This window comes from Topomyia yanbarensis, chromosome 2 (genome assembly GCF_030247195.1).
Source record: "Topomyia yanbarensis strain Yona2022 chromosome 2, ASM3024719v1, whole genome shotgun sequence".
In the NCBI taxonomy this organism is placed as follows: domain Eukaryota; kingdom Metazoa; phylum Arthropoda; class Insecta; order Diptera; family Culicidae; genus Topomyia; species Topomyia yanbarensis.
In genome coordinates this window covers 88,748,900-88,820,988 of record NC_080671.1, presented here as the reverse complement: position 1 = coordinate 88,820,988, position 72,089 = coordinate 88,748,900, and the positions used below count along the sequence as shown (strand labels likewise).

Sequence of the window (72,089 nt, the reverse complement as noted above, 5' to 3'; positions counted from 1 at the left end):
CCTGATAGAATCTTTCACCAAACACGCTACGCATACCGACTTAGGAGGCCAAAGCTCATTTACGAATTTAGCTTAGAATCTGAAATAATGTTTATAAGCAGTAAGAGCATTTTCGGTAAACCGATTTCTGGAACGATTGTTAAATGTGTACTCACCATAGACAAAACAAAACTTTTCCAACAAATATTTGCACATTTTAGAAAAAAGCATTTAGTTGTACAACAACTGAACAATTCAAATGACGCAGTTAACAAACGCTATACAGGGTGGTAACGTTTAATGATATACTCATTTGAGAGTCCCTTATTGCAACACCACGAGAAATCTGGCTTAGATTCTAAAAGAATTTTCTTCTGTCCTTGATTTGTAATAAAAAGCTAGCTTATACCCATCGCGCGTTGCTGCGACTTTCAACGAAATAAGAGGATATCACAACTGGCTCTGAAGCGCTATCTGGCGGGTAGATAATCCCCAACAAATAGCACACAAACACGCTCCATAACAAATGCCTATTATGTATAAATTTTGACGGCTATCGGCTAAGCCGTTTGGGAGTCCATAAATAATATACATACAAACATTAGATAGTTCTAGTTAATTAATACCGTAAACCGGGGTGACATTGATCACTTTTCTAAGTAATCATTACATATTTTTAGACGCAACACTTTTTTTTAAGTTTAATATTTTAAACCATGTACTGATGTATGGAGAATAAGAGAATAAGATTGGAGATTTACCTAAAATTGTCCGCCTACAGCTATTTTTCCAAAAATGATTTCAAGTTGAAGTCCGTTTTCGTATTCCGGGGTGACTTTGATAACCTGCATGTTCACCCACATTAAGTTATTGATGTCAATGTTTTTCATTCAAATGTTTGTTTAAATTAATTCTGGAAGGATACTCATTGTTAAATAGATGTTAATTGGTATTATACAAATTATTTCAATGTACTGTAAAATTCGAGTAAAGAAAATTTGTAAAATTTGTGTCCAACTAGAATGAAAGATTCTCAAAACCTTTAAAATTGCTAAAATTGTTTTATTTCAGTGCTTTATCAATGTACAAAAAGTCACCTATTTTATCACGTTGGAATATTGAACAATAAAAAAAATTGTTTGCGAATTTTAGCTTAAATAATTTAAAATAATTGCCAACTAGTTTCACAAAAAACTTTATTTAAAATAAATAAACTCTTAAAAGTAAATTTGGCAAATCCCAAATCTGAGATTTATTTGTTTTATAAAAAATAGACACTTTACGAAGCTTCGTAAAATAAGGTAAAGTAAAATTTCGGTTATTGTGGTTTTTGTACCCAAAATCCGAACAATATACTCAAAAAGTATAACAAATCAGTATTTTATAAGTTTAAAGTAAAAATCATCAGTAAAAATCATTTCAAAGTAAAAATCATTATATTAAAATAATTCGGTAGACTATTCTGGTGTAATAAGCGATCTACGAAAAAAGTTTCGAGTGATCAAAGTCACCCCGATGATCAAAGTCACCCCGGTTTATGGTATGCATTTTTTAAAAATGGTCAAAAATTAGACTCTTTATTCTGGTCGCTTGAAATTATAATAAGTGTACATTTGATCTACGCATATTATACATTTTCGGAAAGGGCACATCAATACCTTTCTAACAGTGAGTTGTTTCGATCGGATCCTTTTTGAACGATATTGTATTGACAAATAACTAAAAAAGTGCCCAAAAACATCTTTTTCATGAAATCTCGTAAATGCTTCTTTAAAAAAAAAGATTTTGTTTTTGCATTCAGTGACCCAAATTAGAACACCTTTCTTCTTAGTTTACCGCAATTAGATTCTGAAAATATGAAAAAATAATCTTTCCGCAATAAAAAATTCGAGCAAAAACAAAAAAAAATCCTGTTTTAATCCACCTAGCGGTGCAATTGTGCCTTTCTCATTTCTCTAAACTATGGCTCGGTGGCTGTTTATGTTCAACATAATTGTGGAAATGTCCATTACATTCTTAGTACATTTGCACTAATACACAATGGCTTACCAGCCACGAACTTGATGAGCTACGTGTCGATGGTGAAACACGTGAAACAAAAAAATATCATACTTCATTAGCCTAATCAGCATTAGATCAATGTTATCTGCTTGCTAACTCATTTTGTCATGCGGGGGTGTATGTGTGAGGAGGGCGAAAGTCCCACGAATGAACGACTCCCCAGCTTAATTTGGTATGCTTAGTAATATAGTGGTACTATAAAGATGATGGTGTTGAGAGGGGGGGGATATGAGGGTTGAATGAATGGTGATGATCTGAGGGGTGATTTAAGAGGATTTTAAAGGGAGAGGAGTGAACAGTAGAGGGGGGGGGGGGGTAACTCCTCTACGTATACTATCAACTACGCCCCTGTTAAAATCCAAAAACCTTATGCCAGCCAAAAAAAATTAGGTTGACGTTTTTCAGAGTGATTACATAACCATTCTATATGAGAAAGGCACAAGGTGAGCAAAATAACGTTTTTAGAAAAAAAAAAGAACTCGAATTTCTTTGAAAGAAAACTTTAGTATGAATTACGTGTTCAGCGACCCAAAATAATCTAGGAAACACTAGAAACTTCATTTTTTCTTGTAAACTGGTGTAATCTAATTTAAGGCCAAAATAGATATGTGAAAAACAGAAAACAGACCAATTTTCACTCGGTGCTTAATAACATCAATAGTTTTTATCGGATTTTTGTGATCTGTGGCTTAAAATTCTCGTGAGAAGTTTGTGTGTAACACAATATTTTAATTATTTTTTTTGCTGAATAAAAATGAGTAATTTCACAAAAAATTACTTTTTGCCTTTCTCATATAAAGAAAGGCTATGCAATCACTGTAAAAATCGACTGTTTAACCGAGGCCCGGAGGGCCGAGTGTCACACACCATTCGATTCAGTTCGTCGAGATCGGCAAATGTCTGTGTGTGTATGTATGTGTGCATGTGTGTGTGTATGTGTGTATGTGTCATTTAAACTCACATAATTTTCTCAGAGATGGCTGAACCGATTTTCGCAAACTTAGTTTCATCTGAAAGGTATAACGCTCCCATAAGCTGCTATTGAATTTTTAGTTGATCCGACTTCCGGTTCCGGAGTTACGGGTTGAAGAGTGCGGTCACACAGCGAATTCCCATATAAACTGGTACTACCATGATGTTAAAATGATGTAAAACATATTAAAATTGATGTAACATTACTTTAGTTTGCGGGTCTGGATCACTAATGATCAATTAAAATAGCTTTGACCACATTGGCCACCTATGACGGTTCATGACGCCCCCTGGGAACCCGCCAAGTTCCTAACATTCCCCAACGAATTCTCTACCGATTTTTACAAACTTGATTTCAAATGAAAGATACAGTAATACCATTGACTGCTGCTAAATTTCATTCGGTTCTGACTCTTGCTTCCGGAGTTACAGGGGTGTTAGTAAGGATATATTGGAATTTTCCATATAAATCGGTACACTCGTAATACCTCAGAGGCTAAAAACTATTGAAATGGTCACCAAATTACTTCTAATCGCAGATCTAGATCACTGATTGCCAATCAAACATTCTTTGAATATATTGTCCACTATCGACGATTCCGGAAGTCCGGAATTCCGGGCATATTCCACAATTAAAGTCTCATCGGTTCTTCGGTAATGACTGAACCGATTTTCTCAAACCAAGTCTCAAATGGAAGGCAAAATATGCAGTTGAGTATTGCGTCGCCGCTCCCCCCCCCCCGCCTCGCCCTTACACCTCCCTCCTTCATCACTCCCCTTCCCTTGGACCACCCTCACGTCCGCATTTCCTTCATCCACCCCGTATACCGAAATAAGATGAAGGATTTCTAACGCATCCTCCACTCCCACACTACTAACCCCCCCTTCCCTCCTCTTTCAAACCCATTCCACCAACTTTTCAAAATATAATCGAAGACAACATTGAACTCATGCTGATTAAGCTAATTAAATATTATTCTTTTGCCTTTCTCATATAGAAAGGTTATGCAATTGCTCCAAAAACCGACATTCTAACCGAGGCCCGGAGGGCCGAGTCTCATATAACATTCGACTCAGTTCGCCGAGATCGCAAAATATATATGTGTGTATGTGTGTGTATGTGTGTATGTATGTGTGTATGTATGTGTGTATGTATGTATATATGTATGTAAGTATGTATGTGCGGATTTGTTAATAAAATGTCCACATCGGTTTCCCGGAGATGGCTAAACCGGTTTTTACACACTAAGATTCAAATGAAAGGTATAATATTCCCATAGGTTGCTATTGAACTTCATTTTCAACCGACATCTTGTTACGAGTTGAAGAGTATGGTTACAAAACAAAATTTGTTGATATGTCCACATCGGTTTCTCGGAATTTTCTGAACCGATTTTGACAAACTTGATTTTAAATGAAAGGTCCATCAGCTGCTGTTGAATTTTGTGTGAATCCAAGATCTGGTTCCTGAATTACAGGGTGATACGTACGATCACGCAGCAAATCCCGATTCTAACGAATTCTGCGATGAATGTAAAAAGGCGATTTTTTTCAAAATGTGAACACAACTGTTGAATTTGTAGATCTAGGTCACCAACAGTCATTCAAAGTCTATTTGGCCACACTGGCCACCTGAAGTATCCAAATTCAGAATAACGGTTATATTGGTTTCTCGAAAATGGCTAGACCGATTTGATCAACTTGGTCTCAAATGAAAGGTGTTGCGTCCCCGGAAACTGATATTAAATTCCATCTCCATCCGACTTCCGGCTCCGGAGTTACGGGTTGTGGAGTGCGAAAACATAGAAAACTCCGATTCAAACCGATACCGCGATGAATGCAAAAAGGTGCTCTTATATATACTTACCAAGTGTAATAAGAATGAAAGACATTCCCATAATGTTATATTGTACGACCCAGCTATTAAATCATAGTTTGGAGAAATGAGAACCTCTAGGTGGATTAAAACAGGTTTTCTTACTTTGGTTGCTTTTAACCCAAAATTGTTGATATTCAATCCAAGCATGTTTTTTGAATGGGTACATTAACACCTTTCGGATGGCGAGTCGATTGTGTTAATCGGAGGATTTGTTCCTGAGATATTGATCAATAACTGTAAAAAGTGCCCAAAAACACGTTTTTCAAAAAATCTCGAAAACGATTCTTTCAAAAAGAAAATTAATATGATTTTCGTGTTCAGTGACCCAAAATTGACTTAGAAAACATTGTTGACTTCATGCAATCACGCCAAAATTTGTAAACCAGTGTTAGGGAAAGTGGGGGTAAGATGGACATGTTAAGGATATACTCAAATATAACATAGAAAAAGCTTGTTTTTGTTAACATGTAATACTCTATTTCGTAGTTCCATATGTTGGTTGTCGAATGTTCAATAAATATATTTTAAAGAAATGGAAAACGGTGAAATTTCTGCACTTTTTTCAGACTGCGAGTGAAACGGACATGTGGTAGGGGTAAGACGTAAGACATGTTGGAGATATGATGATCACGACACGAAGTAGCATAATTTACATAATTTCTAACGAATGTTTTTGAACAAATTTTGGTTCTTCTTAATATATATGTGCAATTCTAGATAAAAAATTACAATTCGGGGTCTAATTTAGAGTTGAAACAAATGATATATTTTCTAATATCGATTCTGCCGTTGTCATAAAGAGAGCTATACAATCACTTCCAATGATCACTTATTATACAAAACTGGTAAGTTATATATTAAGAGTGCCATTATTAATATCAGTTCCTCGATTGCACACAGCCAGAGTGTGGAACCTGCACGAAATCGTCTACCTTTTCCAAGTTGTAGGAATTCCGTATTTAGCGTTTGTCACATTCACATTCACATTGCAGTCTACTGAATGTCAGACTTCAACTAGCTGGACGGTTCTCCACATTTAACGGCTAGATTTTCGTTTCCATACGCGAGACATTTTCCTATAAGGATGAATCAATCAAATTAATCACACAAGCATACATATTTTTTAAACGATTGTACTTGCTCGCTCATAAATAAAATTTGCTGATATTTTCAACAAAGTTGTCACTTAAGAGTTACATTACCGAAATTAGCAGAAAAAATCCGTGAAAAAATTGATTTTTGTACAATAAACCTTAAAACCAGAGACTTGAAATTAAATCCGCACGAAGATGCACTACTGATAATCAATGTTTGCTTAAGTTGTTTATTGGTAGTCAAAGCATACTTAGTGTTTCGTAATTCAAAGTTATTCATAATAATTGGGTACACATATAAATCGTTTGACTTTTAAGAGGTATATGCCTAAAATAGCCATGTTTCCGTCGTACCCTACCTGTCCGTCTTACCCACAGTTCCCCTACATCTCATCTTATTCCTCATCAAACAGTGAAATGATTGTACATTAATCGGACCATTGGAATAGTTATTACTAAAATTTGCACAACATTGGACGTAATAACTAATGTTGGGGAGAATTGACCAAGTGGCAATAAGCTGAAAAAAGATACAAAATTTCTGATATTAACTACCCTGTGGTGCCTACTGTTAATGTTAATCATGTGACAAAAAAAATCTCACCTCAATCATCAGTCTAGATCTTTTAGCAGTAGTAATCAAAGTTAGCAGTAATATGGCTAATTTCGTAGTGTTAACATGCAATGTACGCAGTACAGATAATCCTTAAAAGGAAATACATATAAAAATTGAAATTTATGAAATGTAACCCTTTTATATTTTTTACTGCTACCTAAGGATCTCGAGAATATGGAAGAAAAGGATTACAGTGTATTTTATGTCATTATTTTTTGTCCTGATTTTTCAATATTGTCTTGGCCAAGTCTCCCATAGGGGGGAGACTTGACCAAAAAAAAATTTTCACAGAAAAACTTTTATAACTTTTGCAAACGCGAATTGAAAGTTCTGCAAAAAATCGTGAGCACGCAAAGCACCTTTGTAGATCATATCTCAATGAATGTTGAAGGATTGAAAGCGTTTTTAGAGATTTATGAAGGTTTAGCCGAAAACCTGATCAAGTCTCCCCATGTTCCCCTATCCACCATATTGGAGCGCCTTAAGAAATATGTTCTAGCTCAGTAAAACCTATCTTGTGTAGTCAAAAACTATGGTTTATACACCTTTTAGCTCATATGCCGGCATAATTTGAATTTAAAATCATCTCGACTATGCAAATATATTTAAATATCCGTTTTCAGTATTTTTAAGTTTATTAAATTGAAAGGGATAAAAAAATTAATCTGAAATCCTATATATATATATATATATATATATATATATATATATATATATATATATATATATATATATATATATATATATATATATATATATATATATATATATATATATATATATATATATATATATATATATATATATATATATATATATATATATATATATATATATATATATATATATATATATATATATATATATATATATATATATATATATATATATATATATATATCAGAGAAGAATTGTTATCGCTCCCACAAAACGGGAAATTTTGGTTTTTTAACCCAGCAAATTTTTGTTTGTTCCTATAGTTTGGTGAATTATACTGTTATTATTACACGAATAAAATTTGCAAAAAACAACTCCGCGAGTGGTGGGTGGCAAGTCTAATTTACACTTGTATAACGATGGAGCTATTCAAACAGGGTTGCTCTGATTAATAATAAAATCCACTTGTTTTGAAGTCATGCAGTTTCTCTAGTTAATAACTTTTCTTAGTAAATTTTCATAAACTTACAATGTGCCCCGAATGTGTTCAGTAGAAGAATACCCAGAGCCGTAGCAATCCTGTTTTGCGTGAGGGGCCAAATTTTTTTTATTAAGGCTCAAGTTACCTCAAGGCTTGGTAGTATGCGTAAGAAAAATTGTGTTCAGCTTTGCCACCAGATTATCCATTTAAACCTTTTCAAAACTCCAAAAGAAGAATATCAGTCGATTTATTAGATCATCACGATTCAATTCATGCAAAATACCTGCTGGAAAAACCATCGGCTTAGCTGGATGGTGCTTTTGAAAAAGTGGCTGTGATTTTTTATCACACTACCACACCGAGCTGGGGTACGCAACACAACTGCGCAATGAAAAAACCACAGCCACTTTTTCAAAAGCACCATTTAGCTAAGCCGATGGTTTTTCCAGCAGGTATTTTACATGAATTGAATCGTGATGATCTAATAAATCGACTGATATTCTTCTTTTAGAGTTTTAAAAAGGTTTAAATGGATAATCCGGTGGCAAAGCTGAACACAAATTTTCCTACGCACACTACCAAGCGTTCAATTCTAACACATGCTTGAAAAAGGTAACTTGAACCTTAAACTTAACGTATATTTAAAGCAAGGGACTGGAAGAAAAATTATTTTTATTGTTTAGAATCACAGTACTCAAGACGATTTGGTGTTTAATGTGGATGAAGCAATTGCGCAATGTCGCGACACGGATCCAATGTCACGCCCCAGGATCCCGAAGCTGAAGTATTCTTTTAAGTTGACCTGTGAACTTCAGGTCATGAATGGTAATGTGATCCCAATTCACTTGGAATTTGTGCAGAACTTACTACAGTGGCAACCGTAAGATGTTTACGATACCGACTTACACCTAGAGGCAACCCGTCTCAATATTACCGGGAAAAGTAACTACCTACAAGGTAGCGGAGATTGGAGAATCAGATCTCGAACAACTCTGCCGCTATCATTTCACATACTGAGCTTCGCATGTTGGGAGCTCGCCAGCTGACGAAAAAACACAACACACTAATTCAGTAATGGAGTGTTTTATCGAAACGGCTAAGGCGTTACACTTCTATGACCAAATCAGCCACAAGAAGCCCAATTTCAGCGAAGGTCTACCGGATATCAGCGATGTTATAGCTTTGAATCAGTATTTGGGAGGTCCCCGTACAATATCGCGAAGGACAACAGTGGCTTAGGCGCGTGGAGAAATGACCAGGCGAAGAAATTGACGAGATGTCAGCTGTCTCCGTCGAAACCAATGATGTATGCGAGGATACACAGTATCTTAGAAATTGGGCGTTACGCGAACCCCGTTTATCGCCGGATTTCATCACCCGTGGTACCACAATTCTCATCCCCAAGGACATACCAATTACCTGTCTAACAAGTCTGCACAAGATCATGAGCACCTTCATCACTACATACAGCCCACTATGAGAAGAATAGCACCAGAAGGACCAGAGGAGCAGAAGGGATGTAAAAAAATACACAAGACTGAAAAGATCAAGTTATCCTCCATGCAATCATTGTTTGTACCTATTTGTATTTGTATTTATCATATATACACCAACAGGCAATTCAAAGCCACAATGATGTCTTAATGCTAAACTTATTGCTAACAGTCAAATCGTTACAAACTTTGACAAAAATAATAACAATACAGTGAAAAAATCTACAATGAAGGAATCAGCCGAAATTAACGGGTCCGTTGAAGGCTAGGTAAAATCATTGGCGTTGGGCGAGGCAAATTAAAGTCGAAAGCTGATGCGACTCGGTTGACGATCCTTTGTAGGCGCGTAATGGCCCCGTGCATAATTAGTGCGTCGAAATGGCAATCGGAGCATAAGGTTTTTACGTGTTGTTCGATGTGCAACATTTATGTTAATTTGTTCTAAGGTGGCTGAGCAATTCAGATGACCTCACAAAGTATCAGCATCAAACAAAGCCCTTGCTGTATTCCATCGAACAAGCAGGGGTTCCAAAATAATCAGCTGGCAGCGGCTTTCGTAACTTGGCAGACGGACGGGATCTCTCTACGGCAAACTACGAAGCGCAAAACGTAAAAAGCGTCGTTGCACGGACTCAATTCTCTCAATACCGTTGTTATAGTTTGGGCTCCAAACTTCGCAGCAGTACTTCAGGATTGACCACGACAAAGAGCAGTACAGCGCTTTGAGACAATACATGTCAGTAAAAATTTTCGCTATCCTGAAGATGCATCCCAGCATTCGATATGCTTTGCTAACTGTATAGAAGACGTGCTGTTTAAACGCAAGTTTCGAGTCTCCTAGACACTCCTAGATCCTTCACCTGACTAACGCGTTCAATTTCAGTATCAGGTAGACAGTAGTTAAAACAAACCGGGTCTTTTTTTCGTGAGAACGATGTCACCTAGCACTTTTTTGGATTTACACACATACGGTTCGTGTTACACCAGTCAGCGAAGGTTTCATACTGTGGTTGGAGTAATCTGCAATCTTCAGTAGAGCTGATGAGAAGAAACATCTTGAGATCGTCTGCGAAGGACAGGCGTGGAATCTTCAGAACTAGATGAACGTCGTTGAAGTAAAGTAGAAACATCAGCGGTCCCAAGTGACTTCCCTGGGGTACCCCTGACGTAGAAATAAATGTGGGTGCCTGACAATCTCCAATGACAACCACTATTTCTCGACCTGAAAGGTAGGATCGAAACAACTGCAACAAACTACCGTTAATTCCAAATCTCTTCATTTTAGCGATTGTTATTTCATAGTTCACTTTGTCAAAAGCGGCAGATAGGTCTGTATAGATAACATCGGTTTGAGCGCGACGTTCCATACTCTCTGTTATGTATGATGTTAGGCAAAGCAGGTTAGTCGTTGTCGAACGGCCAGACATGAAGCCATGTTGATCGTCACTTAGGTACTGCTTGCAGTGAGCCTGAAGAGGTTCCATAATCACCAACTCTCGAACAACTTCGAGACAGCACTCAATGAAGTAATTCCCCGGTAATTATCGACGTCTCGCTTCAGATCAGAAATGCCTCATGGATTGCCGAATGGCAATAGATGCTCTAAAGATGCGAAGAAGGGGAAGTGCTAGAACGTCGATGTGCCTTTTTTAAAGTACTGAAGGGAAACCATCGGGTCCCGGATTGAAAGACGATTTTAACCGAGAGCAAGCTCTGGTAATCATCGCTTCATTGACATCAATAGCGCTTAGAGTTTGGCTCACAACCGGAACTTGACTAACAGCGAGTTCAATTTGATCAATTGTTAAGGCCTCATATGTGAACACATTCGCGAATTTCTTCGAAAAAAATCTGCACATATCTTGGGATGTGATAGCTGTGCGGCCGTTGAAAGTCATAGACGACGGCAGTCCAGATTCCTCGCGCTACTCACTCACATATTTCCAGAAACGTTTTGGGTGCAACTTGAGAATACGCTGAATATTTGCTGATATCGAAAGAAACAATCCTGGCTAGCTCGTTTATAAGCATGGTTGAGACTGACGTAATAGTTTTTAAGTGGAATTGTGCGATACTTGGTCAACCTCCGCGGAGCAGCTCTCTTAATGGACTTCAGCCGTCGCATCGTGCTCGTTTGCCAAGGATGGCCAATTTGTTAATGTAGAATTTCGGGACGTGCCTGTCAATAACATAACCCAAAACGTTGGAAAATGTTTGAACTGCCGTATCAACATCTTCGGGGTCTAGCCAATCGAGAATGGAGAGGAGGTCTGCGATGTTATTGGAGAAGTAGTGTGTAACCAACGGAACATTAGTATACCGATTACAAGAAGACATACAACTCCTTATCGCACTCGCTCCTCATCAAGGTATTTAAGATGTATAAAGCTGATCCTGTAGTCTAAGGTTCCTATGGCAGGTGATGGAGAGAGGAACGACAAAACTGCTCAGCTCAGAAGTGGAAAAGACGTGTTGCGGTCTAGAATGCTTCGCATCTTGAGGGGGACCTTCCAAGATGATTCTTTTATCCCGCACAGTAGGACACCTCAATGACTATCAGATAAGGTATAGAGAAAGCTCACCGGAAGAGACGTCCCATACTTTCTACGTGGACGACATCAAGATCTATGCTGACTCGACAGAACGACTGGGTGTAGTCATCAAACTAGCCGAAAGAATTAGTGGCGACATCAGCATAGCGTTTGACCTAGAGAAATGCCGATCTGCCCCGCTACGGGCGATTGGTCGAGACTGGAGACTGCGAGATCGACGATGGTGAGATTATTCGGGACACGATTCGAGTCGAATCATATCAGTATATCGGATTCCGGCAGCTCCCCGGGATTCGCCACACCGACATCTGGCTTAAGCTCCGAAATAACGTTCCATTATATTACTTTTAGGTGAATTAACTAAACGATATACTTCTGGAGATGCGCCATCATAAGGGCAACAACTTCTCCGAACAATCTATACTTCTAAAATTAAAGGGTTTAGACGCTATTAATTTTGAGCACGAAAACGACGTTTTTAAACACTGTGCACAGTGGAAGTGGTTAGCTGTGCAAGGTGCTCATCCACACCAGTTGGAGCAGCCGTACATCGACAAGACTGCATCTAATTTTTGAATAATTTGTGGTCTCATTCGGCCCTTTATTGTGCAATTTGCTATATTATGACAGATCGTCTAGGCGCGGTGTTTCATGAAGCGCGGCCATTTGCGGCGATGAAATTTCGGGTCGATACTAATTAACACAGTATACAATATACAAATAGTCCTCATGCTTTTTATTTGATTAATCTATAATTTCGCTCGGCGCAAAACGCATGAGGGGGCCAAGCCCCCTCTTGCCCTTTAGGTTGCTACGGCTCTGAGAATACCTTTAGAAATAAATAGTGTTCTGATTAACTGATTGATGAGGTGATTTTTTAAGAATTATTTTCAATGTTAACCGATTTTCCATACAAACTTCCATATAAACTTTCAAATTTTTAGAGGGTCAGTAGACACAACCGTTCGGTACCAAAATTTGCACAATTACTAAGGGCCATAAAAGGAATCAGTAGATCCTGGTGGAGCCAAAAGTCAAAAATTGAACCAGTCCAGTATACATATACAAGTTGAGATAATGTAGCATTCGTAAGATTTGGGGGGTGTCATTTTGTGTGTTTTTGTATAGTAATGCACTTTAGAAAATTTAGAAGGAAAATTATTGGAGCGATTAATTATTAACTAAGTGGAATATTTTACGAACATATTAAAACCATACCAAGAAAACAACAGTACGGTTCGCGTAGTGAAGTAGAGAAACAAATCTTACTCTGTACCCAGCACTGATGATTTTCTGTTACGGTCATAAAGTATGAACGCTGGAAGAGGAAGATTTTCCGGCAGGTTTTAGCCGTTCACGCAGCCCATCCTTCTCGGTTCTTTAAACAAATACCAAAATGAATAGAACTCGGAAATAATAAAAAGCAGATGGTTTCGATGTTTTCCCCCACAACGGACAGTTTCGGTTTTAATCTCATTCCTTTTGGGGGAAATGAAACTGGTACGTTCTGCCGATAATGTTGTTCTTTCATATTTTTCTAGCCCCCAATCCTTATATCCTTCTACAAATGATTTCTGTCTGAGCTTATGAAGTCATATTTCCTCTGCTGAAATAACACGTTCCAGTCCGGTCTGTCTAACAAAAACTACAGACTGACTGGTTATAAGAATTTCGAAAATAAAGTTGTTCCAACTCATTCGTAGAAATATTATTCGAAGGGTGGGAATAGCTGTTTAAAATGGCAACGTTATATTTAATCATGACTTTGTAGGGATGAGTGATGTTTTAATAGCAGCCAGCACTCTTCGTTGGGAGGGAAAATGATTCCGGGGATCAGACAGCAAACCCCAAACGTTTTGCCTTTGATCGAATTTAGTAACGTACCATACGACCGTGGCACGAACACGGAAAACCACAGAAGGGCGGACCTTGGACAATTTCGTACTTTATTACATTTGCATTTTCGCCAATTGGGTTGCAAATTTATGGTCCAACGACGATCCAAGCCAGATTCCACATGGACATACGATTGTACAGGCTGGCAAACATTTATCAGTGCCAAATTATCCCGGGCATCCGCGAATTCCACACACCGGCTAAGGACGTTAACCAGGCGAACGAAATTAAATGCGTCTAGTTCTGTCTGAACCTGTGTCGGCCACCGTCGGTCGATCGTTGAAAAGTGTTCATGCTCAAACCGGTGGAGGGACTTTTAACATCTGTTTCGTGATGTCGGTTTTTCCGCGAGCACTTTTTGACGGTGACCGAAGGTTAACCACCGTGAAGTAACTGGATGGCAGTCGGGCTGAAGCGGCCTGTTGGAAATAAATTTGTTATTTTCCAGCCAAAACAAGCAAATGAGGCGTAACCCGACATTGCCCACGGTTGAAGTTCCGGCAAAGTCAACCGTGACTGAGTTTGCCTGACTTTACTGGGCCTGCAGCGTCGACGTTTCCCTATTCATACCAATCGGTAGGTGTACGGTACTTGTACGGAGGCAGAAAACAAATAAATATATTTTTACATGATAATGACATTTGCGTTTCTGGCGGATTTTACGACGAACGAAATGTGTTTCTGGCAGACAGTTGATAATTTATTGTCCGTTGAAGGTTCAGCTCTAGTGGCGGGAAAAATGTATTAATGTAGTAATCTATTTGCTGGACTAATATTTTTTATCTACACTAGCAACAGAAATGGATCCCGTAAAAGAAAAATGCATCCAACGTAATTGCACTCGACAACTTTCGTGCAAAAATAAAAAAAATAAATAAAATAAAACAAAACTTGTAACTTTCGCTTCGCATAACCTCTTCAACAAACACCTTCTTTCACCAAAGGAAAACTCCTTCGCCATTTTCCGCAAAACAATTGTTTGCTTTCCTTCCATCGTTTCCTGGCGCTGCAAGTTGGTTTAATTTTGTTTGTTCTTCTCGGTTCCCGTGTCGTCGTGCCGAAGTGCAACACTTTTTCTCCGTAGCTCCGTCCGGCTGCCCGACTCTGATGTTTGAGTTTTTCTCGCTCGTCATCTTTTTTTGTTGTTCATCTTATTCAACCAGTTTGAATGCATTCGACACATCATGATACTTGAACGTGGTTCCCCTGAGGGGACAGTCACACCACCGCCGCACCGCATCCGCATCCACTCCGCGTGTTTGTGTCTATAGGTTTCTAGGTTTTGCCTTGCCCCGGCATGGCACAGCGCATTGTTTACCGTATCAGCATCCGCTTCCGCTTCTGGTCTTTTCCACTCGGATGTCTGTCGTGATGGTTGGCTGGCGCTTGAGGCCAGGTTGGCAGAAGAAAACCCTAACCATTTCGCTATGATTGGGTCTCGGGAAAAAAAAACACTGGCAACACGGTTTGCCGATATCTCGGCAGAGGCACGTTGGATACGTTCAGCAGTCGGCAAACATTTTGGCCTCCGGGGATTGGCAAGCTTTTCCCAATCTGATTGGATAGGATAATATGGCAAACATAGTCTGTGGTGGGTGCAGAAAAAAACAATCCCGGGATCGTTCGCGACTCGGATCATCTTTTGTCGAGAATTGTGTTCGACCCGCGCAGTCGTTCGTGCGTGAATCCAATCTTTAACCCACAGCTGTTTGTAGGATTAGCCTTCCAATACTAGCTATAGGTCGCTAAATCTGAAAACCCGCCCTCAGGAAATAATAAGATTACATCACATACTTCTGAATGAAAAATTTTCTTTGTAAATCCACTCATCACTTTATTGAAGCAATTTTCCAGCGATAGGAATAGTGAGTTTTGCCAGGTTCCAACACCAGATAATCGATTCGTCCCCGTTTGGACCCGTTGGTGGCTTCAACGAACGATACTTCAGACCGGGTGGTGTCTCCGTCCAGAATTACGTGATACCAGTAGACGTTTCCGGTGGCATTTCGACAGGAGTAACCTTCAACCAGAGTAAAATTCACGCCTCTTCGATTGAAAACAGCTTGCAAAGTCGACGAAACCCGGTTCGAATGATTCGAGTGTTTTAATTCATTGAACGGAAACGGAGACTTACTGGTGATGCAATTTTTCGCGTATATCACTGAAATTGATCAAAATAGCGCCAATTCGAAGATTAAATAGATAGAAATTCAGTCACCTACCGCTGACAGCACACAAAACTAGTATCAATAACTTCCCCATCTTTACAATAAAACGGGAAATTATTTACGTTATGTTTAAATATACGGTTGAACTGCTTCTGACGGCATGAGGTTTCATACTGATAAGCCTACCCGTTTAGCCGTGATTTGCTTGGGAATTTTTGATAATGACTATATTTTAGATGCTAGCAGACGCTTCGCAAATCTTTCATTCTAGGTCAGGCTTGATTATTCAGTGCGTTTAATCTGTATTTCGCCTAAATGATGGGATTCTACAATATCATCCCGGTGGCTTTCATGAGAAAGAAATTTAATGATTTCCTAATTTTAATTGCTTAATAAGCAAACTAAATAACATAATCAATAGTATGCCACGTATATTTCTGCCAAAGGAGAAAGTTTGCAATAATCTATTTTTTGCGTGAAGTTCACAATAATTAACTTTGGTAAATCGAGCACAATGCGTTTCGACTTCGTTTGATTGATTAATAACTTTTTACATTTCTTACAAAAGGAATGTATAGGATTCGCTCAAATCCTGGAGCCTGTTTCCGAGGTCCGAAAAGGCCTAGTCTCATATACCAATCTACTCAGCTCGACAAGTTGGGACAATGTCTGTGTATGTGTGTGTTTTTAGAGAGCAGGAAAAAAACTCAAAAAAGCCCTGAAAATGCAGGAAAAAATCTACAAAACCTCAGGGAACGGGTTTGGGATACCACCACCCGACCCGCTAAAAACCACACGGTGTGTTTGGTAGAATAAGTTTATTCGGAAAAAATTGGCATCTCTAAAACTTCAGTATGTGATAGAATGAACTTTGCCCTTTCATTTACAATCAAAAGTTATATATTCTGTCAGGGGCCCCAGAACAACTTTTAATTTTAAAGACTTTTTGTTTGAAAACGTAGGTTTTCCAATGAAATTGTTTCACATTTTTACCACTAGGTATTGCTATAGACATTCCAATATTACACCCAAAACGCGAACCGTATGAATACGCGAATAAGCATGATTCTATTGAGAATTTTGCATTGTAACTGGTATAATGCATATAAAGCGATATTGGTCCGGGACAAAAATGCATTAAGGCGATTACACCACAGAAACTTACACAAACTCACAGTTGGGAATGTATTGGTGAATTTAACGATATCGGAGTATTAGTATTAAAATTATTCCGCACTAATACACATGTAAAGGACATCTCCACTAGGATACATGTGCGCTCTGAAAATACTAATACACGCTCAAGGACCTGTTTCCATTTCGCCTTTCTACTGATCGCGTGCTGCATATTGCGTTTATAGTACAGGTATACCTCGATTTAACATACATTTTCCGATTCAATCATGTACGTTAAATCGAATTTTATGTTAAATCGAAACACAAAAGAAATATTTGTTTTCGGATAGAATTATTTTTTTTATTCATCACACGAAATATTTACTAGGATATTACTGATTGTATCCACCTAACAGTGACATGGAAACCAGATATTCACAATTAAACAATTAGGTTGCTCTTCTGAACATAAACAACATATTTATCTTAACCTTGCCAAGTATTCGCCAATTCTAATAGATATTCATTTCATAAAGTTCGTCGCAAAATTTTCTCAGAATTCAGGATAACTTATAAGAATAGTCAACACAGTTGGATTAAACATTGTGTGCATGAAGAGCACAATGCCTAATTTTAGTAAGTAAGAAAATTTCTATTTTGTCTCATCTTTATCTTAGTAGACCAACCTGTCCGTCAGATAATCGCAGAATTCAAAAAGAGAACACTACTTGAGTTCGCGAGCAAACGACTAGTTACGAAATTTTGTAAGCACAGGAGTTCTACTTGCAGAAAACAACCAAATCGAGCAATAGTAGCGCTATAGTTCTCCTTAAGGAAAAAGTTGGATTGAATCATTTTGTACACTACAGATACAATACCTCAGTTCAAAAGTCGAACTTATCAGAATGAATAAGACATTTTAATTGCAATACAAAAATATTTTTAAAAAATTGTTTTATCCTTATGTACGACGAGGAGGAGGAATTCACTAGAATGTTGATGTCACTATTATCGATCTCCAAAATAGCCGCGTAGCATGTGATGTCTAAAGCCAAGAATTGATCCACTGGTTTCCTGCTCCCACGTTGTAACAGGCGACAAAGACGGAAATCTCTACTAACGACCATTCTCTACCCTTTGCAGTTGTTGAGAGTAATATATACAGATATAAAGAATACGCAGTAATATATAAAGAATATAATCACCATCAGTGTCGGACTAACATTACTTTTGTGTGCTTCCTCTGTTTACATTAAGTAATGACCGGTACCGGTATTGATAAATAAACACCGTGAGCTTACCAGGAGTCGTACATTGAAGGAAGACTTGTATCTTCCATCATTATCGTCTATTGCATTTTTTTGCAAGAGGAGTCGGTTCCGACAGCATGAAGTAACAAGTTACTTTACGCTTGTCCGGACATGCCGTAGACGCAGGTGATTCGCATTTCTAATGCCAAAAGACCCTGACTCCTATGGTAGCAGACAAAAAGTTAAGTCGCCGGTGAGCTCTTAGTTTGCATATATGATCCTTCCACGCTTTTCTAAATTTTCTCCCTTCAACACCTTGCTTGAGTACTATGGCTCAAAATATTGAAAAATATACTTCACCTTCCAGTCCTTTGCTAATTAAATGCCGTAAAAACTGTTGACAAATTGACTCAATAGGTCGTTAACAAAAATGGTTAACAAAAAAAAAATGGTAAAAATTACACATAAAAGCCCATAAAACTATTATCAGGAAATAACTTGAACCACAAATTCGTGTATTCATTTTGCTGTGCGGTATCAAAATAAGAATGTTTTTGTATCTCAGAATCTTAAACATAATATTGCGAAAAAACGAAAATAAATTATGTTTCTTTAAGCATTGGAAGTGGATCATAGAATAAAATTGATATTGATTCTTAACATTTCGTTTTAGTAACATCGACATTAAAAAAAAATTTGCATGTATGTTAAATCGAGGTAAAAATTACGTTAAATCGAAAGATGTTAAATCGAGGGTATGTTAAATCGTGAGTATGTTAAATCGAGGTATACCTGTATCATCAAATTTGAGGGGTGTGGGTGATGATAATGTTTTGATAATATGTTGAGCTTCCGGCGTTCTCTAAACCCTAAATTTACCAGCGATATGGGAGTTCTAGCCACTAGATAGGTTCATAAATGTTAATAATGATTAATGATTATTTAAGCCCACTATACGCAGGAGATAGTTACCTATATGGGAACATTGGGTTAACAAGTTAATTCAAGTTCCTCATATCAACAGTACTTGCAGGTGATATCATATCAGTATTTCGCAGTTAAAGTATCTAAGTTTAAAGTGTCATAAACTATAAGGGCAGTGATAACATGGTTTTGCACTTTTGAGCAGCAGTGGCAGTTACTCATTTCAGTTTGTATTATTTCGAGAACATGCGAATCCAGCGCACATTATCGCTCTGGGCAACGATCATCGCAAATCAATCTGAGCATAAATCATTTTCTTCCACTCTTCTCTGAAACACAGAATGAGAGAGCGATGATTTTACTGCAAAAACCATTCGCTATGGGAAAATAACAACGCGTATATTACACACTCTCGTGAACGTAAACTGTTCACGCGTTTAGTGTGGTTGAGCTGTTCGTAGACAAAAAAGCGTAGCTGTGTATGAAGACAGAAGTTCTTACAAACACCACAGAGGTATTCATGTATAGAATATACCACCTTTTTGCAGACTCAGCAAGCAAAACCAACTAATACTTTTACATGCGGGAAGATAATATGGTAACGTGTGTTCTCAATCAGATTATTTCATCATGAATCAAGCTGTGTTGGTATAATGCCGTAGCTATGCTTGGTCTACAATGCGAAGAAGGCATGATTCTAATTCGGAATATGCACGAAAGGATGTAATGCCTTTTTTGCATTGGGAAATTGTTATGGGTGCATGATTCAAATTTAAACATTTATATTTCAACAAAGTCATTCCAAAATCCTGATTGACGGTTTTAAAATTAGTATAAAAATGAAAGAAAAAATATAATTCTATGGGATTTAGGTTTAAATTTGTTAACTTTTAGGAAAAATTGAAGGATTTCTGTTCATCGAACGATATACCTTCAAGACTTTTCTTGTACTCCAATCACACTATGGATTTAAAAGGAACACAGTTCACATAACCTAGGAAAAAGATGTCAAAGCATACTGTCATAATTCTCCTTGAGAAGAAATTCCGGAATTGCTATACGCTGAACACAAATCGCAATAGTCAATGATAAATTATACAAAAATAGGGAGCTCAATATCAACCCTAGAACGGTTTTGTGGGGTACATTTGTACCCCAGAGCTGTTTGCCATCCCCGTTATTCCGTTAAGGTTTATTTTCACTGCAAGCAAACTTTATCATAAATCAAATTGATTATAAAACTTCAATTGAAGCAGGTGCAACCTACTTGTTTCATTTGACCAACCTAACAGTGCCCGCTTAAAATTTGTCTGGGGTACAAATATACCCCACAAAACCGTTTACGTTAGTGTTTTGTCATGTGTATATAATTTGGAAAATTTATTATATATTTTTTATAAGCTAAGTATGTATACATAGTAAGCGAGAAACTTGCATGAAATTGTATACGCTTCAACATTGCTGAACAATAGAATGTGTTATTTGATATTATAAAGCTACTATAGCAAAGTAACTAGAAAAGGCGCTTGGATCGTAATCGTCCTTTTGGTTTAGAGGATAACAGAGGCACATTCGTGGATATTATTTGTATATAATATGTACTACGCACCACTTAATTCCTCATCTTCTGTAGCCCAGGCTCTGGAACGTACAATGCACTTCTCTGTATAACGCCTTACTGTTTAACTTCGTTACTACATATTGCTGTATATGTACTGTTTATATTGGCGTTTGGTGTTCAAACAAGCATCGGAATAAATACACTTTTTGATTGTTTTTTGAATTATTTACTATTTGTTCAAAAGGCAAGGCATCTTTACAACGCCTTATAGATAGTCACAATCGGTTAGAAACTTCCGAAGTTATAGCAATATTAAGGAAAAAAAGGGATTTTGATGTATTTTAAAGACTTGTTCTATAAAAACGCTTTTAATCCACCTAACAGTGTGATGAGACATTTCTTATAACTCTTATCACTCTCTTCGGATATTATATCGTTTGAGAACATTTAGAACATGATGCTTCGCGATGTTTTTGATAACACATACTACATGGGATAGTAGCAGGACTCGCTCAAATCAGCATAGGACAACATCAGTGCTAGAAATCTCAAATCAAATCATTGGGAAAGCGAAAAAATGGCCCATAAAATAGACATACAAACGAATTATTGCTAATGCTCTGTTAATAAAATATCGAAATTCCTCAATCAATGCATTGTGGTGGGAAAACTGAATTTTCCTAAAGGGGTTATGTATATTGTACTGAGCCAAAAAATCGAATTTTATTTGATCGATTTGAAGTTTATACTTTACTCAAATTTCCAACGCGACTGAGAACTAAGAAATCAACGCTTTTTCTTGAAAAAAGCGATACTAGCATTGACACCATTCAAAGAAAATCAACAGCGAATATTTCCAGACTTGGTTTTATTTCCAATTTAAAAACTGTTGTGTTTTTTTACATCCTAGGTTGCATGATTCAGTGATCGAAACCCAAAACTTCATAAAGTATTTGAAATTATTAAATTAAAATTTGTTTTTGCTATTGAAATTGACAAAGTGATAGTATCGCCCATTTGGCGATTGTTTACTTTTTCGGTCCCACCTATCAGCATTGAAGTATCGTCCTTACGTTTTTTTACAATAACTACCGTTCTGCACCACCGATTTCGTCCGTGTTTTTTTCAATAGCGATCATTGTTACTATTTACAGCTGGTTTCAGCTTGATAATCCTAAAAAAAATACGAAAATAACAGTTTCGCCTCTAAACTGCTAGGGCGAAACTTTAAATAAACAAACAAAAATACATTTTCGCCCGTTGTATTTTTTGCTGTAGTTTAAGAAAGCAATATCGTAGAATCAAAATTTTTAGGTTAATTTGTTGCGTTTCAAAGCCCTCATTCGCATGTATGAAAAAGCCTTATGTTTACATTTGTAAGTATCACCCTTTTTTTAAAAAAAGCAATGAAATGAAATCGCAGCTCCTGATATCACGCTATCTCTGAAGTGCATACGTGCATCGTTCCAAATTTTACTTCGACATCGACTTTTTCTAAAGGTGACTTCCCAGTAGTATCGTTGATTTGAATAATTATCGCTAATCCTAATGCCAAAGAACAAATAAAATCCTCTCGAAAACGAACCGTTTGGGAAAATCATCATCATTACTGGAATTTTCATTTTCACGAAACTTTTCGATAACCTTCCGTCACTTGCGTTAATGCACTGGGTGCACAGTGCTCTGAAAATCTAGCGAAATCGTCTTAGGGCACCAGCGGGTCTAATTCAGAGCTATCTGCGCGACGAGTAAAGTAAAGAATACTAAAAATTAATTTCTATTCCATAATTTCCAGTTCAGCAATTCGAGAAATCGTGCTTACCGCAAGCCATAAAAAATAGACTATGTTGTGAAGCGATTTATTAAAAATCACGGTTAAATTAAAAATAAAACTATTAAAAAATTTCAAATAGTTTATAATTTTCACAAACTTATTAGGAAAAATTGTTTAATAAGCTTTCTTAATATTGTGTAGGAAAAAAGCTGAAAATTTCAGTATTTTCTCTATCTGCCTAAAAATTGTTGTAGTTCGATGCAACAAAAAAAATCCCCAAAAATGAAATGTACCTATTAATGTGAAACACAGCGAATAATGCATACAATAAAGACCCATTTTTATCAGTCTCATGGTGTATTTTAGGCTGACAAAATGGGGACATTGACTAAATCGGGCAATTTTTTTCTTTATAATAAACTGAAGCTGTTAAAATATTCTGCCCGTCCCTTGATGTAGTCTGATAACTATTTCTGATAATGATGAACTTTTTATATTTGCATATTTCCATCTTCATGATAAGGAAAACATGCTCAAGAAAGGATTTCCTCGAATTCAGTCTTGCTCGTCTGCGAGAGCCCATCAAACATATGTTCATATTTGGCTGATAAAATCGGGGTTTCAAAGTATTATAATAGATAATCAGCATTCGAAGAAGTTTCTTGTGAACGAGTGTAGAACGACTTTGTTTCTACTTACTTGAAGTCAGCGGCGTAGCCAGAAATTCGGTTTGGTGAAAATACTTACTGTCCAAACGGCGTAATTCCGAAACCGTAATTTTTGAAGTTTTAAAATTATGCAGAATTAATTTTTCAGAAAATAGTAACAGAGTTCGTGTCTTTAACGAATTTGTTGAGACTTTATTGTAGTCATGAATATTAACCTGAGAAAATTCACCACAAATACTTCTTGGACGATATACCGTCAAAATTATTTTATCAAATGATGCGCTGTTTAACGTTTGTAAAATTCATCGGAGATACTAAACCTCAGAAATTGGCGGCTTCAAAATGATGCTATCTTGACCTTAAATTACTGTTTTTAAACATTTGACCTATACATATAATTGGTCATACAATAAAAATCAAATGCTCATCAAAATCGATCAGAACCTGCTAGAGTCGAATGGAAATCGTCATTTTTCATAAATTTCTCTCTACATTCAGAAAGTGTTATCCTCGTTATTAATCATATTACGTTTTCGTCTCAACTCGACGCATTCCCAAAATAAAAACCTGTTTTAATCCACCTAGTGGTGCAATTGTGCTTGTCTCATTTGTCCAGACTACGATTCCATGGCTGGTTATGTTCAATACAATGGTGGAAATGAATATTACATGTTCAGTACGATTTGCACATACATACAATGGATCGACAGCCACGATCTTGAGATACTATGTGATACTGAAACATCGCTTGAAACAAGCGGCAGATCATAGAGAAAGATCCGGGAGGTCCAGGTCCTGCCGAAAATTTTCAACTTGTTAAGAAATATTAAACTAGTTTTAATTTTAAAGTAGCAACCCCTCACTGCATACTCCCTCCGGGCCGGTATGATTGACGATTTTTAGAGTGATTGCATAACCTTTCTATATGAGAAATGCAAAAATGTACCAAAGTCCAAAAAAGTCAATTTTTGTCAAACATCTCAATGTTTCATGCATTTTAAAGTGATTTGGCATCAAAAATACAAACTTGATTTTGAAAATTTTTCATTTCAGTTTATATGGGAATTTGCTGTTTGATTGCACTCTTCAACTCGTAACTCCGGAACCGGAAGTCCAATCAATAAAAATTCAATAGCAGCCGATGGGAAGGTTGTACCTTTCATTTGAGACTAACTTTGTGTAAATCAATCCAGCCATCTCTGAGAAACAGAGGTCACATTTTTTCCACATACACATACACACACAGACATTTTCCGATCTCGACGAACTCAGTCGATTAGCATATGACACTCGGCCCTCCGGGTCGGGATTAGATTGACGAATTTTAGAGTGAATGAGAAAGGCAAAAACATTTTTAGCAAATGTTGAAAGTTATGCATTTTTTGTGGAGAACAGTTCTATGTTTCATAGACATTAAATCAATTTTAACTTCGCATTCTATTGAATAAAGACCCCTCACTACAAAAACTAGCTCAATTTGAAAATAAATCTGAGGATTATGATTGATTACAGAACTATGGAAAAGCGTTGTTTTCAGGCAGGAATTTGATATTGATGCAATTAGACAACTGTGAAATCAAGACCAATAGATCAGTTACATATCAGGACCCCATTCTGACAATTTACAGTCCTCATGATGTTTACAACAACAGGTTATCAATGTACGGATCAGATAATTGTTATTGTAATATTGAATTAAATCAGTCTGCATCAATAAATTTTCAACTTCAATTCAATATTTTTTTATGTGTTGTGGGGGGGGGGGGGGGTTGTATGGTGTTAAACCCCAAAACCTTCTCTTGGCTACACCGTTGCTTGGAGTTATTTATTTCGCTTTTCATTTTCCGATATGCTTCAGATCGATCCGATGGTTATAAGTTAGAAAAATTGCAGTCAGAAGGTTCGCACAAATGAACATTTTTGCACTGATAAGTTATCAAGTTCCTTCCAGACAACTTGGAAGTGTTCGGTGACTATTTCTAGCGGTTGTAGATAGTAAAATCTTAATTTTATCGAAATAATGTTTAGCTTATTTCAATGGATTATTACTATATTGAACAATAAATAGGTGACAAAGAGTAATCAACAAACAACAAGCCATAACTTTTAAAGTATTCAAAATAGATATTTGAAGTCTTCAGTAAAGTTGTTCGCAAAAGTAAGAGCTATAAATTTGCTGAAGGCATCATTTCGATATAATCACTTCCAAGAAAATTTGTAAAAATATCTCATTCATAGGGGGATTAATCAGCAAAATTACAATACCAAAAGAAAGGGCATATTGCCTCCATTAAATTCTCCGAAGATACTATTAACCTAAAATAAGCCGTTTTGGCGTTAATAATAGATTACATGTTTTTGGTCATATTTCTGGCAATTGGAAATGATAAAAATCTTTCGTCCGCATTTAATGTTAAATATCTCTTTTGATAATAGTCCGATTTCAACAATCTATAGCTTGTTCGAAAGGTATTTGTTAAAGCTGTCTAAAAACATATTATTTGTAATCTATGTTGCCAATTTCGGCGGATAAAACGCCATTTTTATACATTCAAGCATTCATATCTTGGAAACTAAACATCAGAATCAAAAACAAATTAATAGCGTTCTTACTGTTTTTTAGTTCTTTCATTTAAAATTGGTTTGGATAAGATCGGTTCAGCCATTGCTGAGAACCACGAATGAGAATTTGTCCGTTACATACACACACATTGTCCCAAATCGTCGAGCTGAGTCGATTGATATATAAGACTCGGCCCTCCGAGCCTTGGAAAAATCTTGAAAGTTTGAGCGAATTCTATACATTTCTTTCATAAGAAATGTAAAACACACAAAATGAACATTCCCCCCCCAATTTTACGAATATTATATTATCCCCTCTTGTATATGTATAAGTTAGCTGTAAAATTTCATTAGTTTCATTATATACAAACAAAATTATAATTAAATGCGTAACCCACAAGTTTTAAGAAATTTAAAATGTAAAAGAAAAAATGGCACCTTTAACCCTTTCATGCCCAACTTTCTTCTAGTGCATGTAGGGTTTCAAAATTATTTTTCCTTGAAAACGGTGGGGTCAAGAAACATGAAAAGCCTTTTTTCATAAAGATAGGTGCTTCCATGGCAGTGCTAGAAGCTGGTCAATTTTTACCTTCTAATGCTCAATACAATTCTCCTAGAAAAATTACAATAGTCCAATTACGAGGAAAACGTAGCCAACGACAGCCTAAATTGATAAGTTTTATCAGTTTTCAATAATAATGCACCATAACGAAGATATATGAAAAAATCATTTTCCGTCGTCAACGTAAACTGTCCCTGGCAGCACTGCTCCATCGGAATCCAATCAGACTAATTGCAATAACTTCGCTTCAAGAGCTGATCCTTGTAACTGTTATTACTTAAATGAAAGGCAATAGTCACATTCATTAGCCTTACTTGTTTTTGTGAGCAAATCTCACCTCAATCAAAGCTGTTTAAAAACGTTGTTGTCCACAAACAACATGGGCATGAATGGGTTAAGCTAACGCAAACGTGACTTATCAAATAAAAAAAAGTTCATGAATGTCTGAAGCGATTTTTATTTCAAACAATCATTGTAGTTGCCGTAGGGCTTGTAGACTCATATTAAGTATCTCCAATCCATTTTTTTTATCAATATTTGCTGAGGATCATAGGCATATACGTATTAAATATAAGAATAAAAATTTTCAACATCATTCAAAATTGAAAAAAATAGATTTTCCGGTAGTTTCCAGTTTAATGAAGTATATTATATGAAAGACCAGCTCTTTTTTGTTATATTAGTGAAATAAAACCTACCGAATATTGCCGATTTCGCAATTTAAACCATTTTGAAAATATTAGGCAACTTTTATCAAATTGCATATTTTTCAGGATAAGGCGAAACTGTTACAAGAAAGAATCTTTCTGATTGAATGGAGTAATATTCAGAAAGTTGTGTTTCGAGTGATTTTACAAAATAGATGAAGCACTTGAGGCCATTAATCATTTCTGGCCTGCAGGACAAAAGATTATAGACATTGGAAAATTATTTCAAGTAGGAATGAGAGGCACCAGTTATAAGAAAACAATATTTCCTTAGCGTTCAAAAACGTTTAGCTTCTGGACTAAATCAACACTCTAGAAAATTGGTCGACTTCTCAAATTTTTCAAAAATTTTGAGCAAATACAGTAAGGGTCGCCAAACTGGAAATTCCATGGATGAGCTAACTTTCACTTCTCAAACGTGCCCGATTACAGGCTTCTGGGGATACTGCTGCTTCGTGTTTGATCAAGAAAGTTACAAAAAGTCCATCTGAAGCGCTAAAATCCACGAATAACCGCAAAACGCTAATTAACACAAGAACATCTTGAAAAATTACTCCTTCGCAGCCTTGCTATTTTTATAGAAGCTAATCTAAAGTGACGAGACGTTCTGGATTGGGCGGGACGATTCTGGATTTCAAAATCTTGTCCCGCGTGATAAAACGTCCTGCATAGTGTCCCGCATTTACCAATATGCGGATTTTAATTCCAAAATAATCATATTATACAAAACACTCATAAAAGTTTTGATACTTGTTGATTAATCTCCAAACTACTTAGGGAATGTGCAAATTGAGCAAAAAGAAAAGTAGAATATCATTTATTACGGTGCCCTTTTCGATTTTAAATATGAGCCAATTGATGAATCCTTACGAAAAGTTTCGCACAGATTTCATACAGGAATCATATAATAATTTAATTTATTCATAGACTTTAACCGTTATGTGTCCAACAAAAAAAACATCTTTAACAAGCCAACGAGGGTAACCGGTTACCCACAAATTGAAATGCTCAAAACTTTGGCTTCCTTTAACCTATTTGGACACTTAGATGTTTTGGATTCAGGAACTCGTCCACCTTTTGATTCTGTAAAATTAAACCGGATCTGGTTCTTAGTAATCCGGATTTTCCGGAGTAATGTACCAGTACTAGGGTATGATTCGTAAATTTTAATAATGTCCTAGTATCAAAACTCTTCAAATTGTCTCGGAAGTCTATTATTTAGTGTTACGGGACTCTATGGTCATTTGAAAAATGGCATTGGAATTGAATGGCCATTCACGGCCCCACGGGAACCTGCTCCGGAATGTCCGTTCCGGGGTCAAATCATCAAATGGTTCCAAACCACGAGATACGGCCTACTGATGCAATTCCAAGAATTTTGATACCCATATTGCTAGTATTACATTGAAGTTCACAAATAGTATCCCAGCACTGGAACCTGCTAACGGAAATCCGGATACCTGGGAACCGAATGAAGTAATCCGATTCATTTTTACCAAGTTCAAAAGAGGATGAGTTCCTGATGTATCAAAATCAGTTGGAAATTACCTTAGTTATTGGCTTTTCAGTTTTGTGGGTACCCACGTCGGCCTGTTACGTAATAAAAAAAATCAGGATCCCCTTCTCACTCCCCCTTACTATATCAACAATGTTATTAACCCAAAAGCTTGACTTAGTGAAGTTCTAAGATGTCACAAAGTTTCAATTTTCAGCTATGGATAAAACATGGAAATTTCATTAATTGAAACTTAAACACATAACGGGTAACTAAAAATATGAATTCAACAACGAGAAAAGTAAAATATTACTTCAGGGTGGATTGATTCGAACAATTTTTCTTCCAGAACCTTCCAATATACTTTCTGTTAAGTTATAAGTGATTTGTTAAACAAAAAACCTTCAAAATAATTTTCATCAGGTTTGGTGTATTGAATGCTCGACTGTGCGTCCTACCCTAGGTGAGCTGTTCGAACTGTAATTCGATCCAATTAGTTGATAGCCACAAGAAATGCTTTATTGGATAAAGTTTGGATTTCTCCAGCGTATTTTTTGCATCAGACAAAGTTTGTCAAAAAATACCGGGCCTTTGCTTTCCGATTCTATCATTAGATACAAGTAGCAAGCAAACTGCTTTTCCGTCTCAGTCAAACCGTATCGATCAATATTTCGGACGGCCACTATTGCAGAACAGTGGCTTTTTATCAAACCCTAAATACAGTGCCTCAGCTTCTAAAATTTCAAATCTATCTGGAGTTCGAATCGGTACTGTAGCTGGTCTTTTTGTCCCACGGAGATTTCGCTCAGGAATTGCGATCACGCTGTTTTGTCTTGGTGCCGCTCAACCCACAGCATATACCCTCGGAAACGAAACCATCCATAAGGGCCAGTGGCGTAGCCAGAAATTTGGTTTGGAGGGGGTTTTGACGAAAATCTTAGATTTTTCAAAAATGTTTGCGGGTCTATTGATGACATTTAATCTGTAGGCCGCAATCGACTGGGTACTACCGCGTTCTGCAGTAATAGCGAAATGGGGTGGTGTGAGCGGGCATGGGCGCTATAACCCTACCGTAGGCAGAACTAAATACCTGTCGCAGGTGTCAGTTATGTTGGGTGACGGGCTACGAGACACGATAGGTCAAGTTCAACGAGTGGCCCAAAAACACCACCAATCAAGCAGAAAAGGATGAGCTGAAAACCAGTGTTGCTAAAAGAGCGAGAAGCCAACACATCCTCCTCGTTCGCCAGCGAGCGCGAGACTCACACTGTATGCTCCCTACTGCTGAACACACGTTTTCGAAGAACTCTCAAATATGTGACAGTCAGCACGAGCGGCAATTACGTTTGATTCATGTGAGTTATCTGCCTTCGCTATAAGCTCGTGTGTCACTCGCACTCTTGTCGGCTCGCTAGATATCAGCTCCAACGAAGAGTGGGTTCCCATGATGGGACTCCTCAGCTGCGAGTTTTTGCTGCATGCCACCCACTCCCGTGTGCTAAGCACTCTTTACAGCTCTGAAGATGTTTATTAGAACAGCACGTATACACTCTTTTAGCAACTGGGAGCGCTCGTAAAGGAGCGAAGGGATCAGGTACGGCATTCTGATGAAATCCTAAAACAGCGCAAGCAAAAGCTAACTAAACTAACAGTGCGCGCGTTCGCATTAAATTGTCATTGCATACATACGTTATCTGTCTATACAAATTTATGCCGGTCGTATTTAAAGAACAAATTAAATATATTGTTTTTCATATTTTTTTAAAAATATGTAATCAAATTATAAGTGCGGTGTCTTAAATAAAACTTGTCTTTTAAGGGGCGTCTACTATAAAGTGCTCAAACTGAAAGTAATTTTGTTATACGATTTTGATGGCAAGGTGACAATGAACCTCTCGTTAAGGTTTATGTATGCATTCATTATGCATGAAAAAATTTCAGTCAGGCAAAGCCACACATACGAGCTTTCGAAGAGTAGATGTTGAACCCTTTCCATGTCGAGGAGTGCCGCGGCGGACATGATAACTCTTGATACAATTGTCTGAAATAGGAAATTCAGTAAAAAAAAATTAAAACATAGACTTGTAGTTACTCGATGAACCAAAAAAATATAGAACAGTGTGAATTTCGGGAAATGGCATAAGATAAACCGAAAAAATAAAATTCGTTCACTTTTCTTCAAAATAACGAAGAAGATTTTTGTATTCCATTTTCCCTTAGTTCATCGACTGACTACACATATTATGCATTCGCATAAAAACTGTTGTTTGCGTCAAGAAGAATCAGTATTACCGAAAACAATGTTGTTCAGTCATGTTCAAATCTCCATTAGTACAAATTTATAAAATTTTCTATATATTTGTTGAAATGATCTAAATCCAAGATTATGTCTATGAATAAGAGAAGCAAGTGAATCACGATACTAGGAATTAGTTCAGAGATATTTCGTTTCTTTAGTCATTTTGATTTTCATTTAAATTCAGCATCTTCAAAATTTTCATTTTCAAAATTCCACCAAGACGCTCAAAGAGAAACGATTTTCATTTAAAGTTTGATTTTATTAATTACCTTAACTATTCTTTACAATTTGACTATTGATTCGATAATTTATCATCCCACATCCATGCTTTTCGTCAAATTTAAACATTGAATCATCCTTTATACTATTCAATTACCATTGAAAATAACTTTTTTTATACTTAATTCGGCAAATCAACCCATTCGGGAAAATACCAGTCGGCAAAACAAACCCGGACCCTAGTTAATTCGTTATCTGGGAAAAACCAGCGTGAGAAGTTGACGAGCAAGTAAAAATTACTATTTCATTACTAGTATTGCTTGTGGCACAAAAACTCGACTCGAACCGTATTACGCACTTAACATTCTACTAATAAATTTATCTCATAGACTGGTTAGTTCGGCTGGCCTGTCTATGAGAGTATCATCTCTATAACTTCAAATACATGTGTTTTGGCAGCTCGCAGTTTTCAGTAGCAGCTTTATTACTCACACTTTTAAAGTGCAGCGTTCAGCTTAGTGGAAAGTGCGCAAAATCATTCACTGGAGATTTCTTCTAACATAGTCTACTGGCTGTATCAATTTAGGACTGTAAACGAATGCTTTAGAGTATATAACGCACGCTGTACTTTTCTTACAGCTGATAGATTTGCTCTGAGTCCGTCGTAATTTGGAGGACAGATAGCGTATGTCACGAAATTTTCAACAAATTAAGTGCTTATGTTTAGAAATTCACTTTATGACGGTAGTCGATCTCCTACATACATATTCTCTAGAAGCCAATGTTTGTTAATGGATTTGAATTTTTGTAGTGAACCGCATTAAATGCGTTTATCTCGAAACCATGTATTTAATCCGAATATCAAGCACAGGTCTTGATCCGATTCATTTAATGCAAAATGTACAAGGAATGGTCATAGATTTATACTACCCATGATATTTGTATACCAATTTTTGTTAATTAAAGGGATCGATCTGGCAAAATGAATTTTATTTCAAACAGCTCACCACTAAAATTTTCAATTTTTTTTTTATGAAAATTAGTTTCACTCTTGGAGCAGCTATTAAATTCGATATTTTACGAACATTATCTGCACAAAACAAATTCTTCACGATTTATGCATATATTCATTCAGTGACATAACGTGAAGGCACATAACTCCGCGCACCTAAGGCATGAGTAAAGCTAAATTCGTTATGAAAAATCAATCCAAATTGTTAGAGTTATGCAATAAGTCCCACAGGCTAGCAATTTTATTATGTTACTATGGAAAATTATAACAACAGGAGAATTTAAAATTATTACAATTACAAAATTACAAAAATGAAATGTGTTGTTGCACCAAATTCCGCGCATCATATATTGCACTGATTGAAATTCCGCGCACAGGTGCTTCAAATTCCGCGCAGAACATTATTTAGTAGGATTCCAACAAAAGTGGAACCTCATCTAAATCTATAGGATTTTTAGAATACGAAAAACTACCTGAATAGAATTTTTACTCAATTTTAGGGTATCATTTGAATAAGGTTTACTTAGGTAACTGCGGTGAATATAATTTCCATTGAACCACAGTAAAGAATCTATCCTTTGAATTGTTTCTTTTTGCTATGTGCTCGAATTGTGGATTAATTCATTACATGTACATCATTAGTTTTAGATTGGATTGGTTTTTACACTGCAGTTCCCTTTCTTTCTGTTCTTCGTCAAAAGTTTTTGTACTTGCTCGTTTTTATCTGTTCTGTAGCTTTTTATTCAATCTCACTTCTCTTTTTTCTTTGTAAATTTATTTCAATATTTTTTTCTTCCTTGTAACCTCATCGAAATATTGCTGATAGACTAGTCGCAACAAACGATAATTATCCTTTCATATTGTATTGGAATTTACGTTTGCTGGTTTGTGACAAGTTTTATCAAAGGATTTTGCGATGTTACCGTTTCAGCAGGTTCTGTAATCAAATTTCTTCCAGTAACCGTTGGAAGCAGAAGTTTTGGAAGATTCGTACTAAACCAAAAACATAAAAGAGTATGGGTCAGGTACATGTACTCTTTTATCTCCCTGGTTTAGTTCGAATCTTTCATAACTCCGGCTCAATGTTTGAAGACAGGTTTGGTACTCTTCCAGATATGTTTGAATGTCGCTGAAAGAAACCTTTTATCCATTACCTTCCCGGAGTTTTCGCAGCTCTTTAGATGAAATGTTAAGCCAGACTGGACTATGTGACAAAATATTGATTTCGAGAAAAACGAGTTTAAATTTTGAATACGTTATACTTTATTTTTTGCCATGATTCTTGTCTATGGTTACATATTTCAAATCTGGCAAAAGTTGAATGTAGCTGAAGAAATTCTTTATCCAGTATTTTCATTATCTCATTTTTTGAAGTTTTGCGACCTAGTCCGGTCTGATTTAACACCGACCAAATGTCCTTGCCGGACCATAAGCAATGGTTTTTGACGTTTTCTAGAGTGTATTATATGTTTTTCTTGTTGGTTGAAACTACAATTTTTATGAGCGGAATTGGGTTCGCCTAAATTTAGTGCACCTTTTTCCGCGCACTGTAATTTCACTGATAATACTCTAGATAATACCTATTTATAAATGTGCTGGCCATTTTGGTCTTATGAATTGTAATTCAACACACTCTTTTTATTTTGTTGTTTACAAGTTTCCTTTCGCTATACCAGTGTCATATCAACCTCAATCCATACGATATATCAGCTTCCATTAACGTTAATGTCCGTCAACGCCACGTCATCGTTCCATCAAGTTAAGTTGAATGCGTCTCTCGTTCACTCTTTCCGTACGTCAAAGCATTCCGTGCTGTTGATATTGTATGTGAATACCTCCATTTAACTGCATATAACTAATTTTGACGTTCCCTGACGTGCTGTGCCGGTGACGAAAGCCAGACGTATTGTGCAATTCGATCTTCAAACAGCCGCGGCTTGGACTTTGTACATAAAATATCCGAATAAATTCATTTGCAGCATTCTTGGTCTACCAACGAAGAACGAAATGCGAGACGGGACGAGAGCGCTGGCGACTGCAAGAGTGCGAGTGCAGGCGATTCCTTTAAGAGTGCGTGTGGATACGAGTGGGTTAAAGAGCGCGAGTGGCTACGAGTGGGAGTGCGGACGAGTGGGAGCATGGGCGAGTGGGAGCTTAGGCGAGTGAGAGCATGGACGAGTGGTAGCAGCAGTAGGAGTGAGCGCCAGTGGGTGGGTGCGAACGAAAGAGTGGGTTTCAATATGTGCAATTTGAGTGGCTTTTGGCCGACTGGAACTCGCAGAAATTCTACCCGGCTGGGGAGCGAACGAAAGAAAAGCATGTATGGAGAACACTCGGATACGAGTGTTGGGCGCAATGAGAACACGCGAATGAGAAATATAAGAGTTATTTTTACGAGTTCAGCAACACTGCTGAAAACTCGCAACTTCGAAACCGTAGCATTGGAAGAGCTTTGATTGACGGAGCAGAAGGTGTGGAAATGCGGGGATCGAGCGACGGCACAAGAGCTGGGCAACGCGTGATCAAGTGGCAGGCGAAAGGATGTGTGTAGTGTGGATCAAAGGCCATTTCTTCGACTAGAGCCTTATTAATGTGCACTGACCTCACGAAGCCGAAAAAGATGCATTTTATGCGCAGCTGGAGCATGTCTATGATAGCTGCCTATGGCGGAATGTTAAGCTCGTCATCGGTGACATAAACATCCTGATAGGCCACTTTGCTTTTCGCATTTCAACAGGTTATTTTTTATTTTTATTTGAAGTCGTTTGCACTGAAAGATGTGAATTTTCGTAGTGAACTTAAAAATATGAAAAAGTTAAATTTGACCAAAGTGGCGTTGAAGTCACTTTTGCATACTAGGATAGTAAACGTCATCTACAAGGTGTTCTTTCAAATTCTTTGTTGCCGCCTATAACCGTTAGTAAGGGAATTCGTAGTACAATATGGCCTATAACGCACAAATACGGGTTGCATTCATGTCTTGAACCAAGCTATTTGCAATAATATTCTTGAAAACTTTGCTGAAGACACTAAGTTTCGAACTAAATTTGATTGGAATTAGTAATGCATCCAACTGGAAAAATTAATCAACAAAATTATGCTGCTAAATACTAAACCTCCAAAAGCTGATGGTTTCCAAATTATGGAATCTTGGCGCCATTCAATTCGATGCCCAAATGTACACCATAAATAGCGAAAAGCGTGAAAATTTTTCCATTTTTTTTTATTACCAATCCTAGCTAGTGGCACTTTATTTAAGTGATAACCCAATAAAATCAAATGCACATTAAAACCGATTCTGACCTGTTAGAGACAAGCGTAAACACCATTTTTCGTTAATTTCTATGTAGGCGTTTTCATTGAGCTATTTTGCTTGATATTTACATGATTTATCAACTATAGGATCCTCACTAAAATATTAGTTACAAGATACCATTCTCACAATTTACAAAAAGTCGCCATAACGTTTAAAACATTAGGTTCTCAATGTAATGAACGGATAATAAACTGGAAAATAATTATTTGAATATTTAATACACTAGTCAGCATCAAACTTTTTTTTTCTTCAATTCAAATATTTTGGTTTGGAGGGGGTTTTAGCCCCCAAAACCCCCCCTTGGCTACGCCACTGATAAGGGCGAAGAAATCCGATCGGAAAGTTACTCGCCGTCGGCGAGAAAACGAGCCACCAGAGGAAAATTGTCCAAAAGTGACTTAAATGTATTTTCCATCGCAATTGTGTAGCAGCGAAACAAAACAGACCTGTGAGCGAGGGGGAGATAACTTCATTAGTCAATTAACTGACGGGTTACGCAGGAGATAACGAAGCAGCTCCGGGTGGAATAGTAATTGGGTGGTGAGTTGACACGGGAAAAGATGTTTCTGTTTCCGTATTGAAAGATTTTTCGCCGTTTGGCTAATTGTGAAAAGCAGTACAGCTTCTACCTGTACTGCTCTTCAGTTCCACCAATAAATAGATTTGTTTAAAATTACAAATAATAAAAACCATTGAACTGTTTTTACACGGTTTATACTACCGTATACTTACATTGAATAGCAATCATATTTACGTTTTGCCATTCCAAAGAGTTTTACCCGATTTGCTTTAGTTTCCATGCATTATGCAGTTTAGGTTCACTCCTGATAAAGGGTTACCGTCCCTGACACGTGACTTAAGAACAAAAGATGGCTTTAAAGAAATATAACAAGTTTATTAAGTAGGTAAATGTACAAATATTGTATACACGCCCATTCTAACTGAATGATAGATAGCGGATCAAGATGTCATTATGCCTAAAACTATACAATAAATAACATTACGGAGATAACTGTCAATAAATCCAGCATTAATTTCAGCAAACAATTGATGGGAAAAAAATACAAGGCTGGGTAATATTAATCACAGCAGAATTCGGTTACTTTGCCACGCTATTTTCTGCTCCGGCTCTTGATACCACTTCAAATAACACTCGTCCCCGAAAAGAGTCACAAACGACATCAGCTTCCGTCTGGCCAAAGCCGTTTCGTAGTGGCATTTGAACTGGACGATGGCAAACTTTTTGCTGCGATCACAACGGCGCCGACCAATGAAAACCTGTTAAAACGCATACTTATTAAAAGACGAAACACAATTGGGAGAAATCTTACGCAAAGCCCTCCACATGATGTATCGATGAATTCCTGAATCGTCTCATCTAAGATCAGCTGGTCGATGTTCAGTAGTACCAGCTTGCGCATGTTGAGGCTCTTACTTGCATACAGCATGAATCTCGATCCAACCAGAAGACTATGGAACATCGCCAGCGCTCGGCGGAAATCCTTTTCGTTGGTGTACCGCACGTACGCGATTCCGCGGTTCAGTCCGGAGAAGCACATAAGCAGCCGGATCTGGTAGACAAGACCCGCGGTCGAAAACAGCGGCACCAGTTCCCGTTCGAACACGTTCCGTGGCAGATGTTTCACAAACAGCTCCCACTCGTAGCTGGGTTCCGGAATACCTGGCGGTGGTCCGATGAACCGCTGACCGTTTACCTGAATAGTGTTGTATTCTAATCCCAGCCAAAAGATGGACATTTTAATGAAAAACGATGAATGGCGAGACCAAGGTCAAACAACACGAAGCTGACGGAGCGAATGAATCACTTTTTATGAATGAAATAAAATTATGAATGCATGCAGGGTGCAGAGTGGGAATGGCAGAAGTCGATGACACAAACACACTCAAGGTCAAGGGCAGCGCAAGGCAGGGTTGCCAAAATTAAACCTGTATTTTTGTTCTAAAAAATCTTTTCATCTGTATTTACTCTTCGAAAAATCTGTGTCGATATCTGTATCGAATCAGTTGAGTCGTTAAATCTTTTGCTGGATTATCTATCGAAGGTATTAATTCCTGTGGTTTAAATCATTCAAGCAAGGACCTGTTTAATGACTTTTGTTGATATATAATTTTATATATATTAGGTCAAATTTTCGGACAAAAAATTGAGAATTAACAAAGTCACAGAGCATTACAATTAACGTTTCTGGAAGTAGATTTCAGCCAGGCGTTTGCTGGGTGCTAGCCTGAGTGTATTACAAACCTATACCTTTTTGCCTTTCTCATATAAAGAAAGGCTATGCAATCACTGTAAAAATCGACTTTTTAACTAAGGCCCGGAGGGCCGAGTGTCATACACCATTCGATTCAGTTCGTCGAGATCGGCAAATGTCTGTGTGTGTGTATGTATGTGTGTGTGTATGTGTGTGTGTGTCATTTAAACTCACACAATTTTCTCAGAGATGGCTGAACCGATTTTCGCAAACTTAGTTTCATCTGAAAGGTATAACACTCCCATAAGCTGCTATTGAATTTTTAGTTGATCCGACTTCTGGTTCCGGAGTTACGGGTTGAAGAGTGCGGTCACACAGCAAATTCCCATATAAACTGGTACCACCATGATGTTCAAATGAGGTAAAACATAATAAAATTGATGTAACATTACTCTAGTTTGCGGGTCTGGATCACTAATGATCAATCAAAGCAGCTTTGACCACATTGGCCACCTATGACGGTTCATGACGCCCCCGGGGAACCCGCCAAGTTCCTAAATTAATATCCCACCCATTCCACAACGAATTCTCTACCGATTTTCACAAACTTGATTTCAAATGAAAGATACAGTAATGCCATTGACTGCTGCTGATTTTCACTCGGTTCTGACTCTTGCTTCCGGAGTTACAGGGGTGTTAGTAAGGATACTCTGGAATTTCCCATATAAATCGATACAATCGTAATACCTCAGAGGCTAAAAACTATTGAAATGGTCACCAAATTACTTCTAATCGCAGATCTAGATCACTGATTGCCAATCAAACATTCTTTGAATATATTGTCCACTATCAACGATTCCGGAAGTCCGGAATTCCGGGCATATTCCACAATTAAAGTCACATCGGTTCATCAGTGATGACTGAACCGATTTTCTCAAACCAAGTCTCAAATGGAAGGCAAAATATGCAGTTGAGTATTGTGTCGCCGCCCCTCCCCCCCCCCCCCCCCCCCTTCGCTTTGCCCTTATACCTCCCTCCTTCATCACTCCCCTCCTCTTGGACCACCCTCACGCCCGCATTTTCTTCATCCACCCCGTATACCGAAATAAGATGAAGGATTTCTGACGCATCGTCCACTCCCACTCTACTAACCCCCCATTCCCTACATGTTCAAAACCATTCCACCAACCTTTCCAAATTATAATCACATGAAGATAACATTGAACTCATGCTTATTAAACTAATTAAATATTTTTCTTTTGCCTTTCTTATATAGAAAGGTTATGCAATTGCTCCAAAAACCGACTTTCTAACCGAGGCCCGGAGGGCCGAGTCTCATATAACATTCGACTCAATTCGCCGAGATCGCAAAATATCTGTGTGTATGTGTGTGTGTATGTATGTATGTATGTATGTGTGTGTATGTGCAGATTTGTTAACAAAATGTACACATCGGTTTCTCGGAGATGGCTGAACCGATTTTTACAAACTAAGATTCAAATGAAAGGTATAATATTCCCATAGGTTGCTATTGAATTTCATTTTCAACCGACATCTTGTTCCGGCTTACGAGTTGAAGAGTATGGTTACAAAACAAAATTTGTTGATTTTTCCACATCGGTTTCTCGGAATTTTCTGAACCGATTTTGACAAACTTAATTTTAAATGAAAGGTCCATCAGCTGCTGTTGAATTTTGTGTGGATCCGAGTTCTGGTTCCTGAATTACATGGTGATACGTACGATCACGCAGCAAATCCCGATTCTAACGAATTCTGAGATGAATGTAAAAAGGTGAATTTTTTTCCAAAATGTACACAACTGTTGAATTCGTAGATCTAGATCCCCAACAGTCATTCAAAGGCTCTTTGGTCACACTGGCCACCATCGACGGATCCTTAAGTATCTAAATTTAGAATAACGGTTATATTGGTTTCTCGAAAATGGCTAGACCGATTTGATCAACTTAGTCTCAAATAAAAGGTGTTGCGTCCCCGGAAACTGATATTAAATTCCATCTCCATCCGACTTCCGGCTCCGGAGTTACGGGTTGTGGAGTGCGATCACATAGAAAACTCCGATTCAAACCGTTACCGCGATGAATGCAAAAAGGTGCTCGTATATATACTTACCAAGTGTAATAAGAATGAAAGACATTTCCATAATGTTATATTGTACGAACCAGCTATTATATCATAGTTTGGAGAAATGAGAAAGGCACAATTGCACCTCTAGGTGGATTAAAACAGGTTTTTATATTTTAATTAGGCTGTGCATGCAGACGGCTAAGCTGAGAGACACACAGAGGAAGTATTACTGAAACTGAAAAAAAATATTTCTAAAAATAGTTTTTGCAACTTCATTTTTCAAAAATCTTTATATCTGTACATACACGCAAAAATCTGGTCTGAAAATGGCTCAAAAATCTGTATAAATACAGATTTTTCTGCATTTTTGGTAACCCTGGCGCATGGAATGAGAAAATAACGAAAATACATATGCACGTTATATTCTCTTATATACCTAAACGATGGAAGAGTTAAAAGAGAGAAGTGCGTTTCATACGATACATCAGCTTTCTTCAATGGTAAGGATCGTCAACGTCACGAAACCGTTGTGTTAGAATAAGCTGTTGAATTCATGCAGGGTGGCCAGATAGAATTCCTTAATATCGGTAGGGTCACTAAAAGTTTATCGGTAGGTCGGGTTGTTGTCCCAAAAACGTAGTATTGACATAGAATTGTAAAATACTGACAACACAGATCTCAGATCAAATTCAACCCAAAAAATGAATGTTGAGTAGGATGTGTCCAAAATCAATAAAAATCGGTAGTATTCGGTAGGAATAACAAAATATCGGTAGTTTTGCCTTGGTCGTCTGTGAATCGGTAGGGAAGACCAAAATCGGTAGGACTACCGATAAATCGGTAGGTCTGGCCACCCTGAATTCATGTCTCATGCGGACAACTATTGAATTCATGGCTGTATGCAACGAATGTTGAACTACGGTTCATGTGGTGTACCAGCGACGGAAGCCTGACCAGTGTTGCCACAATTAAATCTGTACCGGGAGTTGAAAAATCTTTTCTATCTGTACTGTTCCATAGAAAAATCTGTACCGAATTCTGTACCCAAACAATAAGGTTGTTTTTAAAAAAAATATTTTTATTATTCATATTTATCATTCGGGAAACTCAACCAGACATTCTGACTCGATTATTTTATTTGAGTTGGAACTCCGCAAGAAACCAGTTAGAATTCCGGATGAGTTTGACTGGGTAACGTCAATATCAGCTCCAGCTCAAATTCTCTCTGCCACTTTGTTTACAGTGGCGGCGAGAAACTGAGATAGGGCGGGTATTATAAATAGGATGCAAGGAACCTACTTGCAAGAATTCAAATGAAGCAGGTCAGAGTAAACGTAGGCACTCCGAGTAAATTCGCTCGGTTTTCACTTACATATCATCCCTTTGATTTGCTGGAATAAGGTTTCTCGCATATCGCATTCTAATGTCAGTTTTTGTTCGGGTTCAATCAGTAACAGCTCCACTTTAGATTCATGCCATCACTACTGCCTAATTCAAAGTATACTTGCTGTTTACTGGGATGCATCGCAGGGTTAAATTATTTTACCTTCCTGTCATGCAAAAAAAATCTGTACCAATCTGTACTTTTTTTGCAAAAATCTGTAATCTGTACCGTACAGAATCTGTACCAAAAATGCTTCAAAAATCTGTACCTTTCTAGATAAATCTGTACTTGTGGCATCACTGAGCCTGACGTAATGTGTACTTCGTACTATATTCAGATTTGGCGAAGATTGTGTAGTGGTGAAAAGATTATTTTGTGTGGTCAGGGTGACCAGTAGTTCTTCATAACATCGTTCTAGCGTTTTAAGGACCTCAAACACGTAAATTTTTTCTTTTGAAGTAACTGCGCAGGCGCAGTTTCAATCGGTGAAGTATCCGGTATCCCAACTTGCACTATTGGAAACCTTCGATTAACTGCTGCTGAGAGTTCATTAAGTTGTTACACCACTGTAGAATTTTAAATAAAAATCGTTTTTTTATTTATTAGTTTAAAATGTGTTTTAGGATTATGCTATATCGTCGCTGTTGTGCTATCTTATGACAAACGCCATTTTGGGGTAAACTGAGTTAGATATGCCACATTACTTGTTTGAAAAATCTCTACAAAGTGGCGTTTTCAGAATTTTGAAATTCTACTTGGTTACTTAGATATAGCTAGAAACATGATAAGAAATTGTGAGTTTTTTGCTTCAAATCACTATATCTAAGGATTGGCTCAAGTTATATTGAAGTTTTAGACGGTTTTATGTGTGAAAATGTCTGAGGAACACAATGGCATAAACATTTTCGAAAGAAAATTATACGAGTTGTGAGAAAAACACAGTTTTAGTATTGAACTGGAAATAAAATATATTTTGCAACACTGTAATCAAGAATAACCATTTTTCTAGATTCCCTGACTCATTTCCTTTAAAATGCATTTCACCGAATGTTTATAGACCATATGAACCCAAAGATATGAATAAAAGTTAAAAAGTGATGATTTTTTTCTATGGAAAATTTTCCATGCACGATTATGACACGTCATACAAATTTTGTCATCAATACACGCCTATGACACGTGTGAGTGCGACTTTTGTTTACATTCATAGTAAAAACTCGCAACATAGTCAACCGATCTTCGTAATATTTGAGAGATTAATGCAGAACAGATAGAGGCATCAATTGTCTTCTTTGGATTGTTAATACCATTTATAAGTTTCAAGATATTCAATCTCAAACTTTAAAAATTGTTTTTCTCGAAATGTGCTAAATGGCGCTTGTCATAAGATAGCACAACAGCGACGATATTTCACCCTAAGGAGGAAAATTTGGTAAAAACCAAAATTTCTCACTAGGGTGAAAATTTGTTGGTAAAAACCAGAACGGGACATCACGTTTGATCAGTCGTTTGATTGAAACACATAGTGTGTTTTAGTTTTAAGGGATTTGCGTCAAGCCGGCGCTAATCTATTCCGACAATGTGTTAGTGTCGGTTTCTGATGAGGCGAAGCCGAAACGCAACATAGTATGTGTTTTAGGATGTCAAAAATGATATCCCAAAACATGGAAGATGAAAACAATACATAAATATTCAAATTTTCAATTCTGTAGTAACGCCTCTTATGTATATCCCGTGTGTTCTGAAAACTTTAATCGCGTTTTCCTCGAAACCACTTTTTTTAGCTAGCCGCAAATGTAACTCGAACAAATTATTTTTGATCGTTTTGAAATTTTTACAGTATATTCAAAATTGATTTCTACAGCGACGTACGTAGGATTTTATTTTTTATTGCTCAATTTTCTTAATAAACAATTTTGTGTCGATTTTTATGACATTTTCGGCGTTTTAGATTTCTTAGTATAGAATTCGCTCAACCTTTCAAGTTTTTTTTTCCGACGTCCGGAGGGCCGAGTCTTATATACTAATCGACTCAGCTCGATGATTTGGGACAATGTCTGTGTGTGTGTATGTAACGGACAAGCTCTCATTCGTGTTTCTCAGCAATGGCTGAACCGATCTTATCCAAACCAATTTTGAATAAAAGGCCTATCACCCAGACAGAACGCTATTAAATGGTTTTTGATTAAGATGTTTAGTTTCTAAGATATGAATGTTTGAAGGTGCAAACGCGTTTTTTGCAGTTTTTTTGAAATTTGCTGCCGAAATTGACGACGAAACTGAACAATTTATATATTTTTAGAAAGCTTATATGAATACCTTTCATATGAACTATAGAGTGTTGAAATCGGACTATTATCAAAAGAGATGTTTAAAATTAATTGCGGATGAAAGATTTTTATCATTTTCCATAGCCAGAAATAAGACCAAAACATTCAATATATCATTAGCGCCAAAACGTATAATTTTAGGTCAATAGTATCTTCGGAGAATTTAAAGCATATAATATGCCCTTTCTTTTGGTAATGTGATTTTACTGACTAATCCTCCTAAGAGTGAGATATTTTCATAAATTTTCTTGGAAGTGATTGTATTGAAATAATGCCTTCAGCGAATTTGTAACTCTTACTTTTGCGAATAACTTTACTGAAGACATCAAATACATGTTTCGAATACTTTAAAAGTTATGGCTTGTTGTTTGTAGAATACTCATTGTCGCGTAGTAATAATCCATTAAAATGGGCCAAATATTATACCAATAAAACGAATTTCTTACTTCATTTTTCTATCTACAACCGCTAGAATAACCACCGAACAATTCCAAGTTGTCTAAATGGAACTTGATCACTTATCGGTGCAAAAAATTTCATTTGCGCGAACCTTCTGACGTATAACCATCGGATAGATCTGAAACATATCTCGGAAAATGAAAAGCGAAATGAATAACTCCAAGCAGTGGTGTAGCCAAGAGGATGCTTTGCGGTTTAATCACACCCCTCCCCCACACAAAAAAAATTGGATTGAAATTGATTAAATATTAAATGATTCAATATTACAATGATAATTATCTGATCAGCACATTGATAACCTATTGTTTGAAACATCATGAGGACCTTTGAAAAATTGTGGGAATGCGATCCTGATCTATTGGTCTTGATCTCACAATTGTCTAATAACATCAATATCAAATACTTGCCGAAAAACTTTAATATATATATATATATATATATATATATATATATATATATATATATATATATATATATATATATATATATATATATATATATATATATATATATATATATATATATATATATATATATATATATATATATATATATATATATATATATATATATATATATATATATATATATATATATATATATATATATATATATATATATATATATATATATATATATATATATATATATATATATATATATATATATATATATATATATATATATATATATATATATGACATTTAGAACTGCTCACTGAAAACTTGCATAACTTCCCATATTTGCTGAAAATGCTTTTATTATGGGAATGCATCGAGTTGGGATGAAAACGTTATAGAATTAATAACGAAAAAACCACCTTCCAAAAGTATGGGAATTTATGTAAAATGGCGTTTTCCGTTCCGCCAATTTCGCAGGTTTAGTATCTTCGATGAATTTTACAAACAACACACAATTTGATAAAATAATTTTGGCGTTATATCCTCCAAGAAGTATTTATGGCGAATTTACTCTTCAAAAAAAATTTAGTTTCAGACTTAATGTCTTCAGCTAAATTTTGGGGAGTGCTATTACAAACCGCTTTTTTGAAGACGTTAAGGCACCATGTGTTCAAGGTATTAACATATTTTAGGCTATTTCTATTTAATTTTAAATTAAATTATTATGATTTTACTATTTATGATAAATCTCTTCTATTGTTTATAAATGATAAAATTTACATTTTATCTAAAGCTTGAGTTTGTGAAGCTCACAACGGAAAGTTATTTTAGAAAAAACTAGATTAAGGAACACTTCGTAAATATCGTTTTATAACTTAATATACTCCAGAAATGTAGTATTCATGCCTGCAATAAAGTTGTTGTAAATGAAAGTCTCAACAAATTCGCTAAAAACAGGAACTCTGTCACAATTTTTTGAAAAAAACTGATTCTCCATCATTTAAAAATTTCAAAGATGGCGGTTTCGTAATTATGCCATTTGGACAGTAAGTTAGATTTTCACCAAATCCCCACCAAACCGAATATCTGACTACGCCGCTGACTCCAAGTAAGTAGAAACTAAGTCGTTCTACACTCGTCCACAAGAAATTTCTTCGAATACTGCCTATCTATTATAATACATTGAAGACCCGATTTGATCAGCCCCTAATTTTATCAGCCTCATATGAAAATATGTTTGATGGGCTCTAGCAGACAAACAAGGCTGAATTAAGTAAATCCTTTCTTGACCATGTTTTCCTTATCTTAAAGATGCAAACATGCAAAAATAAAAAACTATTTTTTTTTAAATTTTGCGCTGGAAGACTATATTAAAAAATCAGAAATAGTTATTAGACTTCATCAAGGGAAGGGAAGAATATTTTTACAGCTTCAGTTTATTATGAAGAAAAAAATGTCGCGATTTAGTCAATGTCAGCTTAAAATACAGCAGGGAGATGATAAAAACGGGTATTTGTTATTCACAGTAATAGGTACATCCCTTTTTCTGAGGGTATTTTCTTTCAATTGCATCGAACTACACCAATTTTTAGATAGTTTTCAAGGGGTTATTTTATCGACTTCTTCCAAAATTCGGCGAACCTATTCCCATTCGTGCGATAGTTTATGTTAAAAGGGTATCCTAAATTAATTGGTATACTTAAGAGTTTATATGTTGCAGATAGAGAAAATTCATAAATTTTCAGCTTTTTCCTACACAAAGCTTCTTAAACAACTGTTCCTAATAAGATTACGTAAATTATAAAGTATTTGAAAATTCTTAAAAGAAGTGACGGAAGGTTATCGAAAAGTTTCGTGAAAAAGAAAATTCGAGTAATGATAATGATTTTCCTTAACTGGTTTCGAGTGATTTTTATTTGTGCTTTGGTATTAGGATTAGGGATAATAATTCAGATCAAACATACTACTGGGAAGCCATTTTTTGAAAAATGTCAATGATATCAAGAGCTGAAATTGCAGTGCTTAGTTCTCAGCCGCGTTGGGAATTTGAGTAAACGCTATTGAGTATGAACTTCAAATCCATTCGAAAGTTTGTTTTTCGATTTTTTTGATTCAGCACAAAATACATAGCCCAATAAATTCAGTTTTCCCTACACAATGCATTGATTGAAGAATTTGTATATGTTATTAACGGAGCATTAGCAATAATTTGTTTGTATTTCTATTTTATGGGCCATTTTTCCGCTTTTCCATTAAATTAGTTTAACCTTTGAGATTTCTTGCACTGATATTGTCCTATGCTAATTTGAGCGATTCTCTGAGTCCTGCAACTATCCCATGTAGTATGTGTTATCAAAAACATCGCGAAGCATCAAGTTCTCAATGTTCTCAGTTGATATAAAACACGAAAAAAGCGATAAGAGTTATAAGAAATGTATCATCACACTGTTAGGTGGATTAAAAGCGTTTTTATTATTGTTTAAACAAATGTATGGTAAATCTTTGTTATACAATACCGCACAATTTATATTCAGACGCCGGTGGTTGAGTGGTAAGCGTGACCGCCGCTCATTCCAGTTGCTCTGAATTCAATCCCAACCGAGGTCGTTGAGATTTTTCTGAGGAGAAAAAATTTGTGCTCATGTCTTTTTCGGAAGGGAAGTAACCACTTCCATAGTGTCACAAAATACAATTCATTTTTAGTTTTTGAAGTAATTTTTCGTACCTTTATTTGAAATGTTTGCTAATGTCCAAGGGAATAACAGACTTACGTATTCATATTTCGATCTGTTATTCAGTTGGAGATTTCAAAAAAAGATATTTGCAAAAAGTTTGTATCTTGCAAATAATATTATAAGTATGGTTTCGCTGATGTTTGTTGTTTTCATAATCCTAAAATGAACTCTTATCTTATATGCAATTTCAATTAAAACATTTCTAGATTGTGATGGATTTCTTGTGTTTTGTTATACAGCCACGGTTTTCTTTTTCTTTTCACACATATATTGGAATTGAATTAGCTTGAAAGTACTGAGTAGGGAAAGTTGAAAATTTAGAACCATAGTACTCAAGTGAGAGCAATGATGAGAAATATACAGATCGGAAAACTAGAAGTGGCCATTAGAAACAGGCTTAAAATCGGACTAATCTTTTTTCTTCTACTGGCATGAGTCGAACTCAGACAGCATTACTACGAATCGCTCAAGTGTCTCACGGCAAAGACAGACTTGTCCCTCTTTAATTGCGTCCTGTGTCAATCTTTTAACTAATTCGATTGATACGGAATGTACTCCATGAAACATCCATCAATCCATCCAAGATCCATTCACGTTGAAGATTTTAGGGTACTATAATTTTGGAGGTTCCATATTATTCAAACTGCGAATTTTTTAATCCCCAAAATTCGAAAAATTACATCAGAACACTGCAAAATACTATTCACCGCATTACTTCGTTTATATGAGTGATCAGCTATCCAAGTTATATGTCAAATTCCTAGTGTGTTGCCAATATTTCATGCTTGTAAGATTCAAAGGCCGTTTTTTGCCCCATGCACACTATTACCCCACGGTACTCTAGCCGAACCACTTCCGCATCTTTACGGATGCTTCCAAACTGTAAACAAGTAAAAATATTTCTCTTTAATTTGCTTAATCCGCATAGGTTCTATATAATCTTTATTTGAAACTATTTGGATTTGGAGAAAGAGTCTATAACACTGCCAGACGCCACCCCATTGCCAAAATCCCTGGTATGAAATTGTAAAGAATATTCTAATTGTGCCTGAATATACGAACTTCATTCTACAATTCGAACGAAGAACGACATTCAGAGAAACATTCATGCCGCACCTATAAAAAACAATTTTTCATTTACCCAATTAATCCCACTATAGCAGCAACACATGGACCACTCGAACCTGAAGCGAACCGTTTGATATAATTCGTTTAATGACAACACATGCGACGTGCAATTCATCAAATTCAACTAGATCATAAATTTTAAAACAACCCCTTTCTACTGCTTCCTGCTCCACCAGCTTCCAGTACACGCTTGTGGCCGAATTGTAGAATCTCGGTGCGGTTTTTGTACCGGGTGTCAACCGTTACGTTTCTGTTCGGCTGATGGGGAGTTGTTTGGAGTAGGAGTTAGACAAAATAAATGTTTCAAAAGGGGGACGGATTTACCCTGCTGCAATAAGCTCTCTGAGGTAATGAAATTAATTAGAGCAATAAATTCTCTGGCTTTTCGCAAGGTGCACAATAAAAAAAAACACACCAGCAATGTCACGTGGTTGAGATGAAAAATTAAAACAAACTCCGGTTCGAGACTGAGCGATTGTAAATTGCTGCCATCTGCTGCGGAGCCGGTTTGCATATTGTTCCGGAAGGGGGAGGTTATGTCTGCGGAGAAAATGGTAAATGACAAGTAGAAGAGATTTTTGTTTGCATAAAGGTTTAAAATTTTCAGTTTTTCAGCTAAAACTCAGCTGCTAAGTACAACCAAGGGCAATTACGACTAAGCAAGGGTTATAAATTTTATTTTTATAGTCAACGGAAGTTTAACGATTTCTTCGCTGATGGTACAAAGTATCTGGATGCAGGTCGACAGGATCCCTTTTTCCCGCTTGGCTATCCGAAATGCTCAATATCACCGCTTCAAAATTGATTTTCCATGAATATAAATCTTCCCTAGGTAGCAGCACGAAATCTGCTCAATTTTTCGTATATGTGCCATTAGAGCAACAGCTGTGCCTTACCTTCGCCATCTTCGACAGGTCATTAGTGCCCTGATTTTCCGGATGACCGAGTTTCTCCCAGAAGTTTTTTGTACCTGTAGTCAGTGTTCCAGTTTGGAAAGGCACAGGCAAGCCTGTATGTTGGTATACTTTTTTGTACCTTTCACATTTTCATGCTTGTAGCGTCTGTAGGAGAATAACCATCATAACCATAATCATCGCTTCCATACCAATCCGTTCAATGTCGTGCCTTTGGGGAATAGAGCTGGGTTCTGCTGATAGTATGCTCCGTATATGTTGAGCTGTTATATGCTAGAAGAAAGCTAAAATCGAATGGATATGCCAAGAAGCCCATTTTTCCGAGAAGATAAATTCAACGAAGAAAGAGCGTATTTAATATCGATCATGTTTTTACGGTAGGCCTGGAGCGCATGAAAAATAATGTCTAGGTACGATGAATCTAAAATGGAAGGATGTTCAAAAGTGCGAAACAAATCGTTTGATAGAGCAATAAAAAGCTAAATTCACGCTGCGTGCAAGTTTTAGGGTTCGTCGCGGTTGCGAAAGGATATATAGCACTGGTAGGTGAAATTGTTCCAAAATCTAGTTATTGTCTATTTTTAGTTCATATTAAGAGCAGCAGAAAATAATTTTGGCCAGGATTCCACCCCAGTTACTCCTCTGTGCACCGCCTCTAGGCGATCTCTATATAAATATCCAAATAAAACTACTAAAACAAGATTGTATGTTGTCATCCGCACTAGAATTTCTTCTCAACGCTCACAACTTTCATACACACACACACATTATTTGAATATTCGTAGCCTTCAGTCAAATGCAATTGAAGCTCAAAGTTGCAAATTCGAGGAAAACGTGGAAAAAAACTTTTTGTGTTTAGTGGTGATGATTACTGATTCATGAATAATAAAACAAATTTCAACAATTTTTGGAAATTTCAACAACTAAACAATTTTTTTTTGAGTAGCCTATTACTAGTATTTCACTCTAGATGTAAATTGGTTTAGGAATAATTCGGAAGTTTAGGTTTTTGGAAAAATACTTTGCCCGCGTAGAGGTGGTGTTCACGCAGAAAAAAGATTTGTAGGTTCAATAAAATTATGCATTAAATTCAATAAATTAAATTATTGGTCGGGAGACAATAAAATTATTTATTGAATTCAATAAAATTTATTTATTGTTTCAATAAAACAAAATTATCGTTCCGTTTTTCAATAATTATTTTATTGAAATTAAAAGAAAATTATTGATACTAAAAATGTATTTACTGAAGGCAAAAATTTGTTGTTGTTCTAATAAAAAAAATATTTTCAAACCAATAAGTTTGTTTGTTAAAGTGATAAACAATAAATGATTGGATTCAATAACACATATTTTTGGTTTGAATATGCTAATTTTTTCTGCGTGTTGGGCACCTGAGCGAAAAAAAAATCAGTCTTTAGTGATTACTTATTGCACCGAAACTAGCGTTATGGGGCTAGTTGGCGGAATCTTTTTTTTCTCTTTTTGGATTAGACATATTGCGCTGACTCTAGTTCTGTACTTCAAATACTGTGTAAACCATTCTCCAATGTGTTTATGTTGCATTACATTCTGTTTCGTATAGGTTGTAAGCGATATTGAGTTTTAGAGCGTATTAGAGTGAAGAGCCTATTCTAGTCTTATTAGGGAGGGTGCCTCACCATTTCATTAGATACTCGGAATACAATTGATGCAATTCGTATGAATTGGCACCAATATTTTTGCTTTCTTCTTATGAACTATTATGATAACGAAAATCGCCTTGCCATTTGAACCAATGCGTTGAACAAAGATGGCTAACGCCATGTTATGTTTGAAATATTGATATTTTATATTTTTCCTAAATTTCTCATGTTCAAAATTTTATGATTATTGGATAAGAACTGGATTTTTAACAGCAGTTTGAACGAAGCAATGTCTGGACTTTTGAATGATTTTCATTTTCGAAACCACAATTTCTATGTTCACTTCAAATGCATGTTGCTCTTTTGATTTAGGTCCGATTTTGTCAAAACTACACACCAAAAAATACGAATTTTATCGTTGACGTAATTTCAAATGTGACACAATCTAACCAACCGTAATTCACGAAATAACGAGGTATAACCGTGTTCCGTTTCATTTTACGTGAAAGATGTATTTTACATGCATTGTGTTATATATTATACTTTTGAACATTTAAATCAATTTCTGTATGTGGAGTAAAATTACGCGACTTCCGAAATTCAAAGTCGTGTAAAATTACAATCAAACGTAGAACTATGTCATTTTTGATGTTCGTATATGTTAGGGTCAGGAGACGTAAATTTACACGATTTTTTCTAGGTATGTAGTTTAATTTTATAGGGGAACGAAAGAACTTGTTTTGCGATCATAATATACTCACTAAGTTTGTTTGGAACTATGATTTTTTTGTTTAAATATGTTTGAGGTGGTCAGATCAAAAATACTTTTATTGCGAATGTTTTCTGTACAATCAGGGGAAACATTTCGGAACGGTCACATATTGTACATTCTATAGGAAATTACCTCTTCTTTACGAATAACATGGTCTCGTTCTGCGCCTAGGTGCGCAAACGGGTTTAAGGAGATTTTTAAGTTTTGTTACTGCTATGGAGACGCATAGTGTTTTGTGCAAGATAATTAGCAAATTTGTAGTAAAAAGATACGTTATGCAATGGATTTAAAGCTGTGCTCTTCATTGTTATGATATTGTTGATATTGATGAACAGTAGCGGAAAATCTATCATAAAAATGGGATTATAGTCATAAGAAAGGTTTAGCGACACTGTATGGAAAAATGGATCAGATATTTTAGGACTTTTGACATCAAAAAAGAATTCAGCACCTCAAAATTAGGTTAACATGTAATTTTCAGCCAAATTAGACAACATTTTAGGTTTTGTCCGACTTTTGTTCGAAGATCCGCCACTGTGCGCTGCTCTAACCAACGACTTCACATGGTTAGGGTAAAAATAGGCTTATTACCCTATCTAAAGTTAATAAATTTCAACATTTTTGTTATTTAGGGCGAGTTCAAAACTATTCCACGAATGACTAGATTTTTCGATAGCGCGCGAAAAGAACTTTCCGTGGCCGTATATGTAATATACGTAACTACAAACAATATTTGTTTTGTTTTGTTTGTTTATTTCGGAATTTCATCTGAACAATTTCGAAAATTCGCTTTTGAAAACAAAGTGTGCGCCGAATTTAAAATGCATTGAGGCTGAAAAATAATAACAAATATCGATTGTTGTGCAGTTTTATTCAAAAAACATCTCACGCGATTCATACTTTATCATCAAAAGTGGCCAGGTGGCATTATCGTGCGTATAGTCGTAAGTTGGCGAGATTTTCACTGTTGTTTTCACTGTTTTGTAACCGGAAGCCGCCATCTTGGTTTTCAAGTGACCATCTCTTTTCTAATGACACCTATATTGATGACGGTTCTCACCATTTCTTTGGAACAGGAACCCGCCATTTTGGTTTTCGAATTGGCGTCAAAAACCATTTTCCGGCTTTTGCTGAACGCTAGCGCTTTACAATGACGCCATTATTGGTGGTGGTTTGCACTGCACTGTGATAACCGGAATCCGCCATCTTGGTTTTGAAAATGGCGTCAAAAATCAATTTCTGTCTTCTATTGACCACTCCCTTTCGAATGACACCCATATTGAAGATGTTTTTCACTGTTTTGTGGTAACCGGAAATCGCCATTTTGCTTTTCAAAATGGCATCAATTATCTATTTCCGGCTTTTGCTGACCGTTCTCTTTCAAATAACACCCATATTGATGGTGGTTTTCATTGTTTTGTGGCAACCGGAAGCCGCCATCTTGGTTTTCAAAATGGCGTCAAAGGTCCATCCGTACGGAACCGGTGCAGGAATGGTCTTGAGGGAGCTGTAGAACCGTATGATTGAAAGAACTTCGCATTTCGTATAAAGCTATGAACCCAAATCGCTGGAATGATAGAAAAATATATACATTTTCTTAGGTTCTCCCGGAACAGTTCTCCGGTGGACAAGATTGGTCCAATTCATGTCTATTGTGAAGGATCAATGGGAAATAGTCATATGTAGCACATTTCAAAACACAATTACTTAAATTTATGGGATGTTTCTTCAAAACTCGTCCGTCACCCCACTGGAATGCCGGATATACCTCAAGGAAATTCGGATTAACTTCGGAACCGGTCCACGGATTTGAACGCTACTCGGTACATAGAAACTGGACTAAATTTCAGATCTTTTAAAGCCAGTTCCATCCAATTCGGTCAAAAATTGACGAAATGAGAGCAAAATTTAAACAAAATTTTTAGAAAAATTTTAACTTGGTACTGTAAAGGTTAAAAATTCTGTGATGCAGCCACTGCTCTTTTATGCAACACATTCTCTTTTACATGATCTTCTTAAATTAAAAAGATAAAACGCTTTTAATCCACCTAACAGTGTGATGAGACATTTCTTATAACTCTTATCACTCTCTTCGGATATTATATTGTTTGAGAACATTTAGAACTTGATGCTTCGCGATGTTTTTGAAAACACATACTACATGGGATAGTGGCAGGACTCAGAGAATCGCTCAAATCAGCATAGGACAACATCAGTGGTAGAAATCTCAAATCAAATCAATGGGAAGCGAAAAAATGGCCCATAAAATAGGCATAGCTACGAATTATTGTTAATGCTCTGTTAATAAAATATCTAAATTGTGGTGGGAAAACTGAATTTTCTTGAAGGGGTTATATATTGTACTGAGCCAAAAAAAATCGAATTTTTTTGAATCGATTTGAAGTTTATACTTTATACTCAAATTTCCAACGCGACTGAGAACTAAGAAATCAACGCTTTTTCTTGAAAAGGGCGATACTAGCAGTGATACCATTCAAAGAAAATCAACAGTGAATATTTCCAGACTTGGTTTTATTTCTCATTTAAGAACTATTGTGTTTTTTACATCCTAGATTGCATGATTCAGTGATCGAAACCCAAAATTTCATAAAGTATTTGAAATTATTAAATTAAAATTTGTTTTTGCTATTGAAATTGACAAAATGATAGTATCGCCCCTTTGGCGATTGTTTACTTTTTCGGTCCCACCTATCAGCATTGAAGTATCGCCCTTACGTTTTTTTACAATAACTACCGTTCTACACCACCGATTTCGTCCGTGTTTTTTCAATAGAGATCATTGTTACTATTTACAGCTGGTATCAGCTTGATAATCCTAAAAAATACGAAAATAACAGTTTCGCCTCTAAACTGCTATCAAAAAAAGTATCGCCCTGTTTGTTTGCATAGAGCGCGGAAGGCGAAACATTAAATAAACAAACAAAAATACAGTTTCGCACGTTGTATTTTTTGCTGTAGTTTAAGAAAGCAATATCGTAGATTCCAATTTTTTAGGTCAATTTGTTGCGTTTCAAAGCCCTCATTCGCATGTATGAAAAAAGCCTTATGTTTACATTTGTAAGTATCGCCCTTTTCTTAAAAAAGCGTTGAAATGAAATCGCAGCTCCTGATATCACGCTATCTCTGAAGTACATCCGTGCATAGTTCCAAATTTTGCTTCGACATCGACTTTTTCTAAAGGTGACTTCCCAGTAGTATCCTTGATTTGAATTATTATCGCTAATCCTAATACCAAAGAACAAATAAAAACCTCTCGAAAACGAACCGTTTGGGAAAATCATCATCATTACTGGAATTTTCATTTTCACGAAACTTTTTGATAATCTTTTGTCACTTGCGTTAATGTACTGGGGGCACAGTGCTCTGAAAATCTAGCGAAATTGTCTTAGGGCACCAGCGGGTCTAATTCAGAGCTATCTGGGCGGCGAGTTAAATATGTAAAGAATACTAAAAATTAATTTCTGTTCCATAATTTTCAGTTCAGCAATTCGAGAGATCGTGCTCACCGCAAGCCATGAAAAATAGACTACGTTGTGAAGCGATGGTCACTATTCATTAAAAATCACGGTTAAATAATAAATAAAACTATTAAAAAAAATTCAAATAGTTATAGTTCACAAACTTATTAGGAAAAATTGTTTAAAAAGCTTTCGTAATATTGTGTAGGAAAAAAGCTGAAAATTTCAGTATTTTCTCTAGCTGCAACATATAAACCCTTAAGTATACCAATTAATTGGTATACGAATTGGAATAGGTTCGCCAAATTTTGGAAGAAGTCTATAAAATAACCCCTTGAAAACTACCTAAAAATTGTTGTAGTTCGATGCAATAAAAATATCTCCAAAAATGAAATGTACCTATTAATGTAAAACACAGTGAATAATATATACAATAAAGACCCATTTTTATCAATCTCATTGCGTATTTTAGGCTGACAAAATGGGGGCATTGACTAAAGCGGGCAATTTTTTTCTTTATAATAAACTGAAGCTGTTAAAATATTCTTCCCGTCACTTGATGTAGTCTGATAATTATTTCTGATTATGATGAACTTTTTATTTTTGCATATTTTCATCTTCATGATAAGGAAAACATGCTCAAGAAAAGATTTACTCGAATTCAGTCTCGTTCGTCTGCTATGTACATATTTGGCTGATAAAATCAGGGCTTCAATGTATTATAATAGATATTCAGCATTCGAAGAAATTTCTTGTGAACGAGTGAAGAACGACTTTGTTTCTACTTACTTGAAGTCAGCGGCGTAGCCAGAAATTCGGTTTGGTGGGGGTTTGGTGAAAATCGATCTTACTGTCCAAACGGCATAATTCCGAAACCGTAATTTTTGAGGTTTTAAAATTATGCAGAATTAATTTTTCAGAAAATAGTAACAGAGTTCGTGTCTTTAGCGAATTTGTTGAGACTTTATTGTAGTCATGAATATTAACCTGAGAAAATTCACCATAAATACTTCTTGGACGATATACCGTCAAAATTATTTTATCAAATGATGCGCTGTTTATCGTTTGTAAAACTCATCCAAGATACTAAACCTCCGAAATTGGCGGTTTCAAAATGATGCTATCTTGACCTTAAATTACTGTTTTTAAACATTTGACCTATACATATAATTGGTCATACAACAAAAATCAAATGCTCATCAAAATCGATCAGAACCTGCTAGAGTCGAATGGAAATCGTCATTTTTTCATAAATTTCTCTCTACATTCGGAAAGTGTTATCCTCGTTATTAATCATATTACGTTTTCGTCTCAACTCGACGCATTCCCAAAATAAAAACCTGTTTTACTAGGTGGGTGCAATTGTGCTTATCTCATTTGTCCAGACTACGATTCCATGGCTGGTTATGTTCATTGCAATGGTGGAAATAAATATTACATGTTCAGTACGATTTGCACATACATACAATGGATCGACAGCCACGATCTTGAGATACTATGTGATACTGAACCATCGCTTGTAACCAGCGGTGGATCATGGAGAAAGATCCGGGAGGTCCAGGTCCTGTCGAAAATTTTCAACTTGTTAAGAAATTTTAAACTAGTTTAATTTTTAAAGTAGCAACCCCTCACTGCATACTCCCTCTGGGCCGGCATGATTGACGATTTTTAGAGTGATTGCATAACCTTACTATATGAGAAAGACAAAAATGTACCAAAGTCCAAAGAAGTCAATTTTTGTCAAACATCTCAATGTTTCATGCATTTTAAAGTCATTTGGCATCAAAAATACAAATTTGATTTTGAAATTTTTTCATTTTAGTTTATATGCTGTGTGATTGCACTCTTCAACTCGTAACTCCGGAACCGGAAGTTCAATCAATAAAAAATTCAATAGTAGCCGATGGGAAGGTTGTACCTTTCATTTGAGACTAACTTTGTGCAAATCGGTCCTGCCATCTCCGAGAAACAGAGGTCACATTTTTTCCACATACACACATACACACACGTACATACACACAGACATTTTCTGATCTCGACAAACTCAGTCGATTGACATATGACACTCGGCTCTCGGGTCGGGATTAGATTGACGAATTTTAGAGTGAATGAGAAAGGCAAAAACATTTTTAACAAATATTGAAAGTTATGCATTTTTTTGGTGAGCAGTTCTATGTTTCATAGACATTAAATCAATTTTAACTTCGCTTCCTATTAAATAAAGACCCTTATTACAGTACATCTCTACAAAAACGAGATCAATTTGAAAATAAATCTGAGGATTATGATTGATTACAGAACTCTGGAATTTTCTATTGGAATGTTTTCAGGCAGAAATTTGATATTGATGCTATTAGATAACTGTGAAATCAAGACCAAGAGATCAGTTACATATCAGGACCCCATTCCGACAATTTATCAAAAGTCTTCATGATGTTTACAACAACAGGTTATCAATCTATCTATCTATAATTGTTATTGTAATATTGAATTAAATCAGTCTGCATCAATAAATTTTCAACTTCAATCCAATATTTTTTTTGGGTGTGGTGGGGGGGGGGGGGGGTTGTATGGTGTTAAACCCCAAAACCTTCTCTTGGCTACGCCGTTGCTTGGAGTTATTTATTTCGCTTTTCATTTTCCGATATGTTTCAGATCGATCCGATGGTTATAAGTTAGGAACATTGCAGTCAGAAGGTTCGCACAAATGAACATTTTTGCACGGATAAGTTATCAAGTTCCTTCCAGACAACTTGGAAGTGTTCGGTGATTATTTCTAGCGGTTGTAGATAGTAAAATGAAATACAAAATTCGTTTTATCGAAATAATGTTTAACTTATTTCAATGGATTATTACTATATTGAGCAATAAATAGGCGACAAAGAGTAACCCACAAACAACAAGCCATAACTTTTAAAGTATTCAAAATAGATATTTGAAGTCTTCAATAAAGTTATTCGCAAAAGTAAGAGCTACAAATTTGTAGAAGGCATCATTTCGATATAATCACTTCCAAGAAAATTTGTGAAAATATCTCACTCATAGGGTGATTAATCAGCAAAAGCACAATATCAAAAGAAAGGGCATATTGCCTCCATTATATTCTCCGAAGATACTATTGACCTAAAATAAGCCGTTTTGGCGTTAATAATAGATTACATGTTTTTGGTCATATTTCTGGCAATTGGAAATGATAAAAATCTTTCGTCCGCATTTAATGTTAAATATCTCTTTTGATAATAGTCCGATTTCAACAATCTATAGCTTGTTCGAAAGGTATTCGCTAAAGCTGTTTAAAAACATATAAATTATTAATCTATATTGTCAATTTCGGCAGATAATTTTAAAAAAACTGCAAAGAGCGCCATTTTTACGCATTCAAACATTCATATCTTGGAAACTAAACATCAGAATCAAAAACAAATTAATAGCCTTCATACTGTTTTTTAGTTCTTTCATTTAAAATTGGTTTGGATAAGATCGGTTCAGCCATTGCTGAGAAACACGAATGAGAATTTTTCCGTTACACACATACACACAGACATTATCTCAAATCGTCGAGCTGAGTCGTTTGGTATATAAGACTCGGCCCTCCGGGCCTCGGAAAAAATATTGATAGTTTGAGCGAATTCTATTCATTTCTTTTATAAGAAATGTAAAACATGATAAGTGAAACCATCGCCAGCAGACCCTGGATTCCCCTACTATAAATTATTAAATTAATTAAATACCAGAAATTAATTAAAATAATTAAATACCAGAGAAATACTCCTTACAGTCTAGGTTTTGCTCTCTGATGGAGCCCAAAATATAAGCAACCATCTGTATTCGCTTATGTTGAAGTAACTAGAATAAAAAAAGTTTTTGTTTTTTATTTGCCCAGGTGCCCAACACCGCCTCTTGGCGGCCTACTTATTTTAAGGCTTTAATGATAATCCATTATTGCCTGTTTGGTATATAGATAGACTTTCGTGCACACTTTGAAAGCAGAAAAATAAATATTCACACGTTAAACGGCACGGAGAACAGCAAATAAAAAAACCTAATATCTTTTGCACAATCCTACAGAGGGCGTTAAATGTTGTTTTTGTTAGCCACTGCAAGAACAAAACTACGGTAGATACGGTGTGAGCATATTTTCATGTGACAAAACTATTTTTCTGTGAGTCTATTTGGAGGTAAAATTCGCAATACTTTCAAGAATTTCAACATTACTTTCGTGTTTCTCATCACGAAGCCCACCTGTGGTAGTAGCTGTTTAATTGAAAGTGTTTTTTTATTTCAATTATAGAGGTTTTAACCCTAATGTCATTCGCCTCTTCGGGTTAGAAATGTGCGGAGTCGGAACTCGAACCCAGGTGCGCTGCGTACAAGGCAATCGATTTACCAATACGCTACGCCCACTCTCCGATTGAAAGTGTTTATTTATTTATTTAATTATACAATTTTATTCAATTATACAATTATTTATTATTTTATTTACACATATATAATATTTTTACGCCCAAAGTATCCAATCCGATTATCGGTTACATAGATTATGTTCCCAAATCACGGAATTCATTCCCAATGCTTGTTTCTGATGCCATTCAACATCCATAAGTATTTCGATTTTACAACACCTACCGGATAAGCAATTTTTTCTCTATCTCCCCCTTAACCACCGATATCCACATATTTCAAGGATAACCTTTTCCGCCGCTTGCCTTTCGATATCGTCTACGAAAAAATATGATAAAGTGTTATCCCCCTCGGTGAGGGGTCCGGAATGTCTTGGATTTTATGATTATTACAGAAGAGCATGCCATTTTCCTGCACCTTAGTGGAGCAACGAAAAAAAGCTGCACAAGAAACGCTGCTGGTTTGCTGCGATCGGTTATTTACCGAGCCGCAAATTATCGTTATGATTATCGGTGAGCACTGATCCCGACAGGAACCGGATGGAGCTGCTCGGTACTCTGTGCTATCGCACGTGGAACGACGATGCGCATGGAGAAGAGCATGGGGCGCCTCGATAAGAGATGAATGGAGAGTGTAATATGAGTTGAGTTGAAAGGCGGAAGTAAGTGCGGTTTGAAACATGAACCGGAGGGAAAATCTGGAGGTAAAATCGTGCACTTGCTTTGCTCCCCCAGTGAAACACTGTCGTTCGGGAGGAGACGGGGATGCATCTGAAAGAAATGGGATTCTTTCGTAAGTGGCAGAGGTAACAAATGGCATATGGGATGTGGAAGAATAAATGTTCGTTCAAAATATTTCTTTCGGAAGAAGCGGAGCTGATTATTGGAAAATTGTTCAAACTGGTCCGGGGTGGTCCAAAACTTTGGACAAAAACTTCAGTAATGGCTTTGGGCAACAGCTTCGCTATCTTCAAATTAAAAATAAGGATTTAAGATAAACAGAAAAATTTAAAAAGAAGCAGTGCTGGTGCGGATTTTCAAAAAAATAATTCTTACTATTTTCAAACGGGTCACCGGAAGCTTGCACGAGAGAAATGTTTGTGTTTAGAGTTGCGTCTCAGCTGCCCCATTCTATATTTGTATACCTCACACCATTTCTAGATTGACTGCATTCGTTGGGTGCAACAAGAAAATGGCGCACTCGCGCCGAGGGTCTCGCAGAAAGAATAATGATGAAGGTGTAGCTAAACTTTTGGACGTCGAACACGTTACCCGTCGTAATTTATGGTACAACTTTTGCAATCCATATTTCTCGCCGACGATGAATGCTTTCCTGTCACGAATGCTACCTTTTGTTTTATGAGCAATAAATCTAGCGAGAACAGTTTTCAGGTAAAGAAAGCAATCGACCCAATGCAACCGGCGGAACACAATTCCCGTATAAAAGTTTTCCAATATTTTCACATTAAACTACCGTTGCTAATCGATTCGTTTCCGTGGAATGAAAATGAACTACCCGTGAAACGACCTGTCCACAATTAGGCTAATTCGACCGCATGACCTAAATAGATTAATGTGTCCCGGGATGGTCTAAATTTGTCTAGTTTTTCACTGGTGGTATGCATAAATAAAAGCATCCATCTGTTGGACGGACCGCAATGGGCGGCTAACCCATAAGTGCAAATCAGGTAACGCACACGTTCCCTATCAGTACGCCGCAGTCCGGTTCCCAAATAGCTCGGGCTGGTGCAAAATGAATGACAGGTCATTTTAATATAATTATTTCACATCATTGATTATTTTATTACACTGCCTGATGTGTATCAATAATTTATAATAACATTTATTATTAATAATGCCTATTTGAGCACATTTCCACCCGATGCGGCCGTTTGCGATTGCGAGTGCAATTTGTGCTGGTTCGGGCAGAGGAGGGGTAGGTGTGTACCCAGTTGATAGGATGGATACCTACGGAGAGGAAAACATTCAAACTACCTCCTGCCGTTCACACGCTGACAAAATGCAACTCCATTCCGCTGGAGGTGAAATGATGCACAGGGGAATGAATCATTTAAGGTGTTTTTTTTCGAACTGCGGTGCGATTCCATTTGGTATTGATGGAGTAAGAGAGAAGGTGGCATTGGAAAATTGACGCTTTTTCGTATTAAATGAATGCATAAATTATTGGCACTATCGCAGCCGAGTGCTGGAGCTCGAGGAAGTATGGACATGGGAAATAATGCGATCGAGAGAAGAAAAATAAAACAGTGCCATTTGAAATGATTGATTTTCCCCAGTGGGATCGAACTTGAAATTCTACTGTAAGCTTGCTGGGAATCAGTTGAAATGACAATCGAATTCTTCAGAACTGAATGAAATAATGCTGTAATGCCGTTTTTGCTTGAGACGAAACTGAATCAGGTTTTAGCCTCAACTGCTGTTAAAATCTATGAAATGCCTCAATTTCAAAGTCAAACAAAACGGAATAAGGTTTTTCCGTGAGCAGCCCACAACAAGGAATAGGTTCCTCATTGCTAATTCCTATTTTGTGTAACAAATACTCAAATTTTGGAAACAAACCTTCATCTCATTCTTGAAAAAGTCAATCTGGGCAGTATTACCGAAGAAACGTTAAAATTTCTATGAAATTCAACGCGACAATAGATGATAGATATACTTACTCCTACCTTCTTTATCGATAGTGAGGTAGATGGAGTGGTATATTCATACACAAATCATCAAGTAATGCACCTAGAAGTAATAAAATAGATTTCTAATATAATTCATATTCAAATTCACTCCTAGCATCAGCGAGAGCATCAGTATTTTTGAATCCCAAAATTCTGCTGAAAATTTGACTTCTTTTGCAAGATATATGTTGTATTAATTATGGTGTAAAAATCACCAGTTGAATTATTTATAACTAGTATTTAAGAAATCAAAATACCGCCAAATTTACAAAAATAATTTCACAGTTCTAACTATCATTTACCATTCTTAACACGTCCACCTCCCTCTCTCTCTATTCGTTTTCGTGGCAACTGCCACGACTCACATCTATCCTGTTATTTCTCAATCCATTTCCTTTTCTATGTTGTATCATCAACTAATCTGAAATATTTGTTAATGTCTAAGCTAATTTGATGTTTCCGATGTAATTGTACAGGTTTCAGAACACATAACTTTATACATGTTTTTAAATTTCATACTAATTGACATACAAAACTGTAATTTTATTACAGAATATAATTCTAAGTATCATTTTAAATCAAAATGCATTTAACAAATATCTTCCAAAATGCGATAGTTTTCGAGATATTTGGAATTTTGCTCCAACAAAAACAATTAATTCATGTAATTATGTCCTTTTTAAAAGTTATTCGCGTTACCCCATCATAAATTGTCAAAAGTCTAATGTTTATCATTTTAAAGATATAAAAGAAGCTTTTTCAGTGTATTTGGATCATGGAGAAGCTTTCAATAATAAAGTTTTCTTCACAACAACTTTTGACAGATTTGTATAATTCATACTATTTGCAGTCAAAAGTACAATTTTATTTTTGAATATGGTTCTAAACGTCATTTTAAATCAAAATGCTTATAATTTTTTTTTTGAAATGTGTTCTCGAGATATTTTAAATTTTGGTTTAACAACACAATTATTTTGTTTTATTACGACCTTTAAACCATTTGAAAGCTATATGAAAACAACCAAAATATAATTAAACTATATAGTTTAATCATCAGATCCTATGGTTGAATCATATTTTGATTGTTTTTGTGTAGCTTTCAAACGGTTTACAATATCGCCTTGATGTCAATGGAAAAGTTATAGGAAATGTTATGTGCCTTACGAAAAACTAATTGTTGTCGACGGACAAACGCGAATAACTTCTGAAAAGGTCGTAATAAAACAAAATAATTGTGTTGTTGAAACAAAATTTAAAATATCTCGAGAACTACTACATTTCAGAAAATTTTTATTATAAGCATTTTGATTTAAAATGGCGTTTAGAATCATATTCAAAAATAAAATTGTACTTTTGACTGCAAATAGTATGAATTATACAAATCTGTTAAAAGTTGTTGTTAGGAAAACTTTTTTATTAAAAGCTTCTCCATGATCCAAATACACTGAAAAAGCTTTCTTTATGTCTTTAAAATGATAAACATTAGACTATTGACAATTTATGATGGGGTAACGCGAATAACTTTTAAATAGGACATAATTACATGAATTAATTGTTTTTGTTGGACCAAAATGCCAAATCTCTCGAAAACTATCGCATTTTGAAAGATATTTGTTGAATGCATTTTGATTTAAAATGATACTTAGACTTATATTCTGTAATAAAATTACAGTTTTGTATGTCAATTAGTATGAAATTTAAAAACATATATAAAGTTATAGTTAGAAAAACTTTTTTGCTGATAATTTCTCCATCATGAAATTACATTCAAAATGTTTCCTTTCTCTTTAGATTTTTGTTGACAAAATATAAAAAATTAGAAAAAATGAGTTTTTTTGAATTTTTATCATAAATTTTTGTTTTTGTGAAAAATGACACATTTTTTTCTGTGCATATTTTTTCATACAGAAGTATTCATTACCTGTATTTCGTTCTCAGATAGTTTTACTGTATAAAATAGTGCAATCGAACAAAAAAATTTTGAAATCATTGCACGTAGAAACGTCTACGCCCTTTTGAAACATGGCCCTTGTATCAGACTATTGAAATTGCCAAAAAAATCATGGAGATTCATAAACCGAACACAAATGTAAAGTTTCGTTCGAATCGACGATGGTCATATTTTGCGGTCGGCCGGTTTCTCATGGAATCCCTCTAATTTGGTATACAATACGACTTGATCCGATGAAAAGTGAGCATTTTACAGCCAAAACCATTTACTGGGTCGGATTTGCCCCTATTAATTAGTCATTTTCCAAGTAATGAGATTTTCACACACATTTCATAACTTTCTGAAACATTGGTTTTCAAATTCATAAAATTTATTTGAGTCTTTTGTTTTATAAAAAGTTTGTTCTTTTCAAAATTTCATTCCATGTATCAATTTTGTACAATTCATTTATTTCATGGATTTTATTCCTTTTGTTTGTTTTATTCATTTCAAAAATTTGTCTAATTATAAATAAGCATTACATTTTACTCATTTTTTATTCAGCATTCTATTTAGTGATTGTGTTTATTTGAGCTGATTTCATTTATTTTATTGAATTTATTCTTTGAATTTCATGCATTGTATTCGAATCATTAATGTACCTTATTTCATCCATTTTTTCACGTTATACATTTTATTTATTTTTTCCAGTTCATACATTTCATTCACTTTCTTCATTTTTATAATATGTCTAATTTTTTTCTGCCATTCATTTTATTTAGTTCATCCACAATATTAATTGGACACAATTAATTTATTCAAACTTTATAACTTTTTAATAGCGTGATTTTTTTTCTTTTTATTCATTTGATCATTTTTTAAATTTTGTTCAATTTATTTGTTTTATTCGTTTTATTGATTTTATTAACCTCCGCATGTCCATGCTGTTTATAATCAACAACGTTTTCAAACAGCTATAGGGGAACCCGGGGTTATTTAGACCGTGGCACAGTGATCACCTTCCATACAAAAGTCGGACAACACCTCAAAAGTGGCCCGAATTTGATGACAACTTCACACTAAGGTAATTTTGTGGCACTGAATTCATGTTTGTTTTTTTATAACCTCAACATTTTGGCAATTTAGGTGTTTCGAAAATTCAACATTTACGAATATAAATAGCACTATATCCAAAAATTCATTTTCAAAAATTAGGTGTGGTGAATTTTTTAGCAGAATACAAATTTTTTCGATTGTTGATATTCATAAGACACGTCTAAAAATTATATTACGAACCCTGGGTAATCAAAGGCTACCATGCGTCTCCTTCAGACATATCATGAAAAATCACCTTTTTTCATACCTCGTGGGGGAAAGGGGCAAAACAAGATATTCATATTCGAAAAGTACACTAATTTTCAAGTATCATGAACAACAGGCGATCTTTCCGAACTGTTTAAAAAAAAGCACAGCCACTTTGAATATTATAACTTAAATTTATTGCATGATTCATTATTTGTTATTCATGTATGAGCGAGAAGAAAGGCTTGTATCGACTAAGTTGAATGGCATATATTCATTTGAATAACCTAGGTTTGAAAACAGTTTTTCTCAGATTTCACCTTTGAAGTTCTGTAAAAAATCTAACTTTCGTCCTCGGGACTTAATATTTTGAGAAAACTCTATTCAACCTGTTAGGAAACAAAGAAAAATGTTAAATCATGAAAAATCTAAAATAAAATTTCGAGGTTTTGTCCGGCTAGGCGACACTGTGCGTGGGGTAGTTCAGATTCCCTCGTTTTCTCAGAAAATTGTAAGACTTTCTGGCTGTCGTGCATATTCGTAGAAGAGCCTATCTGAAACATTAATTTTGACTGATGAATCTCATGCTTCAGCTTTTTTTAGAGAGGAGATACAATGTGCTTCATTTTTTGCCATCCTCAAAACAAAAATGTAATTATAATGGTAAAACCGTGATTAAAGCCAAAAATAAAAGTGAAAATATAACGGGTAAGTGTTTTGGAATGCTTGAGGCTTATTGCAATTGTTCTGATATAATTGCACAGGAGCAGTGCTGCCAGAGATATTTTCAGTTATCGTAGAAAAATTAAATTTTGATATATCTTCGTTGTCTTGAAATATGTCTGAAGCCATTTTGAAATCAAACATCTATAACATCATCAATATGCGTATTTTTGGAATGGGGTTGACGAGTAGATGACGAAATCGATGTTTGCAGTCATTTTGGAAATCAAGGTGGCGAATTTCGGTTTCGGGGCATTCAAACGAAGCATGTACTGAATTATAATTCAGTACATGTTTTGTCTGAGTGCTCCATGTTCTATAACTAAATTAACGAGTATTACAATCAGGGGCCTTGCATTGGAAAGATAGTTGATCTGATTAAATTTTTGCTATGTAACATTACTGTGAAGCAAAAAAGGTTCTGAGTTATACTTAAACTCCCAAGGCACCTTTAACATGATCAATGTGACAAAATATTTGAAATTGTTATTTTACCAAAAATGATGAAGAATGTTTCATGCCTACATTACTGAGTTCCAGAATCGACAAAGGCAGTTTTTGCGAACAAGAAAATTTTTAATAGCCGCTTACATTACCAAAAATATGCTTTTACATTTATTCTGAAAACTTTTATTGGTTAACCGTTTCGTTGTCATGGTTATGGTTTCTATAGGATTAAATTATCTGTTTCTCCTCTACGAGAATTCCGAACGAGACAGAATTGATCGCAAGCAATAAATATGATGGAAATATATTGGCATAGTAATCAGCTGAAAGAGTGTCATTACCCTTAAAGTTCATTGTTCATATCGACATGGAAATAATTACCAAAACAGCCTATGTACTTCACACTCCTTTCTATTTACATCTATGCAAATGTGTATCTAAATCTCTTCTTGTATTCTCCCTCCGTCACTATCTGTTTGAGAGGTTAAAAAGCACATGTGATCTAATCTTTTCCTTTTTTCGATTTCAGAATTTATCTTAGTACTTTGAAGCCAAAAATCCAATTTTCGCTAAAACATGTTAATGTGAAAATAGGAGTAATAGTAATTTAATCAAAATCTCTCGCAGTTACGTGGAGAGTGATGTGAAAAAAAACTGCAAAATTTCAAAACGATTGGGCCAGTAGCTTTTGAGTTATGATGTACACCGCATATTTTCGAGCTACCTCCGGAGATTCACTGTCACTCGCTCAATGAAAATTAAGGAAAGTTTCGTTCAAATTTTATGTTATTTTATGTAAATTGGCTGAATAGGCTAACACGCCTTTTTTATTGAACAAGAGAACTCTCCTTGAATACCTTAAATCTGGATACGCCCTTTATGGGTATAGTACATTAATAATTACTCAAACAAGCTTTTTGTGAAAGAATATGAGACAAAATATTTTTAACCACCTGTTTGTATTGGACCTTCCCAGAGTGCGGCGTAGGTTCCATTGGTTTTAGAAAAAAAAAACATGTTTCTATCGATAACCGAGTGTGTCCCATTGAAGGCATCCGATTTCGTCCTCTCATTCCACGATTGCCAAAATTTTCAATACACCGTGCTTTGACAAATCCTGCACATCGACAACACATCACACCCCCCCAACCCACACACACGTATATTAATCTGGGAAGATACCGCCTCAGGCGAGTGTTACACGAACCATAACGGAGGAGCTGGATCAGCACGGGGTCATGAATGATAAATGTAAACTGCTTTCTCGCCACATCATATTTACCAGACTGACTGTCTGCCTGCTCATAACATATTGAATTATACTTTGCGGTTTGCTGCCTCCGTCGTCAGCGGGGAAAAAGTGTAGAAGCATTCATCCTCTGTATGAGTACTGGCAGAACGAAGAGAGTGATAAGCTACTAACGATGAGAAAAGATAGGATGGGTTGGTTTGTAGCTTCCACTAAGGTTAAGGAAATTTTTGGGGGTGATTTGGCTACGCATTAAGTAGAGCGAGTTCGCCTACCTAGAATCAAAGTTTGAAATAGTTTTTCCTTTTTCATAAAATAAAGTGGCTGAAAAGTTTATTTATTGCCAGTTCCCAAGAGACACATAAAGTCAGTACTAGCCTTCGTCTGAACTTTTGGATATAATTTTGACGGGAACATGAAATTAACAATTAGTAAAAATAGAGACATTATCCGTTTTTACCTAGAAGCAGAGAAATTAAAACAAAATTTACACAAACAAATTAATTCCTGCTTTCCGCGGGTTTACCCTCGGCCGTTATGGCAAGAAATCGGTTGGTTGAAATAATAAATGGAGAGCTAAAATTCGATTATCCAATAGATCCAGTAGAGTTATTCCTCTTCCACCAAAGCAGCTGCTGTTCGAATCTGGTAGTCAGTGAAAAAGTGCGTATGCGTGGTATTGCCATGGGAATCGCGTCGTATTGATAAATGATCCCGACCAAGTGCGGTGTGGTTTGCACCAGATGGTTTCTTTTTTGTGTAAAAGGCTGAGCAAATTCCATTCGTTTTGTATCGTTTCGTTTGTTGCCATACTGACAGAGAAATCTGAACCGCACTAGAGAAAACGCTGAATTTGTTGGAAATGAATAGTAACAGAATGCGGCTTTAACTTTATTAAAGCTTTATCGCATTGCTTAACTCTGTTTGTGTTACTGGAAATGTTCACACTGTGAAATTTATGGTATAAAGTAGCATTCAGTTAAAATAGTTAACGGTATGTTTTCAGTTAAAAGTAAAGGCTGTTCTCCAACTTTTTCGTACCACGGATCATTTCGAATCATGCTGAGTTGATGCAGAGCACCACGGTTTAACACTGAGTTTGTGATTAATATACTATTTTCATCCTGTTACTCTCTCACGAACGAAACACTTTTTTCGATGGCGGAGGTGACACTTACTCTCAGGATCAGACAGAATCAAATTCAACTTGTTGAAGAATCTGCCAGGCTCGGCCGAGGCACGCTTGTTGAATTTATTTAATAAGTTTCTGGAGGGTACTATTATCCCAGCATGTGTCATCGCCATCCAAAAACCAGGAACACCTGCCTCCGACCACAACTCGTATCGACCAATTGCAAAGCTGTCCTGTATCCGGAAGCGAGCAATGCCACATTCCTTGATTAAAAATATATGTGGATACTGTTTGGAATATAATTAGAGTGTCGTGACTATACTTCAGAGCGTTAAATCAAAACTAATACCTCGTTTAAATGGCAAGTTTTTCAATATTTCGTTAGAATAAATTTGGCAAAAAATGAGAATTTGAAAATCTTTTTCCTTCACCAACGATTTTCCTTCTGTTCCAATCTGCAACAATTTTTGAAAATATTGTTTGAATTCTATTGAAAAAAAAGCTGAAAATGCATGTGGCAACACTGGCCTCTAAATGGATGGCGGAGGAAAGACGCATATTTGCTTTGATTATGCTTGCATTGGTAGCAAAAAGGAATGAAAAGGCACATGGCAAAAAAAAAACGAATGAGAGAGTGGTATTAGTGTGTATTCCCTACGAAACGGTTTTTCTCACCATTCATTTCACTGTCGTATTAGCAGCCAGCATCAACAGCAGTAACAAAGAATTGTTCGCGCCGTGGCCCGTAGCCCGTATTGAAAACAATTTATTTCTTTATGCGAAGGAAATAGGTGCCCAGAAAAGGGCGGGTTTTTAGTTGTTTCGGGATGGTTTTTTTAAGTCGCGCATTTTAATATATTTGCTAACCCGGGTAGCTGCTGCCATATAGACGAGTGCTCCGGGACCGACATGCTCGGCGTAGTGATCCTATATCAGCAAAAGATGGACAGGAAACTGGAGACCGACACGAACCAAGTGGGATTTTTGCTTTTCCTTGGGTGTAACACAAGGATGATGCCGCACTCTTTTTGTTTATTTTTTATTTATTTTTATTTACGTGACTAAATGTTCTTCAAAGGGTCCCGTAATGCCACACTCGCACGCGATCCCCGGTTTTGTACTCGGTTCAGTTTACGTTCGAAGCCAAAGGGGCTGGCCATCGAAAGAAAAGAAAATCTACACTCGCGTCTCTCGCACACTACCCCTTACCAATAGTGTGTTTGTGATAGGTTCAGTTTGCGTTTGAAGCTAAATGGGCAGGCTATCGAATCAAATCAGTTCTCTTCTATCGAGAAAAAGGAGGAGCTTCAAACAAAAACCGATCAAGATTTGTGCATGTAATTAGCGGGAATTAATAGGAAATGGCTTCAATCAGATGATTGAAAATCGGGTTTTCCGTGTGTATATGCTAATTTCAACCCATTGGAAATAGAAATAATAGTAAGTGAAGGAAATGTTCAAATTTAATATTTGGTTTAATGTTTGATAGCGCTGAGAAGGGCTAATTAGTTTTTCAAAGAAAAGGTTCTCGAGGTGGAAGATTTTAGTTCCAATTGGCCCTCGTTACTAGCACAATCTAATTGTTACAGTTAGTTCAAGGAGCCGGCTGAATCTTAATAATCACCTTCTCTCCCCATATTGAAATGTAGTCCAACCAATAAGGTTAACTAATAGCAGGCCCGTGCGCAGAAAACTCTCAACGGAGGGGTTTTGATTTTTTTTCATTGCTTATATAGGGTAGAGTATGTACGCTTGATTCCGCTTTTGTTTTTTTTCCTAACTTTTCAATGAATTAAAAATTTGTACTGCAAAATTCGCCATCTTGTAGTCAATTCGAATTGTAAGAGCTATGACTAATGTGTACATCCGAACACTATTACACAACATTTCCAAACCAAACGTAGCACATCAGATTTGTTTTAAAACATCATAAACTAGCAAATATCTCAATTTCATTTTATATTGCGATAACTTTATGCGTATAGATTAGGAGATATGGCCAGGGAATCAAATATCCCCAAGGATCAAGTGTCATCACTCCCCGTAAGGAAAGTATAAAAACCCTCAAACGTTGAAGTTTTTTTCCAAGTTCCGAAAAGATGAGTCTTCTGTCGACTTGGCTCAACATATTGGGACAATATCCGTTGTCTAGAAGGAATCCCTATCAGACACCACCGCTTACTGACTCATGGTAGTGTCGAAATCTTACTGTGGTGGTTTGTAGTAAGCATACCGACTAAACCTAAACCTTTTGTGTCTTCCTCCCAATCCTCATCCTTCCGGGGCCACCGTTGGGTATTACTTCATTAGTTATTGTGATCTTGCTCTTTTTATTTTGTGTTAATCGGTCGATTTTTTTTCCATTATTGCTGTTTCTTGCTTGCTGTGCAACCTTCGTGGTATAACTGACCTGCTCACGTCAGCTGCAAATAACGTCACCTGCTTATACGCAAACCGATTTAGAGATGCCGAACATTACGATTTACATCTCTCTACAACCATCTACACAGGGGTTCTTATCCTTCTTGACGCTACACGTTCCTAATTAACTACTACCTTATGCTGAGAGTTTCCCGGCGGCGGAATTTCTCCCGATTCCGATGCCCGTTTCTTAGTTCTCAGCCACTCTGTCGCAGAGATCCCGTACGATGAAATTTCTCTAGACAATGATATCTCGTTTTTTCTCCGAATTCGTATAGGTCGTTTGCTATTTTTCCTCCTAAGCTGCTGTTGCTAGCTCGCTGACCGGCTTTTGCTGTGTTGATCTACTCACAATGACATTGGGTGTCAAAACGGTTCGCAGTATGAAATTTTTATTCCTGGAAGTTAAAAATTTCAGAAGAAATTCAAAACTCTCATGGGAGGGGTTTGAGCCCCCAAAGCCCTCTCCTTGCGCACGATGATGATTTAAAATCGGGGCTTCCGTGTGTGTATGCTATGTTCCCCTCCATCGGAAATGAAAATGATAGCCTCTGCAAGTACGTAGCACGTAACGACCTAAACTGATACATCCACCAGCCATGTATAGGTCACAAATATTTCCTTCTCGGTATTGTGCAGCGCTGGGACGGGACATGCGGATAGATGTTTTCTTTTCCATTTTTCATTCTTCGTTTCCAACTCTGCTCACATACGCTCTTATTCTGGTTCACACATTGCTCACATGCTTTCTCATTCTGGTTCAAAGTGACTTTAAAGAGCTGGATTAGTTTGACATTCGTTTTTTTATCCACATGTCCCGTACCAGATACAGCCCTCTGTTCGCACCAAGCAGCCAAATACGAATGGTAACAGAAACGAATCTGAAGCGGACCTACATTTAGAACTTTTCATCGTTTAAATGTTCGGTTGGTGCACCATATTGACGGCTCTGACCGA

The 72,089-nt window shown here is 36.2% G+C and overlaps 1 protein-coding gene across 1 annotated transcript; it reads right to left on the bottom strand.

Annotated features, from left to right (window-relative positions):
- Window positions 1–15,494: 15,494 nt before the first annotated feature.
- LOC131683973 (uncharacterized) lies at window positions 15,495–16,015 on the bottom strand. The gene is made up of 2 exons (XM_058966400.1): window positions 15,903–16,015; window positions 15,495–15,841 (listed from the first exon to the last, which is right to left on the bottom strand). The coding sequence occupies exons 1-2, from the start codon at window positions 15,940–15,942 to the stop codon at window positions 15,510–15,512; spliced, it is 372 nt and encodes a 123-aa protein (XP_058822383.1). The 5' UTR covers window positions 15,943–16,015; the 3' UTR covers window positions 15,495–15,509.
- Window positions 16,016–72,089: the final 56,074 nt, after the last annotated feature.

Bases quoted from the DNA above. Each gene is read 5' to 3' on its own strand.
- LOC131683973 (XM_058966400.1), bottom strand. From the start codon at position 15,942: ATGGGGAAGTTATTGATACTAGTTTTGTGTGCTGTCAGCG. The intron at 15,842-15,902 runs GTAGGTGACTGA...GATCAATTTCAG, and splicing joins AGTTTTGTGTGCTGTCAGCG to TGATATACGCGAAAAATTGC.